Source organism: Elephas maximus, chromosome 4 (genome assembly GCF_024166365.1).
Source record: "Elephas maximus indicus isolate mEleMax1 chromosome 4, mEleMax1 primary haplotype, whole genome shotgun sequence".
NCBI classification, from domain to species: domain Eukaryota; kingdom Metazoa; phylum Chordata; class Mammalia; order Proboscidea; family Elephantidae; genus Elephas; species Elephas maximus.
In genome coordinates this window covers 62,982,178-63,053,935 of record NC_064822.1, presented here as the reverse complement: position 1 = coordinate 63,053,935, position 71,758 = coordinate 62,982,178, and the positions used below count along the sequence as shown (strand labels likewise).

The following is a 71,758-nucleotide window of genomic DNA, read 5'->3' as shown; positions in this document are numbered from 1 at the left end:
GTTAGCACTCAGGTACTAACCAAAAAGTTGGCGGTTGGAATCCACCTAGGAGCACCTCGGAGGAAAAGTCTGGTGATCAACTTCTGAGTGGTCACAGCCACTGAAAACTGTCCAGAGCACAGTTCTACTCTGAAACACATGGGGATGCCATGAGTTGAAATTGATTCCATGGCAACTGTTTTTTTTTTTTTTTTTTAATCAGTTGTGGAATCTAAACCAGATAAGGTAACATCACAAGGGGGTAAGGCAGTGAGAAGATGGTAAGGTCCATGGATTAGAGATTCCAGGTAGGGTGAAAAGTACTCGGATTTGGAGTACTGGAAGGAGCGAGTTTGAATGACAGGAAGTGGTAATAGAGTGTCATACCTGGATCGAGCTAATGAAGGGTCCATTTGTTCTCCTACTTCTTTGGCTACTCTGTCTCAGTCTTCTTTGTTGGTTCCACCTCAACTTTTCTTTTTTTTATTGTACTTTAGATGAAGTTTTACAGAATAAACTAGTTTGTCATTAAACAGTTAGTACACATATTGTTTTATGGCATTGGTTAACCACCCTACAACATACCAACACTCTCCCTTTGCAAACTTAGGTTTCTTATTACCAGCTTTCCTGTCCCCTCATGCCTTCTAGTCCTTGTCCCAGGGCTGAAGTGCCCCTTTAGTCTCATTTTGTTCCATGGGCCTGTCCAATCTTTGGCTGAAGGGTGAACCTCGGGAGTGACTTCATTACTGAGCTGATAAGGTGTCCAGAGGCCATACTCTCAGGGTTTCTCCAATATCTGTCAGGTCAGCAAGCCTGGTCTTCCTTTTTGAGTTAGAATTTTGTTCTACATTTTTCTCCAGCTCTGTCTGGGACCCTCTATTGTGATCCCTGTCAGAGCAGTCAGTGGTGGTAGCCGGGCACCATCTAGTTGTGCTGGACTCAGTCTGGTGGAGTCCTTTGGACTAATCTTTCCTTTGTGTCTTTAGTTTTCTTCATTCTTCCTTGCTCCCAGAGAGGAGAGACCAGTGGAGTATCCTAGATGGCTATTCACAGTCTTTTAAGAGCCCACACGCTATTCACCACAGTAAAATGTAGAATATTTTCTTTATAAACTATGTTATGCCAGTTGAGCTAGATGTTCCCTGAGACCACGGTCCCCACAGTCCTTAGCCCAGCAATTTGATTCCTCAGGTTCCACCTCAACTTTTTGATTTCTAAAACTGGAGTGAAGTGATGACAAAGTGTAGGGCAGTGTTTTTCAAATTGAGAGACATAGGCCATTAGTGGAGGGTAAAATTAAATTCCTGGGTTGTAACCAGCATTTATAAAAATGAAATAGACTACAATAGGAAATAGTACAGCCTGTTGAATGTAGGAAGGGTAAGTATTGTATTACAAAAATTTATTTCACTTATGTATCTGTAAAAATGTGTTTATTTATATGTGGTGCTTATGTCTGCTGAGTTACACGTATACCCGGGTGATGAACAAGCAAGTTTGAAGCCACTGGCCGTGAGAGTGGGTGAGGAGGTCAAAGAACTGAGTGACAAGGTCACTGGAAGTGTTTTACTGGGAATCCTGAAATCACCAACATTTTATAGGGGTGGTGTTGAAGAGAAAGATATCTTACCAGGTACAAAAATCTCCAGGCAATAGAGTTTGTAGGTGATTTCAACAAGACGATCCTTATTTCTTGTTCCCAGACTTCTAAATCTAACCCCTTCCCGCCTTTCCCCAGACCTGAGCCTGTTGCTGCTGGATCTTTCGTCACCAGCAAGCATATTCCAATCTGCCTTAGCAGCCCTGGCAACCTGGCTTCAACCTGCTGGATCACAGCCCAGGCCTGCATGTCCTCATTTATGCCTCTCCCACTCAATCGGTGTGGGAAAAAACAAACAAAAAACCCAGATGTCATTGAGTCCATTCCGCCTCATGTATGTCAAAGTAGAACTGTGCTCCATAGGGCTTCCAATGGCTGATTTTTCAGAAGATATCTCCAGGCCTTTCTTCCGAGGCACCTCTGGGAGGATTCAAACTGCCAACCTTTCACTTAGTAGCCAAGTGATTAACTGTCTGGCCACTCAGGGACCTTACCAGTGATACTAGCAACATCATAACAAGGCCAATAACTAGCCCCTCTCTGTGCTCTATTGCACACTACTGTAAGGTAGAAATTACTGCTCATTTTATAAAGGAGATCCAGGAGTTCAGGGGTTAAGGGACTTGTCCAAGGTAAGTGGTGGAACCAGGGCTTGAACTCAGTTCTGTCTCCCTCTCAGTGAGGCCCTTGCAATTCACTCCACAGCCTCCCCCGTCAGCTAATTGATTCACTCTTGCAGGCCATTCTCACAGCATGAGATTTAGATTTCATGCTTAACTACCAATCCAAATCACTACATTTCACGGATGTCAGGTTCGTTCCCAAAGTGTCAGAGTTAAAATTCTTGTGTGACTGCTGTCCCCACTGAATGCCAACTGTGCCATGCCTTGGGGATGTAGAGAAAAAACGAAGACTTAACTCGACCTCAGGAGTTTACAATCAGAAGACTTGGGGCCTTAGAGATTATCCATGTTTAACAAATGACAAGACTGAGGCCTCTGTCACAGTGCAGGAAAGAAGTAGCAGTCTTGGAGCAAACAGTAAGGATTATCTCGTAATCATTTATAGACTCCTGGGTCATTCACTGTCATTTCTTGAAGATTGTAGACCAGTTGCCATTCTGTTGATTCCAATTCATGGTGACCTGTGTGTGTCTATGTGCTCCATAGGATTTTCAATGGCTGATTTTTCAGAAGTAGATTGCCAGGACTTCCTTCCAAATTACCCCTGGGTGGACTTGAACCTCCAACCTTTTGCTACCAGCCTACTTCATTAACCGTTTCCACCGCCCAGGGACTCCTTGACGATTGCAGTACCCTATAAAGTATCTCTCCCAACACTGCGTCTATAAAATCTTGGTGATTTCACAATGCAAGTCTCCTGTCCGGCAGTTTATGCCCTTGGAAGGGTTGAGAAGATAAGAAGTCAATATGTGAATCTGGTTTACGTATTAGGACCTACCCAGCAGCCATGCCCCACCTCACCCCAGGTGTCTGGAGGCTGGGACCCTGTGCACCTGGGCCTGCAGCCACGAGTGTTGCTTATGAGTCAGAAGGGACTGGATGGCAACCGGTTTGGCTTGGGGTTTTTTTGCCTTGTTTTATAGGTCTCTGGGTGGAGCAGATGGTTTATGCTTGACTACTAACCTAAAGGTTGGTGGTTCAAACCCACCCTTCAGCTCCGTGGAAGAAAGGCCTAACAGTCTGCTTCCATTAAGATTGCTGTTGTTGGGTATTGTTGTCAATTTCCACTCATAGAGACCCCATGTGAAAAGTAGAACGGCCCCATAGGGTTTTCTAGGCTGTAATCTTTATGGAAGGAGGCCACCAGGCCTTCTTCCTGCCGAGCCACTGGATATGTTCGAAGCACCAATCTTTTGGTAACAGCTGAGCACTTAACTGTTAAGCCACCAGGGCTTCTTCCGTAAAGATTACAGGCAAGGAAACCTTATGGCGCAGTTCTACTCTGTAACATATGGGGTCATCATGAGTCGGAACTGACCTGATGGCAACGGGTTTTTCTTTTTTGTCATGGTTTAAGGATGGGCAATTCCCATCTGAGGGAATTCTGGGATTGACTTTCATATTCTTAAAACAGGAACATTTTCTCTCCCAGCCTATTTAGACAAAGACGTTGTAAGAGGAGATGAAACCTAGAGTTGTTGCAGCCAGTTCGTGACCACGAAGGGACAAACACAAGGGCAAAAACCAGCCTGCTGCGGGTGGTTGTACTGGTTTCCTGTGGCCGTTGCAAGAAATTGCCACAAACTGGGTGGCTTAAAACAACAGAAGTTTACGCTCTCATTATGGAGGCTAGAAGTTCGAAATCAAGGTGTCAGCAGGGCCATGCTCCCTCTGAAGGCTCTAAGAGAGGATCCGTCCTTGCCTCTGGTGATTGCTGGCAAGCCTTGGCTTGTAGCTGCATTCCTCCCATCTCTGCATCTGCCTTCACATAGCCGTCTTCTCTGTGTGTGTCTGTTTCTGTGTGTCTCCAAATCTCCTTCTCCTTATAAGGACACCAGTCATTGAATTTAGGGCCCACCGTAGTCCAATATAACCTTATCTTAACTTGATTGCACCTGCAAAAGCCCTATTTCCACATAAGGTCACAGTCTTAGGTACTGAGGATTAACCCCTTGCCGTCCAGTGGATTCTGAGGGCTAAGATTTCAATGTATCTTTCTAGGGGATACAATTTAATTCACAACAATGGTCAACCAAGGAACTGCCCTGCCTCTGAGCTTCCTGTATGTGAGATAAGTTCCTTGAGTTGGGGCTTCTAATACTTGTAGCCCAAGGCATTCAAATAAGATAAAAATGCAGCATCAAATGGCATTGACTTTAAGGACTGTAGAGGGTCAAGCGAAGAGTAGTCATGGCAGCCAGCACTGTAATGCTAATTGCTGCCAACAGAGAACCCAGAAATCTCAGTGTTTAATACAAACTATTTCTCGCTCGCGTCACAGTGCAGTCAGTCCTGGCGAGGTGGCCTTTTGTGTGGAAGTTATACGTGAACCCCATTGCGCCTGAGTAGTATGATTAAGGATGTTGCTGATGTAACTTGTATGAACTCCCTACCTGGTAAACCCCTTAAAAGTAATTTGTCTCCTCACCCTTGGGGAGCAGTCTTGGCGGCAGCAGCGCCAACCTACTTCTTTTCCTTGTGCAACGAAATAAATGTGCCTTTCCTTTTCTCCCACCTCAGTCTCTCATTTATTGGCCAATAAGAGTCATGCTGAGCAAGAGCCTGGGGTTTCCACCTGGTAACAAGGCCAGTGGCTCAGAGGGACAGAATCTGGTACTTTCAGCATCATCAGCCTTACCTGTCAGAGGTCTCTGCAGCAGCTGGCACATGTCCTCTCCTCAGAGGTCTGAGTCCCAGCTCTGCAAGGCCCGCCCTCAGAGCTTCTGTTGCTGTTTGTAGCTGCCTTCTAGTGGGCCCCAAAGGCTACCCCATGCGCAATGCAGTGAAACATTGCCCAGTCCTCACCATCGCCATGATGGGACTGTTGTGACCCATAAAGTTTTCATTGGCTGATTTTCAGAAGTAGATCACCAGCCTTTCTTCCTAGTCTGTCTTAGCCTGGAAACTCTGCTGAAACCTGTTCAGCATCATAGCAGCGAAAACCTCCACTGGCAGGTGGTGGGGGAGCAGGTGACTGTGCATGAGGGGCATTGGCTGGGAATTAAACCTGGGTCTCCTGCATAGAAGGTGAGAATTCAACCACTGAACCACAATCTAATGAGTTTCTTAGGATCGTGTAATCCCATCTGTTCCCTTCGTTCCCCAGCCCTAGGGGATTTAGCTCTTTCCTGTGGCTATTGTTTCTTTGTCTTTGTTCTGTTCTGGATTTTTCAGTCCTCTAACACTTGTTTAATCAATTCCCTATATTACAGTATTACGCTCTGTCTCCCTCATGAATTACCTACTTTGAATTCCGTTTTCCTGACTAGAACCTGATATACATTGATTACTTAACAATTTGTAACCTACCACAACTGAAAGGAGATGCAATAAATTATGCTATCCAGCCAACTGTTTATGGAGGAAATCATGTCAGTCAGGGATTAATAAAATACCCCTCTTCCTGGGAGAGAGAGACTTGTACTTAAATTAAGTGCTATTACCTTCCTTTTCTTTGCCTTTGTTTTCAACGTGAAGGGTGGTCAATATGTCATTCAAGGACCAAACTATTAATGTATTTTCTGTTAAAATAAAAACCATTATTAAGCCAATAATATAAATTGATTTATATAAGTTTATTTAATATACAATTTGCAAATTGGGCAACACTTCTGATTACAGAGTCGGTGTTCCAAAGAGAAAAGAACTTCCAAAGATTCTCATACCCAATGTTAGTGATATTGCCATGGAAAAGGGCCAGCGAACAGTGTTTATATAATAAATAGAGTTGGACCCTGGAGTTTCCATTTCCTGAAACTGACTACACACAGATAACTCTTCAAAAAAGCACAAGGCCCAAGGCAAATGGTCTTGACTAATTCGCAAGACTGTTGTTTGACTTAAAGGTGACTTTTAGGAGACTGGTTTGCTCAAGGCTCAAGGTTCAAAAGATTTCAGGATAATGGCCAGCGTGGGTCATTTCCACTTCATGGACCCCAGAAACCTGGATTCTAGGAGAATTAAAAACGGTTTCTCACTTTCAAGTGTCAGCATCTTCAGGAGGACCTGGTGGTGTGGGAGATGATGGGGGGATCCCATGCTGGTCCAAGGAAATGAGGGGTCAGCTTGATAGGAAAGGAAGTGGCTGCTGAATTCCAGTCTAGGTTTTCCTAGGTCTGGGTCACAGAGGAAGAGGCAGAAAAGGCTTCCTGTGTCTCTTTTGACATCATGGGATTGTGTTTATTTCTGAGCAATTCAGGGGATTCTTAACTTTACTTTGCTGAATACCTTCTCCTGATCATTTTCTTCATCATTGGTGAGTCCTTCAAAGATTAAGGAAAGTGGATCTGATAAATTTTGCTTCTCTGCTCCTCTCTATTTACAAATTAAAGCAATGGTAGCTAGGTAAATGCTGCTGCCTTCTGTCCAGAGGAGAGAACAATTCTCAGTTGTTGCCACCTGTTTCAGTGGAACTCTATGGTTCTTCTTTTTTTCTCTAATACTTCTTAACAGATGTTATTTTTAAGTGTTCCACATTTTTGGTCAGAAGCTTCAGAAATGTCACCATCAGTGCGTTCTTCATCTTTTTTTTTTAGTGCTTGAATTAATTAATTTTGTTATTGTTGAGAATATATATAGCAAAACATACACCAATTCAACCATTTCTACATGTATTATTCAGTGACATTAACTACATTCTTTGAGTTGTGCAACCATTCTCATCCTCCTTTTCTGAGTTGTTCCTTCCCATTAACATAAACTCACTGTCCCCTAAGGTTCCTATCTAATCTTTTGAGTTGCTGTTGTAATTTTGATCCCATATAGATAGTTCTTAAAAGGGCAGAACGCTCAAGGCTAAATTAGTTAAGCTAAATTATTGTTTGGTTTTAAGATGACTTTGGGGGATACTTTTGGTTTAAGGTTTAAAGATTATCTCAGGGCAAGAGTTTCAGAGTTCATCCAGCCTCCATGGCTCCAGGAAGTCTGGAGTCCATGAGAATTTGAATTTGTTCTTGGTGCTTTATGTGTATAAACTCACTCAAACCTGTCAGCACCTTTGTCAATTATGTACTGTTAGTGACCACATTTAAGAGGTTAGAAAACAGAGACTATGGTTACAAAGCTAGTAATTGGTAGAGTCATGATTTGAGCCCAGGTACTAAGCCCCACTACACACTTTTATTTTTTGTGATGGATAATGTGATCTTTAAATATTTTGATAGTACAATCTGTAGCTATAATGTTTATGGAATATTTTTCTGTCATGTTAGCTTAAACTTTAGTTTTTTATTAATTAGAAACTTATTCTACTCAAGCTAGTCATTCCAAATAAAAATTACACAAGATCATGGAACAATTGTGAAAAGTTGTACAAGAGTCAGTTTTCAGAATAACAGCTGCTTATAATTTGACTCCCCGTTGCCATTGAGTTGATTCTGACTCACAGAGACCCTATGGGACAGAGTAGAACTGCCCCATAGGGTTTCCAAGGAGTGGGTGGTGGATTGGAACTGCTGACCTTTTGGTTAGCAGCCGTAGCTCTTAACCACTGTGCCACCAGAGTTTCATGATTTGAATAGATTGGTCAGTATTCTCCTGGTGGTAAAGAACACGTAACTACTACTCCTGTAATGAGTGATGGAGTGGGGCAGAAGGAATGGCAAGTTGAAGCAAAGGAATCTTGAGGCTGTTTGCCTGGAACATTGTTTCATCTACAAGAAGAGAAGATAAATTTTAATCACATTTGTAAATGCCGGGCACCCACATTATAATAATGATTGGAAACTTGCCATCTAAATTTTAGATGTTGGTAAGTACACTCAAAATTGTCTGCCCATCCTATTAACAGGTAAACCAAGGAGGGGCAGCCTGCCCTTGGGAGGAACACTTAGTATGTTTTAGAGAATTTAACTGGAGACATCCAACAGAAGAAGTCCATCCTGTATTACCTTGCTAATCATGTTTTCTTTAATGGAAACTTGTTTGTCAGATATAAATTTTTCTATACCTTCTGTTTTCTCTAGACAAACTTTGTGTGCTCTATGGGTATGTTTTTGTGTGGTAGATCCAACTATACTAGTTTAAATGATCGCTTTCCAACTCATTGTGTACTTACGTGGGCAATCGCTTGTTTAGAGTCTTGATGAATGCATGGGCAGTGCACTTTGAGAACCTTAGGATCACCTTTAGATATTTGTAGTTACGATGCTAGTAAATATTGGAAAGGTAATGTTAAATTGTTACCCACTGTAAAACAAGAGTCAGAAGAAAGCCCATTGGTCCAACACTCAGGGTGTGGTTGGTAGTTTTAATTCCTACTTATGGTATAGCTGAATTGGAGAAATCTTTAAAAAATTTATCAATCGCTATAGGACAAATAGCAGATGAAGTTGTTAGTGGAATGGTAACACAACAGTGATCTCTGACCTCATTAACCAAGCTGACATGAGGTAACAGAATAGCCTTAGATTTGTATTATCCCAAGAAAGTGTAATCTGTGCTGTAGCAAATACCTCTTGTTGCATTTGGATAAGTAACACAGGAGAAGTAGAACAGGATCTACATAGAATTGGACAACAAGCTTCTTTGTTACACACTGTAACACTCTTACAAACACCAGATTTACTTGGTTGGTTACCATCAGGAATAAGTACATGGGTTAGATCATTATTGCAAGGAATAGTAATATTCTTAGCCTGCATCCTGATAGTATTGCCCATTGCCGTTGAGTTGATTCCGTCTCATGCGACACTACAGGACAGAGTAGAACTGCCCCATAGGGTTTCTGGTGAACACCTGGTGGATTTGAACTGCTGATCTTTTGGTTAGCAGCCGTAGCTCTTAATCATTATGCCACCAGGGTTTCCCCTGATAGTATTACCTATAATACAATTTATCTTCTATTGTCTTACACTTAAAAGGCGAAAGGCCTTGGGCAAAAATGTTGGTGTATATTGAGTCTGCTCACTTTGGCAATGAGATTGATGAGAGCCTTGCTCTTATTTAAGGTCCTGGTGAAGAACCAGATGGTATCCAGTGGAAAACCAGCACTGTGAGTTTAAAGAGCCTGCAATGGCTGCCGTCTAGGAGCTTGACTAAATCCAGGTATTGATCATTGATGTGCTATATCCAATCTCCGATCAAAAGGAGGGAATGATTTAGGAAATAATATTGGAGTCATTATTCCCTGTCCTTGCACATAGAGAATGTGACCCAGCTGGCGCTGGGCTCTCAAGGGCTCACAAGGACTCACAAGGACACGTCAACTGAGCCCTGAGGTATAAAGGCAATAGCTAAGATGATCTTGGGAAATATCCTTTTAGGGTACTTTCACATATAACAGAACACAAAAGACTTTCCACTCTTACCTTTTTCTATTAACATTTAGTGAATAGAAATTTGCTGGACCAGTGAAGGCCCCCCTGACTGTCATTACTGAAACCTACACCAATGATTGTTAAGAAAGGCAATTCGGAGTGTAGGATCATAGTTTCCAGCCAATCCGTGAAAAGATGAAGCTTTCAATGGTTTTGCCTACTTTGTAATGTTAATATATACTGATGACTCTGTAATATTCTTCGGACTTGGGCAGATATGGCTGTAGCAGCATGCTCGGTCATTTTCCCATTCTTGCCTATTCTTTAATACTCCTTGGCCTTGGACAGACATGTCTCTAGCAGCATGCATGTCTGTTTTCCCCCTTTTGTCTGTTGTGTAACATTTCCTTGGACTAGGGAAGGCATGGCTCTAGCAACATTCTTGTCCACTTTCCACTTTTGTCTTTTTGGACATACGCCGAATAAAACTTTTTCTTGCTTTACCAAAAAAAAAAAAAAAAAGTTCTGCCAGTTATCTCTAGATCCAGAGATACATTAAAAAAAAACTAAACAAAACTCATTACCCTTGAGTTGATTCCGACTCATAGCAACCCTTTAGGACAGAATAGAACTGCCCTGTAGAGTTTCCAAGGAGTGGCTAGTGGATTCGAACTGCCGACATTTTCGTTAGTAGCCAGTTGAGCTCTTTTTTTAAAATTGTATTTTAGAGCAACAAGTGTATCATTAAACAATTAATACACATACTGTTTTGTGACATTGGTTGCCAACCCCATATCAACATTCTCCCCTTCTAGACCTTTGTTTCCCCATTACCAGCTTTCCTGTCTCTCCCTGCCTTCTCGTCCTTGCCCCTGGGCTAGTGTACCCATTTAGTCTTGTTTTGTTTTATGGGCCTGTCTAATCTTTGGCTGAAGGATGAACCTCAGGAGTGCCTGCATCACTGAGCTTTAAGGATACCCGGGGGCCATACTCTCAGGGCTTCTCCAGTCCTTCAGACCAGTAAGTCTGGACTTTTTTTTTTTTTGGCGAGTTAGAATTTTGTTCTATATTTTTCTCCAGCTCTGTCTGGGACCCTCTATTGTGATCCCTGTTAGAGCAGTTGTTGGTGGTAGCTGTGCACCATCTAGTTGTGCTGGACTCAGTCTGGTGGAGGCTGTGGTAGTTGTGGTCCATTAGTCCCTTGGACTAATCTTTCCCTTGTGTCTTTGGTTTTCTTCTTTCTCTCTTGCTCCAGATGGTGTGAGACCAGTGGAGTATCTTAGATGGATGCTCACAAACTTTTAAGACTCTGTATGCTACTCACCAAAGTAGAATGTAGAACGTTTTCTTTATAAACTATGTTATGCCGATTGAGCTAGATGTTCCCCAAGACCATGGTCCCCAGAGCCTTCAGCCCAGTAATTTGGTCCCTCAGGGAGTTTGGATGTGTCTCGGGAGCTTGCCTTGGACAAATTGTGCTGGCTTGCCCAGTACTGTGTACTGTTTTACCCTTCACCAAAGTTACTACTTGACTTGTTGCTCATTTACTGTTTTTCCATTCCTACCCCTTTCTACCTCGTAACCATCAAAGATTGTTTCTTTTTGTGTGTAAACCTTTTCATGGGTTTTTATATTAGTGGTCTCATACAATATTTGTCCTTTGGTGATTGACTTATTTCACTCAGCATAATGACCTCCAGATTCATCCATATTTTGAGATGCTTCGAAGAGTCATCATTGTTCTTTACCATTGCATAGTATTCCATTGTGAGTATGTACCATAGTTTGTTTATCCGTCCATCTGTTGATGGGCATCTGGGTTGTTTCCATCTTTTTGCTATTGTGAACAATGCTGCAGTGAACATGGGTATGCATATGTCTATTGCGTGATAGCTCTTATTTCTCTAGCATATATTCCTAGGAGTGGGGATTATGTGGTTTTCTATTTCTAGCTTTTTAAGGAAGCGCCGTATCATTTTCCAAAATCATCATACCATTTTGCATTCCTACTAGCAATGCATAAGAGTTCCAGCCTCTCCAACATTTGTTATCTTCTGTTTTTTTTTTTTTTTTTTTTGATTCGTGCCAGTAGTGCCAGAGTGAAATGGTATCTCATTGTGGTTTTGATTTGCATTTCTTTAATGGCTAGTCATCTGGAACATTTCCTCATGTATCTGTTAGCTGCTTGAATGTCTTGTTTGGTGAAGTGTCTGTTCATATCTTTTGCCCATTTTTAAATTGGATTATTTGCCTTTTTGTTGTAGAGGTGTTGGATTTTCCTGTAGCTTTTAGGGATAAACCTTTGTCTGATTTGTCATGGCCAAAATTTTTATCCCAGTCTGTAGGGTCTCTTTCTATTTAGTGCATTCTTACCATGAACCTTAATCAAAGTTGATCATCCCACATGTTACTTGGCTTGCACACTATTGAGCAAGCCCAACTCCTCATGGAAGTTCATGGAAGCTGCTGCCGCCCAGCATCTCCATGGCTAGAAGTTCCAAGAGTTGTGTCCTGGTTTTCAGATAAATCTGTAGAGAATTTGTACCTGGCACTCCAAGTTGCAATATAGCTGTTGTACTTTGATGTCTAGGTTAAAACTTCCATGTTACCATCCTGTTCCATACATATTAATACTTTCAATTTTCAAAAGTACCCTGCAAGGTATGTTTTATTAGCTCCAACATGAAGAAACTGAGGTCCGAGATCATGCTGGCTGAATGACAGAGACCTAATTTGAATGTAGGTCTACTCCAATGTTTGTGTTCTTTCCTTCATAGTGATGCTGCTTCTCTAGACTTGCTTGAGCTTCATGGTAGCACCAAGTCACTGCCTCTGTTCTTTGACCCTTAGTTTCCCTTCTGATAAGAATAGACAATAATCCAATGTGTCTCCCCAACTCCCAGCATAATACTGAGGGTCATTGGGTAGCCCAAACTATGCTATGAGGTCTATGGTTACTGGTGACTGTCTTTGCAGGGTGTGTTATAATGGCCCAGATAGTCAGCTCTGGTTCCTTGGAGGCCAACAAAGGGGCACTGTACCTTGTGAACAGTGGAGATTGTACACTTGGATAAGATCTGATCCTGCCTGCATTTCCCCAGGGGAAGCAGATGGTTTGAGGAAATCCAATTTAAAATGAAAGAAAGAAATGGAATTAGTTCTCAGGGGTCTGCTGGCCAAGGCTTTGAGTGGAAACAATTACATTAGATGCTCAGACCTCAGCAAGCCAGCAAGAAGGGTGAGTGTGGGTGTGTGGAAGCTGCTTCAGAGTCACTTTTTCCTGGGTGAGTTTAAATCTCTGGCTGAGGGGAGAGGAGAGAATTTAGCTTGGTGGAATAAAGTTCTTAGACTCTGATGAGCCCCGGGTTGAGACCCATGAACCTGCAGCTAACTCTGCTGTTTGACTTTGTGTGGTTCATAGACCCTCTCCTTAACTGCTCTTTCTCAAAGACCCACAAGTATAAGCCGAAAATTGCTCTTGAAGTATGGTCACACTTAATTTAAGGAGAACGCTCTTCAACAGGTGCTGTGCGTGTTTTTTTAAAAAATATATTTTATTGTGCTTTAAGTGAAAGTTTACAAATCAAGTCAGTCTCTCATACAAAAACTTATGTATACCTTGCTATGTACTCCTAGTTTCTCTCCCCCTAATGAGACAGCACACTCCTTCTCTCCACCCTGTATTCCCCATGTCCATTCAGCCAGCTTCTGTCCCCCTCTGCCTTCTCGTCTCACCTCCAGATAGAATCTGCCCACATAGTCTCATATGTCTACTTGAGCCAAGAAACTCACTCCTCGCCAGTATCATTTTCTGTCTTATAGTCCAGTCCAATCCCTGTCTGAAGAGCTGGCTTTGGGAATGGTTTCAGTCTTGGATTAACAGAAGGTCCAGGGTCCATGACCTCCAGGCTCCCTCCAGTCTCAGTCAGACCGTTAAGTCTGGTCTTTTTATGAGAATTTGAGGTCTGCATCCCACTGCTCTCCTGCTCCCTCAGGGGTTCTCAGTTGTGTTCCCTATCAGGGCAGCCATTGGTTGTAGCCAGGCACCATGTAGTTATTCTGGTCTCAGGCTGATGTAGTATCTGGTTTGTGTGTCCCTTTCTGACTCTTGAGCTCATAATTACCTTGTGTCTTTGGTGTTCTTTATTCTCCTTTGCTCCAGGTAGGTTGAGACTAACTGATGCATCTTAGATGGCCTCTTGCTAGTGTTTAAGACCCCAGATGCCACTCACCAAAGTGGGGTGCAGAACATTTTCTTAATACATTTTGTTATGCCGATTGGCCTAGATGTCCCCTGAAAGCATGGTTACCAGACCCTACCCCTGCTACTCTGGCCTTCGGAGTGTTCAGCTGTATTCAGGAAACTTCTTTGTTTTTGGTTTAGTCCAGTTGTGCTGACCTCTCCTGTATTGTGTGTTGTCCTTCCTTTCACCTAAAAATAGTTCTTGTCTACTATCTAATTAGTGAAAACCCCTCTCTCTCCCTCCCTACCCTGTAACCATCAAGGAATATTTTCTTCTGTATTTAAACTATTTCTTGAGTTCTTGTAATAGTAGTGTCATACAATATTTGTCCTTTTTTCAACTGACTAATTTCACTCAGCATAATGTCTTCCAGATTCCTCCATGTTATGAAATGTTCCACGGATTCATCATTGTTCTTTATCATTGCATAATATTCCATTGTGTGAATATACCATAATTTATTTATCCATTCATCTGTTGATGGGCACCTTGGTTGCTTCCATGGTTTTGCTATTGTAAACAGTGCTGCAATGAAAAGAACATGCACGTATCTGTTTGTGTGAAGGCTCTTATTTCTCTAGGATATATTCCGAGAAGTGGGATTTCTGGATCATACGGTAGTTCTATTACTAGCTTTTTAAGGAAGTGCCAAATTGATTTCCAAAGTAGTTGTACCATTTTACATTCCCACCAGCAGTGTATAAGTATTCCAGTCCCTCCACAACCTCTCCAACATTTATTATTTTGTGTTTTTTGGATTAATGCCAGCCTTGTTGGAGTGAGATGGAATCTCATTGTAGCTTTGATTTGCATTTCTCTAATGGCTAATGATCGTGAGCATTTCCTCAAGTATACATTAGCTACCTGAATGTCTTCTTTGGTGAAGTGCCTGTTCATATCCTTTACCCATTTTTTTAATTGGGTAATTTGTCTTTTTGTTGTTGAGTTTTTGCAGTACCATGAAGATTTTAGAGATCAGACGCTGATCTCATAGCTAAAAGCTTCTTCCCAGTCTGTAGGTAATCTTTTTACTCTTTTGGTGAAGTCTTTGAATGTGCATAGGTGTTTGATTTTTAGGAGCTCCCAGTTATCTAGTTTCTCTTCTGGTATTTATGCATTGTTAGTAATGTTTTGTATACTGTTTATGTCATGTATGAGGGCTCCTAGCGTTGTCCTCACTTTTTCTTCCACGATCTTTATCGTTTTAAACGTTATATTTAGGTCTTTGATCCATTTTGAGTTCGTTTTTGTGCATAGTGTGAGGTATGGGTTTTCATTTTTTTCAGACGAATATCCAATTATGCCAGCACCATTTGTTAAAGAGACTGTCTTTTCCCCATTCAACTGACTTTGGGCCATTGTCAAATATCAGTTGCTCATAGGTGGATGGATTTATGTCTGGATCCTTAATTCAGTTCCATTGGTCTATGTATCTGTTGTTGTACCAGTACCAGGGTGTTTTGACTACTGTGGCGGTATACTAGGTTCTAAAATCAGGTAGTGTGAGGCCTCCCACTTTGTTCTTCTTTTTCTGTAATGCTTTACTTATCCGGGGCCTTTTCCTCTTCCATATGAAATTGGCGATTTGTTTCTCCATCTCATTAAAAATGTCATTGGAATTTGGATTGAAATTGCATTGTATCTATAGCTGAATTTTGGTAGAACAGCCATTTTTACAATGTTGAGTCTTCCTATCCATGAACAAGGTATGTTTTTCCACTTATGTAGGTCTTTTTTGGTTTCTTGCAGTAGTGTCTTATAGTTTCCTTTGTATAGGTCTTTTATGTCTCTGGTTAGATTTATTCCTAAGTATTTTATCTTCTTGGGGGCTATTGTAAATGGTATTGATTGGATGATTTCCTCTTCGATGTTCTTTTGGTTGTTGTAGAGGAATCCAACTGATTTTTGTATATTTATCTTGTATCCTAATACTCTGCTGAACTCTTCTTTAGTTTCAGTAGTTTTCCTGAGGATTCTTTAGGGTTTTCTGTGTATAAGATCATGTCATCTGCAAGTAGAGATACTTTTACTTCTTCCTTACCAATCTGGATGCCCTTTATTTCTTTATCTAGCCTCATTGCTCTGGCTTGGACCTCCAGCACAATGTTGAATAAGAGTGGTGATAAAGGGGTTCTTGTCTGGTTCCCATTCTCAAGGGGAATGCTTTCAGACTCTTTCCATTTAGGATGATGTTGTCTGTTGGCTTTGTTATGTTAAGGAATTTTCTTTCTATTTCTATTTTGCTGAGAGTTTTTTATCATGAATGAGTGTTGAACTTTAGCAAATGCCTTTTCTGCATCAATTGATAAAATCATGTGATTCTGGTCTTTTGTTTATGTGATAAAAAAAGAAAGATTTTCTTTCTTTTTTTATCACATAAACAAAGACAAGAATCACATGATTGTGATAGATTACATTAATTGTTTTTCTAACGTTGAACCATCCCTGCATACCTGGTATGAATCCCACTTGCTCATGGTGAATTATTTTTTTGATATGTTGTTGAATTCTATTGGCTAGAATTTTGTTTATTGGCTAGAATTCTTGCATCTAAGTTCATAAGGGATATAGGTCTGTAATTTTCTTTTTTTGTGGTGTCTTTACCTGGTTTTGGTATCAGGGATATGCTGGCTTCATAGAATGAGTTTGGGAGTATTCTGTCCTTTTCTATGCTCTGAAATAGCTTTAGTAGCAGCGGTGTTAACTCATTTCTGAAAGTTTTGTAGAATTCTCCAGTGAAGTCGTCTGGGCCAGGGTTTTTATTTGTTGGGAGTTTTTAAATTACCTTTTTCAATATCTTTTTTTTTTTTGTTATGGGTTTATTTAGTTGTTCTACCTCTCTTTGTGTTAATTTAGTTAGGTAATGTGTTCCTAGGAATTCATCTACTTCTTCTAGGTTTTCAAATTTGTTGGAGTACAATTTTTTGTAGTAATCTGATGTGATTTTTTGAATTTCAGCTGGATCTGTTTTGATGTCACCTATCTCATTTCTTATTCAGGTTATTTGCTTCCTCTCCTGTTTTTCTTTTGTCAGTTTGGCCAATGGTTTATCTATTTTGTTAATTTTTTCAAAGAACCAGCTTTTGGTCTTGTTAACTCTTTCAATTATTTTTCTGTTCTCTATTTCATTTAATTCTGCTTTAATTTTTATTATTTTTTTTCTTTTGGTGGCTTTTTCTTTTTTTGCTCTCCATTTGTTCAAGGTGTAGGGATAATTCTTTGATTTTGGCCCTTTCTTCTTTTTGGATGTGTGCATTTATTGGTATAAATCAACCTCTGAGCACTGCTTTAGCTGTGTCCCAAAGGTTGTGATAGGAAGTGTTTTCATTCTCATTGGATTCTATGAATTTTTTTATTCCATCCTTAATTTCTTCTATAGCCCAGTCATTTTTTGATGAGGTACTGTTCAGTTTCCAAGTGTTTGATTTTTTTTCTGTTATTGATTTCTACTTTTATGACTTTATGGTCAGAGAAGATGCTTGGTAATATTTCAGTGTTTTGGGTTCTGTTAAGGCATGCTTTGTGACCTAATATGTGGTCTGTTCTAGAGAATGTTCCATGTGCATTGGAAACCAGAGTATACTTGGCTGCTGTTGGGTGGAGTATTCTGTATATGTCTATGAGGTGGAGTTGGTTGATTGTGGCATTTAGATCTCCTGTGTCTTTATTGGGCTTCTTTCTGGATGTTCTGTCCTTCACCGAAAGTGGTGTGTTGAAGTCTCATACTATTATTATGGAGCTATGTATCTCACCTTTCAATACTGTTAGAGTTTGTTTTATGTATCTTGGAGCCCTGTCATTGGGAGTGCATAAATATTTAATATGGCTATATCCTCCTGGTGTATTGCCCCTTTAATCATTATATAGTGCCCTTCCTTATCCTTTACGGTGGATTTTGCTTTAAAGTCCATTTTGTCAGAAATTAATGTTGCCACTCCTGCTCTCTTTTGATTGTTGTTTGCTTGAGATATTTTTTCCATCCTTTGAGTTTTAGTTTGTTTGTGTCTAAGTCTAAGGTGTGTCTTTTGTAGGCAGAATATAGACGGATTTTTTTTTTAATCCATTCTGTCACTCTCTCTTTATTGGTGCACTTAGTCCATTTACATTCAGTGTAATTATGAACAGGTATGAGTTTAGTGCTGTCATTTTCATGTCTTTTTTTGTGTGGTGGTGTTGACAGTTTCGTTTTTCCACTTAATTGTTTGTGCTGAGTAGTTCTTCTTTATATATTTTCTTTTCCTCTTTTTCATTGTTGTTGATTTTGTTTTAGCTGAGTCTTTATGTTTTTCTTGTATTTTATTTTGATGTGTAGGCTTGTTAGTCTCCTGTGTGGTTACCTTAATATTTACTCCCGTTTTTCTAAGTTTAAACCAAACCTTTATTTCTTTGTGTCACCTAGACTTCCTCTCCATATGAAAGATCTATGACTATATTCTTAGTCCCTCTTTACTGTTTTAATGTTGTCATCTTTTACATTATGATTGGTGTTTCCCTGTTTTGAGTGTTTTTTTTTTTTTACCTTGATTTATTTTTATGATTTCCCTCTGTGGGTTAACACCTGGTTGCTCTGTCCTGTATTTCTAGTCTTGGGTTGATATCTGATGTTATTGATTTTCTAACCAGAGAACTCTCTTTAGTATTTATTGTAGTTTTGGTTTGGTTTTTGCAAAGTCCCTTAACTTCTGTTTATCTGGAAATGTCCTAATTTCGCCTTCATATTTGAGAGACAGTTTTGCTGGATATAGGACTCTTGGATGGCAATTTTTTTCCTTCAGTGCTTTGTATATGTCATCCCATTGCCTTCTTGCCTGCATGGTTTCTGCTGAGTAGTCTGAGCTTATTCTTATTGCCTGTTCTTTGTAGGTGACTTTTCGTTTATCCCTAGCTGCTCTTAAAATTCTCTCTTTATCTTTGGTTTTGGCAAGTTTGATTATAATATGCCTTTGTGACTTTCTTTTGGGATCTGCCTTATGTGGAGTTTGAGGAGCATCTTGGATAGATATCTTCTCATCTTTCATGATATCAGGGAAGTTTTCTGCCAGCAAACCTTCAACAATTCCCTCAGTATTTTCTGTTATCCCTCCCTGTTTGATACTCCAATCATTTGTAGTTTATTTCTCTTGATAGAGTCCCACATGATTCTTTGGGTTTCTTCATTTTTTAAAATTCTTTCATCTGATTTTTCTTTGAATATATTGTTGTTAAGTGTTTTATCTTCAGTCTCACTAATTCTGACTTCCATTTCTTCAATTCTGCTCCTCTGACTTTCTATTGAGTTGTCTAATTCTGTAATTTTATTATCTCCTGAATTTCTGATTGCTGTCTCTCTATGGATTCTTGTAGCCTATTAAATTTTTCATTATGCTCTTGAATAACCTTCTTAATTTCCTCCACTGTTTTATCTGTGTGTTCCTTCACTTGTTCTGTGTTTTGCCTGATCTCTTGAAGAATTCTGTAAATTAACCTTTTGTATTCTGCCTATGGTAGTTCCAGGAAGACCTCTTTGTCTGGAAGATCCCTTGATACTTTGTTTTGAGAGCTTGTTGAAGTGATTATGGCCTGCTTCTGTATGTCATTTGATATTGACTGCTGTCTCTGAGCCATCTATAAGTTATTGTATTAATTTATTTTATGTTTGTTTACTGTATCCTAGCTTCTTGATTTGTTTTGTCTTGATATGCCCAATTAGGCTGCTTGAGAGAGCTAGCTTGATTATTTGTGCCTTGAAGCTCTAACATCCTGTCACCAGATGACTAGCGCTGTTACCAGGTATATGAACCTAGGAGCCCATTCACTTTTCTTGTATGGATTCATCTTAGGTGTGTAGGTAGTTGGTCACCAAGTGTGTGTTGCAGGCTCTGTCCCACAGTCTTAGAGGGGCTGGGGTGATTGTTGTAGGCACAGGTATCTGGTTGCAGCAGGGGGTCTCACTCTGAACAAGGCAGGGGACTGAAAACCATCCCCTGAGTGTCTGTGAGGAAAGCATGTTCCCGTTCCCTAGAGCACACAGGTGGGTGGATTCTGCAGCCAGACTGTGGGCACCCAATGCTTTTGGTTGTAAGGACTGGGAGGGACCACTTATCCTTGGACCCCTGTCGTGGGTAGCTAGGTGGCATGGGTGGGTGGTAAGGACGCTGTGTAATAGGCAGAGCAGTGTCAAACTTCAAAAACCTGCCTCTTCACCTCACAGCTGAAACATTTAAAGTCAGATCTCAGTCACATACACCACTGCAGTCTGCTAACAAGGGCCTAATTTCCCGAAATAGGCCCACACAGGTCCATGCAGTGGTGAAAGGCATTTGTACCTGGACAGGAGTCACTTCTGCCCTGAGTTCCTAGCTTAGGGGAGTTGGCAGGTTATCTTTTCCCCCAATTGTTAATTTGTTCCTTCCCCAAGGCCAGAAAATGGCCTTGTCGAAGGTGTTCCTCTTTTCCACTGACCCTTCCCTCTGCCAAGCATGATGTCCTTCTCCAGGGACTGATCCCTCCTGACAACATATCCAAAGTATGTAAGACGCATTCTTACCATCCTTGCCTCTAAGGAGCATTCTGGCTGCACTTCTTCCAAGGCAGATTTGTTCGTCCTTTTGGCAGTCCATGGTATATTCAACATTCTTCGCCAACACCACAATTCAAAGGCATCAACTCTTCTTCGGTCTTCCTTGTTCATTGCCCAGCTTTCACATGCATATAATGCAATTGAAACTATCATGGCTTGGGTCAGGAGCGCCTTAGTCTTCAGGGTGACATCTTTGCTCTTCAACACATTGAAGAGGTCCTTTGCAGCAGATTTATGCAATGCAATGCAACTTTTGGTTTCTCGACTGCTGCTTCCATGACTGTTGATTGTGGATCCAAGTAAAATGAAATCATTGACAACTTCAACCTTTTCTCCGTTTATCATGTTGTTGCTCATTGGGCTGGGGGCACGGTAAATTAGACACAAGTACTTAGCTTTTGCCGAGAGCACTGTTCTCTGATTCCAGAGGCATGATCAGACTGTGCTCCTTGTTTTCTCTCCCTGAGGAAACAGTGTCCTGGACACTAATGCCAGCCCTGCTGCGGCTGCTCCAGGGGATGGTCCCAGAGGGGCTCCGGGTTCCGCCAATTCAGGTCCGGGAACTCCTCGCCACTTCTAAGCCATCTCCCCCTCCCCCTGCTGCTCGGTCTGATAACCTAACTTTGCCTTTGATGTTCAGAGCTCCTAGCTTGTCATATGTACAATCGATTCACTTGTTTTTTCAGGTTTTTGTTGTAAGAGGGGTGACTGGAAGTGTCTGACTACTCCGCCATCTTGGCCCCATCTCCTGCTGTAAGTGTTTGATAAAAGTGTCCTAGAATACCATTGTAAGCCCCCTGGAGTGTAAAAATTATGGTGTGGGGCTCATCTAGGGTGGCAGACCCAGACAGGCCTTGAGCCAGGCACTCTACCCAGGGAAGGTGTCCTAGGAAGTTCTTTCTAATTGTCCATGCTTAGAACACCATGGAGCATCCTGAAAGCTAACAGTGCTCCGTTGGCCACAGTGATTGGACCGGGGATTGGTGTCCTGCCAAGAGATGCCAATACGGCTTCTTCTTATTGGGTGGTACTAAACATTCTGTTTACTTCCTTTCTGCTAGGGGAGCTTGAATGTGAGCTGCACAGAGAGAAGCAGAGACACTGGGGGGAGGTGCTGTGTGCACAGCTGGGATGAGACATGGTCTGGGTTTCTGCTAAGCCTGTTGCACAACCCAGGCTAGAAAGTGCAGAAACTCAGAAGTCAAGGTGTGGCTGCTGAAGTGCTAAATATTCTTAAAAGAAATGCCATTATTTAAGGGTTTGTGTGCTGTCTTCCTACCATCTTGAAGAGCCTAATGATAGTGTGGAGTGAGAAAAGAGCAAAAATTTCAGAGATATAACATTATTTTGAAGAAGTTTTGGCTTTCCCATAAAAATATTCACTATTCCTATTACTTTAACCTTTACCACCAGTTTTCCTCCCCCTTACCTGCCTCCTGTACCCCCCTCCACCCTGGGTCACTGTGAGTCAGAATCAACTTGACAGCCATGGGTTTTGGCCTCCCATAATGAATACAGACAGGGACAGAGCTGATTTCTTGGGTATTTGCTTAGAGACCTACATTTTATAAGATCTTAGGGTTGGAAGGGATGTAGGGATTCCTCAAGTCCCCAAGAGGGCAAGGATCGGCACTACGTCATCTCCAGCCTCTCCTGCAACCTCCTTCATATCCTGGGGTCCACTATTTCTGGGGAGCCCCTGGATGGCACAAACAGTTAAGTGCTCGGTTTTGAGCTGAAAGATTGGTGGTTGGAACTCACTCAGAGGCCTTGGAAGACAGGCCCAGTGATCTGCTTCTGAAAGGTTATAGCCTTGAAAACCCTGTAGAGCACAGGTCTACTGTGCACACATGGTGTCTCCACGAGTTCCAATTGACTTGATGGCAACTAACAACAACTCTTGGGAGCCTCACTTCTGTTGGACGGCCCTGGTTTTAAGATGTTTTCCTTGTATTTAGGCAAAATCTGTTCTCTGTAAGTTTCATTCATAGGTTCTTTTTCTGGCCTCTGGGACAGCGTATACCCCTGGTCCACCCACCGTACAGTTCCTTGGATATTTGAAAACGGAGATTTTGATTTCTCCCTTCAGGGTTAGAATTCTGTTCCTTCACTCTCCTCAAGGATGACATGGTTTTTAGGCCTCTCCCTGGTAAGGTTTGCCCCTCTGCTCTCTTCAGTTTGTCCCATTCCTTCTTGAGGGGTGGTCCCAGAACAGAGCACCACGCTCACCTGGGGTCTGACCACCACAGCTGTGGTTATATTGTCTACATCTGGACACCCACCACTCTTTTAAGGTTGTGGTAAGCTAAATTTCCAGGTCCTCTTTTTCAAATAAGATAGTTTCTCCAGCCTGTGTTTATGTAATGGGTTCTTTCAATCAAAAGCTGTTCTAGTATGTTCCTGTTAAATTTCTTCCTAGGTTAATCCTGGAAGGCAGCACTGTGTGAAACATACAATAAGGTTTTAGAGAAAGGCAGACCTGGATTCAGATCTGTGTCCATCATATTAGCTGTGTGATCTTGGGGCAAATATTTAACTTCTCTGAACCTCGACTTCTCTAACTGTAGAACGAAATAAAACACTCGTAACCCACTTGTCTTTTTCCTATCTTCACTACAGATTGAAAAAACTAAATTCTCAAGTTCTCAGTCTCCCTTAAAGCTTAAGTGACCATGTGTCAGCTTCGCCTGGTCAATGATGCATAAATGAAGTGTGCTGGAGATTTCTGGAGAAGCTTCTTCATTTAGATGAAAGGGGTAGTTGTGGCTAGCACTTGCCCTTCTCCCCTGTCTCATGCTGTGAATGCAGATGAAATGGCTGGAGCTGCAGCATCTATCTAGTGATCACGGTGGACAAGCCAAGAGTACTACAGAGATATCATCCTTGACAGTGCAGAGCTGCTGAATCAACACCTGTGGCAGCATCCAGACATTATTATTGTTGTTGTTGGGTGACGTTGAGTTAATTTTTGACTCATATTGACCCTATGTGACGGATAGTAGTGACCCATAGGGTTTTCTAGCTTGTAATTTTTACAGGAAGGAGCTCTGGTGGTGCAATGGTTAAAGCACTTGGCTGCTAACCAAAAGGTCGGTGGTTCGAACCACCAACTGCTCCATGGGAGAAAGATGCGGCAGTCTGCTTCCGTAAAGATTTACAGCCTTGAAAACCCTATGGGGCACTTCTACTCTGTCCTATAGTGTTGCTGTGAGTTGAAATGGACTAGACGGCAATGGATTTCGTTTTTGGTTTTGGAATCTTTATGAGAACAGATAGCCAAGTATTTCTCCTTTGAAGCTGCTGGGAGAGTTCAAACAGCCAACCTTTCAATTAACAGCTGAGTACTTTATCTGTTACACCACCAGGGCTCCTTATTATTACATGAGGGGAAATGCCCTATTGTTTAACCAGCCAAATATATGCTTAACTGATTCAACTGACTTGAAGTGTTGTGGTAAGGATCAGGGACTGTGCTAAATGTATATGGATTGGCTGGTTTAGTTACTTATTATTCATTCCTGTTACAATACATCCTTTGGTTATCACAGCTCATTACTCCAGTCCCTGAGATTTCTTTGAATTATAATCTCTGACTCAAATTACTGGACGTTCTTTAGAGCTCTGTGAAACCTGTAATATTTAATAATATTCCTCATTATTTAAAACATTGGTGGACATGGCAAAGTAGGGCCCCATAGCCCACCAATAGAGACCTTTCTGTTAGTGTGGGGATGTTCACCCAGCTATGGATATACCTGGTTGAGCTGTAATTCCACCCATACATCTCTATCTTGTGCCCAAGAAGCTCATGAGATGTCCCACCCTTTCAGTGAAATAAAAATTTACTGTACCCTGATTAAAAAAACAGAAAACAACAAATGTTGACGAGGATGTGGGGAGAGTGGGACTCTTATTCATTGCTGGTGGGACTGTAAAATGGTACAACCACTACGGAAAACGGTTTGGTGCTTCCTCAAAAAACTAGAACTAGAGCTACCTTAGAACCCAGCAACCCCACTCCTAGGAATATACCCCAGAGAACTAAAACAACTGACAAGACCAGATTTATGCACTTAGTGGTTAAGAGCAGCAGCTGCTAACCAAAAGGATGGCAGTTCAAATCCACCAGGCACTCCTTGGAAACCCTATGGGGCAGTTCTACTCTGTCCAACAGGGTCGCTATGATTCAGAATGGACTTGATGGCAGTGGGTTTTTTTTTTGGTTTTTCATATGTTCATTGCAGCTTTATTCATAATAGCAAAACAATGGAAACAGTTGAAGTGTCCATCAACAGATGAATGGATATGCAAATTGTGGTACATACGCACAATGGAATACTGCACAAACATAAAGAACAATGATGAGTCCTCTAATCATATTATAATATGTATAGACCTGGAAGGCATACTGCTAAGCGAAATAAATGAAGCATACAAGGAAAAATATTGTATGATCCCTCTTTTATAAGACAAGAACAGAGAAATATAGAGAGACCAATATTCATTGGTGGTTACCAGGGAGGAGAAAGGGGGAGGGGTAATTACACTTTAGAACTTAGAGACTTGTTGCTTTTGGTGATGGGAAATGTGGCTCCCACTGTGGAAGTAGTGAGCACAGCACAACCATAATAAAGACAAGCGTTTGAGCACAAATAGGAGGGTATAGACACAATTAAAGAGGATGCTGACAGAGTGTGATAAATTTAACTAGTGTCAATGAAAAATTTATTTGGAAATTTGTAAAAAAAAATTCACTGGGGGATATACAATTTTGCAACAACGGTAATAACAACTGAAAATATGTGTTTGGTTACATAGATACATAATAAGTATGCATAAATATGTACAGGAAGGCATATATGAATAACTGTAGGTATATGTATATATTTGTTTATGTGTGCTGCATATATTTTCAAGTATAAAACAAAGCACATGGGGGTACAGTTATGAATACTTCCTAGACAAACCAAACACCTTAAAGGATTGGTCTACTGGATTTGAGGGCTTAGAACTATAGTCTCATGGGGCAACTCAGTCAATGGGCATAATATAGTCCATGAAGACAATGTTCTATATCCTAGTTTGGTGAGTAGAGTCTGGGATCTTAAAAGCTTTCAAGCGGCCATCTAAGATACAACTATTGGTCTCTATTCATCCGGAGCTAGAGAAAGATGGAAAACAAAGACTCAAAGAAGAAACCAGTCTGCAGAACCAATAGTCTACCCAAACAATGACATCACCTACCTTGAGACTAGAAGAACTAGATGGTGCCTGGCTACCACCACTGACTGTTCTGACCAGGGCACAATAGATGGTCTTGAATAGAATGGGAGAAAAATGTTGAACAAAACTCAAATTCCTGAAAAAAGGTGTCATTGATTGAATTATGTCCTCCCCCAAAATATGTGTATTAACTTGCTTAGGCCATGATTCCCAGTGCTCTTTGGTTGTCCTCTCTTTTGTGATTGTAATTTTATGTTGAGAGGATTAGGGTGGGATTGTAACACCACCCTTACTCAGATCCAAAGTAAAGGGAATTTCCCTGGGGTGTGGCCTGCAGCAACATTTATCTCTCAAGAGATAAAGGAAAGAGAAGCCAGCAGAGAGTTGGGGACCTCATACAATCAAGAAAGCACCATCAGGTGCAGAGTGCATCCTTTGGACCTGGAGTTCCTGCGCCTGAGAAGCTCCTCGACCATGGGAAGATTGAAGACAAGGACCTTCTAGAGCCGACAGAGAGAGAAAGCCTTCCCCTGCAGCTGACACCTTAAATTTGGACTTTTAGCCTACTTTAACATGAGGAAATAAATTTCTCTTTGTTAAAGCCATCCACTTGTGGTATTTCTGTTATGGCAGCACTAGATGACTAACACAAAAGGCTAGACTTAGTGGACCGGTAGAGACTAGATGAACCCCCGAGACTATCACCCTGAGATACTCTTTAAACTTGGAATTCAAATCACTCCCAGAGGTTACCTTTCAGCCAAATGACAGATTGGTCCATAAAATAAATGTCACCCGTGAGTACCATGCTCCTCAAAATAATTTTCTAGATGAAACCAAATGGTTAACATTTACCCTAGACCACAGATGAGAGGGTTAGGGGGTACAGGGAAGCTAGATTAATAGAAACAACACAACCAAAATGAAAGTAATGAGAATACTGATATATTATGAAGAATGTAACCAATGCCACCGAACAACATGTAGAAATTGTTAAATGAGAACCTAATTTCCTGTGTAAACATTCACCAAAAACACAATAAAATATTTTTAAAAAATGTAAAAAAAAAAAGAAAATTCACTGTACCCATGGAGTGTCTTTATGCACTAGTGTAACCCTCTCCCTGCCCCAGCCCAACCACCAAAGTAAATGCCAGCATCATGGAGTAAGCACTGGGGTAGATGTGGAATCTTGGCTCAACCCTTGTGTCACGCACTCTGTTCTAGAGGACAAGGGATATGATGAGATAGGTGCTTGTGAGGAGGGTCTGGGCAGTTGATGGATTTTAAAGAGCACTTGCAGTCCTTGAAGGGTGCTGGGTGAAGTAATAACCTTTTACTGCACATCTAACCCGCTTACATACAAACGGAAGAAATGATGAAGTAAATGAGCTGAGCAGAAGATTCCAAAGGGCACGTCGAGAAGACAAAGTACAGTATTATAATGAACTGTGCAAAGGCCTGGACTTAGAAAACCAAAAGGGAAGAGCACGCTCGGCATTTCTCAAACTGAAAAAATTCAAGTTGCAATATTGAAGGATTTTTTGGGGAAAATATTAAATGATGCAGGAAGCATCAAAAGAAGATGGAAGGAATACACAGAGTCACTATACCAAAAAGAATTGGCCGACGTGTAACCATTTCACAGGTAGCATATGATCAGGAACCGATAGTACCAAAGGAAGAAGTCTAAGCTGCACCGAAGGCACTGGCGAAAAACAAGCCTCCAGAAACTGACAGAACACCAGTTGAGATGTTTCAACAAACTGATGCAACCCTGGAAGTGCTCACTCATCTACGCCAAGAAATTTGGAAGACAGCTATGTGGCTAATTGAGTGGAAGAGATCCATATTTATGCCTATTCAAAAAAAGCTGATCCAACTGAATACGGAAATTATCGAACAATGTCATTAATAGCAAGCACAAGTAAAGTTTTGCTGATAATCATTCAAAAGTGGCTGCAGCAGTACATCAATACGGAACTGCCAGAAATTCAAGTCAGGTTCAGAAGAGGACGGGGAACGAGGGATATCTTTATGCTGATGTCAGGTGGATCCTGGCTGAAAGCAGAGAATACCAGAAAGATGTTTACCTGTGTTTTACTGACTATGCAAAGGCATTCGATTGTGTGGATCATAAGAAATTATGGATAACATTGCAAAGAGTGGGAATTCTAGGACACTTAATTGTGCTCATGAGGAAACTGTACGTAGATCAAGAGGCAGTCAGTTGTTTGAACAGAACAAGGGGATTCTGTGTGGTTTCAAGTCAGGAAATGTGTGTGTCAGGGTTGTATACTCTCACTATACTTATTCTATATGTATGCTGAGCAAATAATCCAAGAAGCCGGACTATGTGAACAACAACATGGTATCCAGATTGGAGGAAGACTCGTTAACAACCTGCATTATGCAGATGACACAACCTTGCTTGCTGAAAGTGAAGAGGACTTGAAGTACTTACTGATGAAGATCAAAGATCACAGCCTTCAGTATGGATTATACCTCAACATAAAGAAAACAAAAATCCTCACAACTGAACCAATAAGCAACATCATGATAAATGGAGAAAAGATTGAAGGTGTTAAGGATTTCATTTTACTTGGATCCACAATCAACACCCATGGAAGCGGCAGTCAAGAAACAAAACTATGCATTGCATTGGGCAAATCTGCTGCAAAAGAACTCTTTAAAGTGTTAAAAAACAAAGGTATCACCTTGAAGACTAAGGTGGGCCTGACCCGAACCATGGTGTTTTCAATTTGCCTCATATGCATTTGAAAGCTGGACGATGAATAAGGAAGACCAAGAACTAACACCTTGAAATTACGATGTTGGTGAAGAATATTGAATATGCCTTGGACTGCCAAAAGAATGAACAAATCTGCCTTGGAAGAAGTACAACCGGAATGATCATTAGAAGCAAGGATGGCGAGACTACGCCTCACGTACTTTGGACATGCTATCCGGAGGGATTAGTGCCTGGAGAAGGACATCATGCTTGGTAAAGTAGAGGGTGAGTGAAAAAGAGGAAGACCCTCCACGAGACGGATTGACACAGTGGCTGCAACACTGTGTTCAAACATAGCAACGATTGTGAGCATGGCACGGGACCAAGCAATGTTTTGTTCTGTTGTACACAGGGTTGCTATGAGTGGGAACCGAGTTGACGGTGCTTAAAAACAACACAGCTAACCTGTTGCCGTCGAGCTGATTCTGACTCCTAGTGACCCTATAGGACAGAGAACTGCCCCATAGGGTTTCCAAGGACTGGCTAGTGGATTTGAACTACTGACCTTTTGGTCAGCATTCTAGCTCTTAACCACTATGCCACCACACAGCTATTCCTATTCAGATTGGATGCCTGGAGCTGCTTTTCACAGTTGAGCTAAGAGGCCAACATGCCTAGATGCTTGTTCTTTTCATGCTCAAGGAGACTTTTCCTGGACCCACAGCTATTATTGCTATTGGCAGAGTCTGTTGCTTTTCTGTGACCCAAAATTTTCTAAAGGTCTTGGTTCCGAAAGACCTTCAGGTCCTGCGAACTGCAGGCTGTATAGGTGTCCCCTTCGCTGCAGAGCTACCCTGAGACCTACCCTCCACATTAGGGAAGCTGGTTCAGCCTGGCTGAGGGCAGTGTGGATGAGCTGGCTCCTTTTGGAGAGTCTGCTAGCTCTCAATGATCTTTTCTGGTATGGGGCCCAATGCACAGGCCACAGAGGGTGGCTGAGTCCTTATTACATGTGCCTCCCCCTCCCCCTTACCTGCCAGCTGATTGGACAGGGGTAGATATTTGACTGAAACTGGGTCAGATTATTTCTCCTAAAACTTCTAAAAGGGCCAACAGAGGTTTTCTCTCTGAGAATTTAGGAGTTAAGGGGCAACCCTTTTCCCACCCTGTATGCAGACTGAGCAGCAGAGAAAATTGGCCTCTTTGGAAAGCAAAATACAGCATGTAGGAGTAAAGAGTTTCAGGGTTTCTAATCTATGGTTGCAGAAGCTTCCTAAGGCTCTGCTGTGTTTCTGCTCTTGGGTTTCACAAGATACTGTGATGGTTGTGTGTCAACTTGACTGGGCCACGATTCTCAGTGGTTTGGCAATTATGATGTAGTTTTGCAGCTATGTCATGACGTAATTGCCTCCATAATAACATCTGATACAATGTAATCACCTCTATGAAGAGATCTGCTATGAGAAGCCAATCAGTTGGAAGGGAGTTTCCTTGCAGGTGTGGTCTGCATCCAATATATATGGACTTTCTAGTTTTTTTTTAGTAAAGCTCACTGGCTTTTGCTCCCTCTGGATCCTCATCTGATCTGACCTCTGGTTCTTGGGGTTTGAGCTAGCAGCTTACCTGCCAGCCCTGGGATTTGTCAGCCTTCACAGCCTGTGAACCAGAGGCCTGCTGTCTGACCTGCTGATCTTGGGTTCCCCAGTCCCTACAGGAATGTTTGAGTCAGAAGCCTCAATCCTGACCCACAGATTTAGGACTTTCCATCCTCTACAACCCCATGAGCCATTTCCTTGATATAAATCTGTCTCACTCTATACGCATGCTTCACTGGATTTGCTTCTCTAGAGAACCCAGCCTAAGACATATACCACCTGTGTTCTTAATAGATTCCTCACTTTTGTAGCCTAAGTTGGTCTGTTATTTACGACAAACAGGAAGACAGGGTATAATGATGAGGTGTTGGTGGACTCTGAAGTAGTGGCTATCTGCTTCTTATGCAACTAACTCCACCCACTCTTTGGCAAAGAAGCAGAGTGGAAAGAGCGTACATGGGCTGGCTTTTCCCACAGGTAGCTGCACTCACAAACAGGGTGGGCATTAGAAGTCACCAGGAATTGTGTCTTAGCTAAGACAGTCCATCCACTCTTAGCCTTCATTTTATAATGAATGGTTGACCTGTTATTTCCACAACTGGAAAAGCAGTTTGTCCTCAAATGTTCAAATTAAAAAAGGAACTTGGGGCCACAGAGTAGCCATGAGACTCAAGGGTGCTAACCTACCCTGCCTGATTTTTTAATGTATTGGCATTCAGGGCCATTTTGATTTTTTTTCTTTTTTGATGTTATGCAAGAACCCAAATTGAATCAAGAGGTGGAAAATGAAAATAGGTTTCTTACGGCACTATGCTTCTCCTCACAGTGTTTACCTCAGGTCATAACTGCCTGCTTCACTCTCTGAATGGCCCACTAGATTACAGACGTTGGAAGCAGGAACTTGTCTCCCACACTGTGGTGACTTTGGAACCTATCTACTTGATTCAGCTGAACTGTACTTCCCAGAATTCTCTTCTCTGTGTTTTCCAGTTAGGGGTGAGCACAAGAAGATTCTTGTGGGAAGCCTGGAGGGTAAAAACGAAGCCACATTTTGTAGCTCACACAAATTGTCCCTAATCTACCTCAGCTTCTCCATCTTAGCTATGTGTGTTTAGCTCCATTATGAAGGCCCCAGCCTCTGCATGACCCACACACCAAGGTCAAAAGTAACAAGAACAGACATGGGCTTGTCTATCCTCACTGGCCCCAGCTTGTTCTTGCTTCCCCCAGCTTTATATTCATCTTTCCTTCCTGACTGCCTGCCCTGTGGGCTTCAAGCCCCAGCATCAGGCACAAAGATGATAGTCCTATAAACCTATAAAGACTGCTTTTTATAAGGTGCCAATGATTTTTAAGGTCAAATCCCTTTAGATATATCTGTCTCTCAGTAGTTCTGCTTCTCTGACTAAACCCTGACGGATACATATTTATTCATTCAACCAACAAATATTAATTGAGCACCTACTATGTACCAGGCAGTAGGTTCTAAGTACTGGGGATATCAAACAACTCGCTGTCGTCAAGTTGATTCTGACTCAGCAACTCTATAGGACCGAGTAGAACTGCCCCGTAGGGTTTCCAAGGAGTGGCTGGTGGATTCAAACTACTGATCTTTTGTTTTGCTGCTGAGATCTTAATCACTGTACCACCAGGGCTCTGCTGGGATTATAGCAGTGAGTAAAACAAAATCCTGCCCTCAAGGAACTCCGCTATACTGTTGTATCCCCAAGAAACAACTCATTGCTGAATGAAAGAGTCCAGAGACTGGGCTCCAGTTTTGTCTCTTCATTAACAAAGTGTGTCCTTGAATCAAAATCCCTGAATCTCTCCATGTCTCAATTTCATTAGTAAATTAGGGAGACCAGCCTCCTAAACTCTCTCGCATATAAAGGAAGTGTTAGAGCAAATAGCAATTGAAAGACAGCTGAAAACTAAATAGCTCTAAACAAAAATAGAGTATCATTCCTTGAGATGACCCTGACTCCTCCATTCTCTCACGTCAGCTTCCTGAGAGCAAACAGTGGAAGGAAAGTTAATATGGAATTACACATTCTGTACGGGTCATCCACATGTGTGTAAAAAGATTTAAGTCAGCAAGAAAAGCGGAAGGTTTTCCTTTTACTATGTAAGACCAAGGTCATTTCAAAAAATAAACAACAGTCTAGGATATTGTCGTAATCTTTTATTATGTATCAAATTGTCTTCAACATAAGTTACAACCTGATCAAACAAGATAGACATTTTTATCTATTTAATGCCAAAAAAATTCTCTTTATGTACAATATCTTTTGTCTAGAGTCTAGCATATATAGTACCTTTCATTGCAGGATTTCTGCTTAACATAACAAGCAAAAACAGACAGTAAAAAAACAAAACAAAAACAAATTGAAGCAAATCAAATCCCCAAATTCCTCAACTACAAATGCCAATATCAAATAAAGCATTACAAAGACAAACATGGAATAACTTTTTGTTTAGAAATGCGGAATGAATACTAAAGTTAGTGGCAAAAGATAAGCCTGCGCGGGCAAATGTTCCTGCTCAGGGGTAAGGGCGACCCTAGACCATGTCGCGGCTCCTGCGGATGGCACAGCACAGGATCATGCTGAAGATCATGCCGAAAATCTGCAAGACAGAAGGGACGTGGCAGACAGGGTGGCTTTGTTTGTCTGAAGGAAGGCGAGGGGGACGGGAAGCCCACGTCACTGAGCCCAAGACAAAAGACCACAAGGAGAATGGTGTCCACGAGGCGAAACAACATAGAGACTACTAAAGCAGGAGAGATGCAGGCTAGATAATGGGAAGGACTGCTGGACTTGGGGGATTCTGAGTCAGCAGTCAGTTGCTCTTGGAAGCTGCATAAACACTGTCCCTGGAGAACTTTCAGGGTAAGACAAATAAGCCCAGAGCTAAATTTAATGCTCTAATTTCAGATACACCAATAGTCTATACTTCTGCCTCTTTTTTGGGGGGGGGGGGGGCGGGGGAGGTGTTTTACATTCTACTTTAACAGGCATTGTTATGTCTTTTACTGAAAGTTGCTTCAAGCTATTTCTTGGATGTAGATATGGGAGTATAAATAACCAATAAAAAAAGGAGGCATTTCTTTCTTTTGAGGCAGTCTCACTAGGGACAGAGGAGAACTGGTGAAGATTCTAGGGTTTTTGGTGAGCCTGGCTGCCCCACCTGAGGGCTGTGTTCCCTATGGGTTTCTCATCACTCCATCATGGGGGGTTAAGGGGTGACACTGGGGAAACTGACTGGCCCTGGTTGGTTCCCAGAAGCTGATTAGCAAGACAGTGGGTTATTTAAAGCTTTCTGTCTACTCTTCTTTCTGACTGGCCTTTCAGACTATAGGGGGAGAAGAAACAATGCCAAGTCGTGAAGCTTCTAGTCAACTGTTTTCTTGGAGAAAAGTAAAGCAGATGTAGGATGATAACATGTTCTGAAGATTTCCCCAGACTAGCTAACAGGTCTGGGCGATCTACCTCCTTGCTACTCAAAGTGTGGTCCATGGACCAGCATCTCTGGCATCACTTTACCTTAATGGATTCTGGAGACACACTGGAGTTCAAATCCCGGACTCCTCACTAATATGCTGAGAGACTTTGATCAACTTACTAACCCTCCCTGTCTCTCAGTTCCTGGTTTGTACAATGCAAACACTAATCGTACCTACATTGTAGGGACTGCAAGGATTCAGTTACTTGATGGGCATACTGCACTTACAACAGTCCCAGGCACAGAGCACGTGCTTAGTAAATGGTCACCACCAAGAGCACCATTCCCTCCTTGAAGGCTCCCTGCACTCACCATCACCACAGCGATCCCGATGCCCACCGCGCCAATGATGTGGAACTTGTTGGTGAAGACCTCCTGGATGGCATCGGGGCAGGACTAGGGAGGCAAAGCAAGAGTTGGTCACACACCATCCCAGCTCCAAGTGCACTCTCCCTCCCACAGTACCCTCTTCACACAGGGAGCACTGGTGGTCCCAGGGAATGGGTGGGGACAGGAGGCAGGGAGAAGACATGTCCTGGCTGCTGGATGGAAAGGGAAACCAAGAGAGATATGAGAGGTGGGTCCCTAAAACTTGAGCAAGAAACCAGGGAAGGAAGAGGGTTAAGCCTCTGCTTTAGGGTTTATTTCTGATCTGGTCGTAGGGTCACTTATTTCAGAGCCTGGACTTAGATCTAGCTATATAATCATGAGCCATTTACAAAGACAAAGCAGTGTTAGGCCATCGCAGGAGCCAGGTCTCAGGAACAAAACTGTCCTCAACAGCTTGAGGGTTGGGGGACAAGAAGGTGGGGTAGCAGTAGGAAATCCTAGGTGTCAAAGCCCACTTGGAGCTAGAACGCTTTGCTCTTTCCCTGGTCTGGCCTTTGTTTTGCTGCCCGGGTTAGGGGAGAAATGAGATGGCTGCCCTGGGGGTCACAGGAGGAAGAGGTCTCTATGAAGTACCTGGACACCTCTTCTCCTAGAAGGAGATGGCTGATTTCCACCCTCATAGGATTTGCCCAGAGCAACTGGGCAGGAGTCTTATTCTTAAGTTTACCTGTATTGTGATGGTTGCGATTAGCTCCTTTTTGGGGCAAATGTCTACAATAAATTGTTCCGCACCGCCGTACAAACCACAGCAGTTCAACTGCAGAAAGAGAGGCAGGGATAAGGATGAGAAGAACAAATAAAAAGATGATTAAGAAATGGTCTGGCACAGCAGGTACCCTGTGTGCAGGTGTGTTCTGAAGAAAGGTCAGAAGAATGGTTGGAATCTTTGCAGACAAGACGACATACCGCATAGTGGATGGCTTTCAGCGTCTCCCGCTGGGGCTCTTCCTTTGCTTTCAGCTTTTCGTAGGTGTCCTTGTAAAATTTCTGGACTTCCTTAATCACCTACAATGAACCAGAGACAGCTTTTTCATATACTTCTTAATGAACAGATGCCATCTGCTCCATCTTGTTCATTCTCTTCAAGTGCTATCAACAATGTCTGGGCTCAGAGAAGATTTCAGTCACTGAGAAGACTGAAGCCACTAGTTCTTCCTCAGTGCCTCTGTGGCACCTCCCATCTCCTCTCACACCCTCCAGGAACTTGCTTCAGCAGGTTTCCTTTTTCTCTTGTACCTTTGGTTGGTCCCTCCAGTTCCACTTGGTTCCTTCCCTTCTACCTTCTACCTAACAACAAGATTGAATCTCTTCAATCTAAAGAAATTGCTCCTGACCTGGCTATTTCCTTAGCCTTCCTTTTTTTTTTTTTTTAATAATATTTATTGTGTTTCCGGTGAAAGTTTACACAGCAAATTAGGTTCCCATGTAACAATTTCTACAGAAATTATTCAGCGACATTGGTCACAATGTGTTAACATTCTCATTAATTCCCTTTTGGATGTTTCGCTTCCAGTAATCTGGTTTCCCTGTCCTATTACCCCTTCATCTTTGCTTTAGAATAACTGTTGACCATTTGGTCTCATACAGATAAATTTTTAAAGGTGCACTGTACTCACTGGTAGTATTCTTTATTTTATGAGCCAATCTGTTATTTAGCTAGAAGGTGACCTCAGGGAGTAGTTTTGGTTCAGGGTTTATGGAGTATCTCATGGCAATATTCTTGGGGACTCCTCTAGTCTCTACCAGTCCAATAAGTCTGGACTTTTAAAGAATGAATTCCATTCCACATTTTTCTCCATTCTATCAGGATCCATCTCTTGTGGCCCTGATCAGAACAGTTGTTAGTGGTAGCCGGGTGCAATCTAGTTCTCCTGGTTTCAAGGTTGATGAGGCTGTGGTTTGTGTAGACTGTTAGTCCTGTAGACTAGTTTCTTCACTGAGTCTTTCATTTCCTTCTCTCTCTTTTGCTCTGAGAAGCTGTGTGATGTTTGGCAAATTACAAAACCTTTCTGGAGATCAGTTTCTGCATATATAGGTAGAGGGTATAACAATCTCTACCTCATCAATTATTGTGAGGATTAAATTAGATACTGCATGGTAAGTCTTTAGCATCTTACTCTACGCTTACTACAGAGTAAATTTGGAATAAAAGTGAACTATTAACTGCAATTATTACCCTCTTATACTTAGGTGCATTCCAGTTGAATGCACACCTGTTCCCATGACCTCCACATCCTATTAACTGACCAACATCCAGCAACTTTCATTTAGCATCTTTTGTAATTATCCCCTCCTGTTTCCATGGTAGCTGCAGCTTTTTTTTTTTTCCTAAATTTTATTTATTTTGTTGTTGTCGTTGAGAATATACACAGTTCAACAGTTTCTACACGTACAATTCAGTGACATTGATTACATTCTTCAAGTTGTACGACCATTCTCACCCTCCTTTTCTGAGTTGAGTTGTTCCTCCCTCAGTAACATAAACTCACTGCTCCCTAAAGTTTCTATCTAATCTTTTGAGTTCCTGTTGTCAGTTTGATCCCATATAGATAGTTCTTAAAAGAGCATAATGATCAAGGCAGACATTTTTACAAGTTAAGCTAAACCATTGCTCGGTTTTAAGATGACTTCAGGGGATATTTTTGGTTTAAGGTTTAAAGGTTATCTAAGGACAAGAGTTTTAGGGGTTCATCCACCCTCCATGGCTCCAGAAAGTCTAGAGCCCATGAGATAGCTGCAGCTTTTACTGCTTAGATTATTAAATCTTTTTTTTTTTTCTTTTAAAACAGGGTTCCCGCATCCAGCATCTTTCCTCCTTTCTTTCCCTTCCTGCTAAACACTGTAAAATGGCCCTTTCTAAAACAATGCTCTCACGGCTCACCTTGCCTCGAATCTCCTCAGCGGCTCCCCATGGGAGCCCAAACTCAGCTGTACTCAGATCCTTCCTTTGTCTTGAAGTTCCACCTCCTACCAGCTCTCCTCCTAAAATCCTATCTCTTATTCAACCTTTAGACCAACGCCCACTTCTCCATGAAGCCAGAAGAGATCTTCCTGTCCAGGCCTTTTCAAATTCCATGGTACTTTTGGATACAAATCACTTGTATGACACTTTTTAGATGCATGTCTTTCTACCACACTAGAAGAATGCACGTGCACACACACGCGCGCGCACACAAACACAGGCCCAACAAATATTTCCTGAACATCTACTATGTGCCAGGCACCATTCAGGGGACTAGATATGCAGTGGTTGGCATAATACCCACAGAGTGGTAATTGCTCACATTCCCTGCTCCCAGGAAGCTTGTGTTCCGATGGCACATGGGAATGTGGCAAACAAGAGGCATGTTCGAGGGTTGAAAGCTGACCAAAGTGACTAGCCTGACCACCCTTCCACCCTCATCATCCCCCCACACCAAATCATTGCAGACCCAAGAGACCTATGGGAAAAACCTACCTCATCTTTGTGGGAATATCCCCAGATGGCCGCAGCTATTTCAATGCCAAATATCACCAAAAGGAAGCAAAAGAACTAGAAGGCAAAGAGAAGATAAGAGTGAGGAAAAATCTCAGCCAAACAACTGGAAAGTCAGGATCCAGGATTTCAAAGGGGGCTGTTCAGCCAGATGGTATTTTGGAACAGGGAAGAATGGCAAATCTCTGGGGTACAAAGGAACAACCTAGAAGGGGCAAGGAAAGTTTACAGAACAGGAAGGGTTAAGCCAAGGCAAGGAAAGTGAAACTTATAAGAGGAAAGGGTACCCATTCAGGAGGAAAGAACTGGGTGCAGCCAACCCCCCAAACTGGTATTTATAAGGTGTTAGTTAAGAGTAATAAAATACCATTGTTCACTCACAAAAACCCTAAGGATTCGGGGGAAAGAAAGGAAGTGAACACACCCTGTGGAGTGTGGGGAAAAGTGGAACAAATTTTGAAATAAGAGAGAAGGCAAAGGTACCTGTGGATTCAGGGTAAAAAAGCATACGTGGTCCTCAAGAAAGGGAAAAACAAAGTCCTGGCATATAGTTGCCTAAGGGAAGCGATAAGAGAGGCTCCAGAAAGGCAGAGGAGTAATGCATTGCCACAGGGGAGGGGAACCAGGGTGGAGGACAAGATGGCTGCCTGGCTAAGGGACTGGGCAGAGCCTAGAGTGGAGAACACTGGGGATACTGAGGATAGCCCATGTCCTTTACATACCCTCTTCACTCTATCCTGTCCCCTTCCACTCTCTCCCATCTATTCTATGTATCTGGGCCCGCTGAGATTGCGTTGGGGGAGGTGGGAGTCAGAGTGGCTGTCCAGATATCAAAAGAGATACTCACCAATCCCAGCATGCACTGGGATTCTTGGATGGCTCCACAGCAGCCCAAGAAACCCACCAGCATCATGAGGGCCCCGGCTCCAATCAGAATATAAACTCCTGAGGGAGAGGGCAGAGGAAAAGGAAACACACATGGAGACATTAGTTTGGGGACCCAGACATTTCCTGCAATTGCTCTTTCCCTCTACGTGACTCTGTGCCTCCTCCCATTCTTGTTGCTGGGGTCTCAGGGAAGTGTCCTTCCTTAAAAAAATGGCCTCCTTCACCTCTGCTTTTAGTCCCCTTCCCACCAGTCTCTCCTTGGGGCCCCTGCCCCATCAAGCCTTTGCTCCTACCCCTCCCTCAGCTTTTCTGGAAGATCGCCATTACCACCCACTCTAGGACACAGAATATCCATGGAAACACCCAGATTCTATTCAGGACACAAACTGGTCCAGTCCAACAGCTGTTTCCAGCAAGATGAACCCAACTCATGCCAGTTACAATAGACCCTCCACACTTGGGCTCACTTCTTGGACTCTGCCAAGTTTTCCGCTGGCTTCTGCCTCACAGGAGAGGCTGCCAGGCAAGCTTTCCAGGAAGGGGCTGCACACTCAGACGTCAGGCTCTCGGGTGCGTGGGCTGGGTCTGCCTGGTTCCCAGAAGGGATGCCTCCCCACCCCACTACGTGCAGCAATGCCCAAGGGCACTAACTGCTATGTGATCTTAGGTAAGACGCCTTATTGGTAAAATTAAAGAGGTCGGTTGCTAGAAAATTTCGGAAGATGCCTTACAGCATACCAAGTAAATCTTACAGTTGCAGTTCAGCTCCTCTACCCTGGTGGCATAGTGTTTAAGTGCTACGGCTGCTAACCAAAGGGTTCGCAGTTCGAATTCACCAGGCACTCCTTGGAAACTCTACAGGGCAGTTCTACTCTTACCTATAGGGTTGCCATGAGTCGGAATCAACTCAATGGCAGTGGGTTCGGTTTTCTTCCTTTCTTTTTTTTTTTAGGTTAAGGGTGAAAAGGATCCTTCTTGCTAAAGGGAAGGTGAATGACACCATTACTAAGTCCTCAAACTTAATGACTGATTGGCGAGGAGGCAGTGAGAAGGGCAGTGACTTCCATACCCCTACCTTTGGCCCAACACCATGCAAGGACCTGGGACAGGGGACCATGGCCAGCAGCCCTGGTCCTGTTCATTCCACCGTCCCTCCAAGGGAAGCCCAGAGGGGCCCACCTTGAGGGACCAATCCTTTGCCCCCATATCCTCCTCCCCAGCAAGTTCTGTGGGAAAATTGGCAGAGAAGTCCCAGGGCCTCCCTGTCTTGTAGTATGTTTTATCCAGCTTTGGTAGAGGCAACTGTCATGTTGAGAACACCAGCTCTGAAGGTTTGAAGGCCAGCTCTGTGACTCTGGGCAACAGTTTTCTCTTTGCAAAATGGGGATGGTAATAATGCCTAACTCACTCGAGGGGCATTGTGAGGATTAAATGATATGATCCCCAAGTGCTAGCTATTGTTAATCTTGGCTAGTCCCTGGGTGGCACAAAGGCTAAATGCTCAACTACTAGCCGAAAGGTTTGAGGTTTGAGCCCACCCGGAGGTACCTCGGGAGACAGGCCTGGTGGTCTGCTTCCGAAAGGTCACAGCCTGAAAAACCCCATGGAGCACGGTTCTACTCTGCACACATGGAGTTGCCATAAGTCAGGATTCACTTGACAGCACCTAACAATAATTGTTAACCTTAGTAATACAAAGGAGAGGTGACAATTACTAACAGCCACAGGGATGAATGTTTATATACTGGCTGTTCCCTCCCTACTGTCCTCAAACCACAGAGGCTTCCCTGAAGTAGGGACTGAAAATCAGAGCGTCCGTGATGTTGCCCCACAATGCAAAACAGGATACTGCAATGAGAACCTCTGCAGTGACACAGTGACCTCACTGTCTCCCATCTGTACCCTCGGTGTGGGGCCATGGCTCTGCCAGCTATCAGCCACGCAATCTGCTCGTAGCTGAGGGTCCTGGGCGACACAGAGCAGAACGCACACAAGGGAGCATTTGTGCCTTGTCCCTCTTCCCCCACATCTGTTGTGATGTCAGGTCACGTGGGCTTCCTGGCAAACCCCTGTGTGGTATGTGAATATGGGCACTGTTCCCATGCACGCCTGGCCTAGACTAGGCAAGGTGACAAATACAGTCCAATCCCATCCCCCTTTGCAGTCACAGCCTGCGGGGCCAGGCTGGGCTTGGGAAGGCAGTGCAGCCCCTTGCACCGTGCGTGAGGAAGAAGGGGTGGCTGTCCTCACGTCTTGGCTCTAACATGGGGACACTAGTGAGTGGAGGCAGGCAAAGGGGCCCAGTCTACCCGCAACTCATCAGGGCAAGACAATGCAGGATGAGGCCACTCCTCTGAGCCCTGTAGCAGGGCTGAATACACAGGAAGCACTGGGAGATCAAAGGGATTTATAAGCACATGAAATACAGTTGAGTGGGAATTGAGCAGACGTGTTTTATCCAAACCCAGGTCCTGTTCATAAGTCTGGGTGGTCCTGGCAAAAGCCAGGGGAGCTGGGCCAGCAGCAATGGTGGGCTACTAAAGGAAAAGGCATTTTCCATGCAGAGAGAGAGAACATTCTCCTAATGGGTCTCTCAGCTAGTATTAAACACTTATTCTATGGCTCAGCAGAGTAAGATTTTAAGACAAAAGGTTTTGTTGCCTTTAACTATTGTGCAGACAGCTGCAGATCTGGAGGGCCCAGCGCCGCCCTCTCCGGCCGGTGCAAGACAAGCTCTCCCACAGCTGTTTATGGGGTTTTAGCAGCAGGCGTCCAGCTAAGGGTGGTTCACCTGAAAGCAGCCCCCCGGAAGTCATGGCGCTACTGCAGGGCTTGGGCTCTTTCTTAAAAGGGCTGTCCAGGGCCTCCTCTTGGAAAGGCCACTTGGGTTTTGCACCCCAACCTTGTTAGAAAGGCTGGTGGTGACAAATGATGAAGTGTTCCCTTTATAAACAAGTGAATGTTCACTTTCTGTCTGACTCATGGAAAAAGTTCTTCGTCATGGAGCCTTCTTGCGGATTACTGTATTAATTTGCTTAAGGGCTGTTTCTTCTGCTTTTTTCAGACTGACAATATAGGCCTGGTTAAAAACAACACAGACCGTGGTGTAGCAGTAGCATCTGCCAGGGTGTCCTTTACACAGACGTGGAATATTCGCCCTCACCTATCAAGCAGGGCTCTTGGTTCAGGGAGGGAGTAGATGCATTAGTCTCCTGTCACGCCCCCTCCTCGCCCCAGCTGCAAACAGCACCACCCGTTTACATGGAGGAAAACAAAACCTAGCAAAGCCCCTGGGCTCCACTTGCTCAGAACAATTTATAAAAACTCAGCCAGGGATTCCAAAGAGGCCTAACTCCGACTCCCAAGGGCTCTCCCTTGGTTCTTCTCCCTCCCATGGATGGCTGTTGTCATGAATAAGCACTGCAGTGGATCGTCATCTGCCAAGCAGGGTAATTCTCAGCCTCAGAGAGGTGTGGGTGTGGAAGCTATGCCAGTGTCAGGATGGGGAAAATGAGGCACAGAGCAACCAAACAAACTCGCCCAGCACCAGCGTGCTGAGGGCAAGTACTCTGTATTCTAGAAGTCACCTGGCACTTGTCATCGAAGGCAGATTGGTTGGAGCCTCCAGATGCCTTTGTTCAGTGGCCATGGTCTTCTGGAAGGACACCAAGGAGTTAAGAAGGGCTGTTGGCCAGGCACCAAGAAAATGCAGTTCGCCAACATGTTTGCAGCCTGGGATTAAGGATCCTGCTGACCGGCTGAATCTCCCAGGGCCTGAATCGGAGAGAAGGCCCATATAAGGCTGTCATCTGTTCTGGACTTACTATAAACTGTTCTAAACATTGGAAAAGTTTCTGTTTTCATTTGCTTCTCTGCCTGGTTATACAATCTTTCCCTACTTTGCAAGTTGTGGACCTGCTGGAGAAAAGATGCCACTGGATTTTTCAGGTTTTCAGCTGCATGGCCAGGCCAGCCTGGAGGATGCCTGCAGACAGTTAATGCCCAGTGCGAGGGCAGTAACCCCATGATGTGGGGACAGTGCTGAGGTGTAGCTGGTTCATCTGGTCTCACAGCCCCAGGGGGAAGGGGACACAGAGGGAAGCCTCCTTGGCCCTTTGGCCACAGGCTACAAGGATTCCATTTCCTGAAACACTGGGTGAGGCGCAGGGCCCAGTCAGAACCAAACAGCTGCTCAGCTTGCTGATGTTCTAGTGTCGCCCTCTGTTTGTGGGCTCCCAGCCTCAAGGGACCCTATTCCTCTGGCAGAGCTAAGGAAGCTGCAGCCACTAACCCCTATCTAGGGATTGCTGTGTCTCTTTGGGATTGTGCCTTCAAGTCATCCTCCTGGTCACTTTAGCCAGGAACACTGGCCATCGGGGAACCTGCAATGACCTGGGGGACCCGAATTCCATGAGGTTCCCAGAGGCAGGCCCGGGCTCCTCCACCTGTATGCTCACTTACTCTCCTACCCTCTGTGAGCCTTTCCCACCTGTCCCCTGCTTGCTAGGGCCTCCGGGGCTGGGGGCTTCTCTCTGAAGACTGGTTTGGGTGAAGTCACAATGCCAAGAGAGTCTCTACCCACCCCAGCAAACGGGGAACGATCAGCTCGGTCAGTGGAGATATTTTCTTTTCCTACATAGGGAGTCCCCCTACAACCTAGCACAGATAATCTGAGAAGAGACTCGCACAGGCCTGGGTTCAAATCCTAGCCCTGTCTCTTGATGGGCATAAGCTCAGGCAAGTTATTTAATTTCTTGAGCCTTAGTTTCTTTCCCTATGAGACGGGCATCATTCCACCCACCTTGCAGAATTGCAAGGTCTAAACTCTACAACAGTGTGCGTAACACGAGCTTGACACACCAAGAAGGGGTTCAAGAATGTCAGTTGTGTCTTCCTAATTCCATTTTTTACCAATAAGATCCTTACCTCCCACAGCTAAAAATACAAAGAAGTAGCCAAAGAGTCCTAGATAAACAAAAAATAAAAACCTGGCTGTTAGGAACCATCAGAGTGTGTCGAGCCACACACCCCGCAGTGAACAATGGCCCCACAGAGCACCCCCTCTGGTAAACATGCAGAGAGGCTTGTGGGGTGCTTGTTTAGAAACTCTCTGGAAATGCACTCCATTTGCTTCCATATTGCTGCAGGCAGGTTTGCTCTCTTCCCAGAGGAAGTTCACAGCTTCCTCGTGATGTGGAGCGTGACATACGGACATGGGTTGTTAAAGGTCTCCCCTCAGGACCCTGTGCCCCATACTTCTTATGCTAAACAGCTCTCCCTGCCCCCACTGCTCCAGCTCTACAGGGCGGCATTCCAACCCTGCCACAGACACACTCACACAGAAAAAGCTCTGTTGCTAAAACAAGTCAGAGCACTGTGGAAACCTGCTCCTGAAAAACAGCGCATGTAGTTTTTTTTTTTTTTTTAAAACACACATTGTGCTTTTCTTACTGACAATAGGGAGGTTTACCCTGAAAAAAGCCCAGCTAGCAACAACAACAACAAAAGCAATAAAATCAGGAAAATGAACCACAAGACTCATGTGCTATGCAACCAAATGGCCTGTTGTTAAAGAGTCCCCCAGCCACGTTCAAGCCTGGCCTTAGGAAGGCATGAGATGGAAGATGGCACGGTTGGCCAGCCTTGTCTTCCTGCGGGTATGGGAGATAACCCTTTTCAGACTGGTTTTTCTGTCTTTTGTAAAAATAACTTCTTTAGTGGGTGGGAAGGAAATGACCAAACTTACACTTTGAGGCTGATGACATGCCAGCGTTACCCTAAAAATAGGGGGCTTCTTTTGTTTCTCGCAAATGAAATGTTTCCTACCCCCAGACAAGGCAGAAGGTAAAGCCACGAATACTGTTAGTTTACTCGGAAACTGGGAAATTGCGTTTGACAGGCATCAGAACTCCGAGTCCTCTTAGGGAGGCTACGTATGTGGGTATGATGGAAAAAAGATGTCAAGGTACCTGTGTGTAGAAAGAAACCTGCTAAGTCTAAGCGAGTTCAGAGGATCCCCCCCCAAAGCAAACCAAACCCAAAAAAACCCACTGCCATTGAGTCAGTTCTGGCTCATAGCGACCCTACAGGACAGAGCAGAACTGCCCCATAGGGTTTCCAGGGTTGTAAATCTTTACAGAAGCAGACAGCTACATCTTTCTCCCAAGGAGCAGCTGGTGGATTTGAACCACCAACCTTCCAGTTAGCAGTCAAGTGCTTTAACTACTTTAACTACCAGGGCTCCAAAACCAAACCAAATGGTGTCAAGTTGGTTCCAACTCATGGTGACCCTATGTGCTGCAGAGAAGAACTATGCTCTATAGAGTTTTCATAGCTGTGACCTTTTGGAAGCAAATCGGTAGGTCTTTCTTCTGAGGTGCCTCTGAGTGGGCTCAAACCCCCAACTGTTTGGTTCGTAGCCAAGTGCTTAACCATTTGTACCACTCAGAGGATTCCAGGTATGTTTAAACCGTAAGCCTTTCCCCTAAAGCAAAAGCAAGCAGTATAGAAAACAAAACTAAATACCCACGGCACCACTAGGATAGAAAGGGCTGGGTCTCTTCAAGTCTCTCCCATGGATGTGATTGTATTTTCCAGGAGGTGGGTCTTACTCTGGTCTCAGAGTTCCTTTCTGAACAGTGGGGAGAATAGTGACCTACCTTCTTCCTTGACATGGTGGACCCTTAGGACAAAGTCTTTTGAATTAGGGAAATGACAAAGCCTTAGAAGACATGTAATGAGGAGACAGGATCAATGACAAGAACACAGGTTCTTAAACTCAATCAAGGGTGGCAGCAACTTGGGCAGAGCCAACCTCATGTCAGAGAATGGTCAACACGCCAGACTTAGCCAGCCTGAAAAGAAACCACATCACTCAAATGCAAATTTATGGGCATAACTACACAAAGGCATGGCTTGAAAGGCATGGGACTGGCCAACATGGCAAGAGCAACAGTCTTTCTCAAGCCCAAGTCCCTGCATCGACACTGAATCTCCACAGTTGCAGGAAGCACCAAGTCTTCCTCCCTCACCTGTGTAGAAGCTGGAATTATTACTTTCTTGCTCGAAGATGCTCTTGGTCTGAGAATCGAATCGGAGCCATAGTCCAATGGCAAGGACTGCGATCCCAGCAAGCTGCAAGACATATAGGACGTTGGCATTAATTCTGGCTGCCAGGGATAACAGACCCTGAGTGCTGAACGTCCAATTGACAAAAGAACCTGGGATCACCTTCGGTCTGAACCCGTTACCAACCACATGGTGGTAGAAGCAGCCAATGGGGGGAAAAAATCACTCCATATGCTGAAAAAATCATCAAGTTGAGAATAAACAATTACCTACCACCAGTAGAATGGATACTTTAGGGACAAGAAAATAGAATACGGCAATGCAAATGAACCAATGATAGCTACATGTATCTTGCAATGCTAAAAAGCAAGCTCCACCAGAACATATATGATATGATTCCATATAGTTAATATGATTACTATACCATTTAGGGATACACATATTTGTGTACCTTTATAGGTACATAAAACCACAAAAAAACAAAACAAAACAAAATCTGTTGTTGTCAAGGTGATTCTGACTCATAGGGACCCTATAGGACAGAATGGAACTGCCCCATAGGATTTCTATGGAGTGGCTGGTGGATTCGAACTGCCCACCTTTTGGTTAGCAGCCGTAGCTCTTAACCATGGGCAAAAGGGGCTCCTTTATAGGTACATAACCCCCCCCCAAAAACCAAAACCCACTGCTGTCAAGTCAATTCCGACTCATAGAGACCCTCTAGGACAGAGTAGAACTACCTCATAAGGTATCCAAGGAGCGCCTGGTAGATTCAAACTGCTGACCTTTTGGTTAGCAGCCCTAGCTCTTAACCACTACACCACCAGGGTTTTATAGGTACATAGAAATGATAAATGAAAAACAAGAAAATGATGATCATGTCACGTGAATGGTGACCTCTGAGGGAGGAGGGACTGATGACCAGGGATGACTATGGGGGTAGGGAAGGTTCTAGGTGCTGGCAGTATTCTAGGTTTGACTTGGGTAGCGGTTACAATGGATATTCACTTCCCAATTATTCTTTAAACTCTTCATGTTTTATACACTACTCTGCGTATAAAATCACACAGTAAAAAAAGAAACCCTCACACAAAGGACACATACATGTGCCGACGGAGGCAGCTGAGAGCTGAGATGTACTTCTCAAACCACGCTGATGGGTAGATGACGTATCAGAGCCTCCCCTGGCTTGCCTGCATTTGGCCCCTTCCCTCTTTACACAATGCGGCTTTACAAGCTGACCAACCCAACCCCTGGGAACATGCTTCCTCGTGAGTGATCCTTATAAACATCAGACAAGAAACCTCTAAAAGTAATCTTCTGATCTTAAAATTTCATGAACATTTCATTTCATAGGTGGGAAAGCTGAGATACTGAACCAAAATAGGCAGACTTTTCTCAATAAGTAGCAGACCCAAGGTGACGGAATCCTGGCCTGACCCTCTTGAACTGGATGCTTGGGAAGGACAGCCTCCAGCCAGGGCCCCACCCCACCTCCCCCACCCCGTCCCCAGAGCCAGCTGAGCTCCTTTGGTGCTCGTACCAGGGCTTGCCAGGGGAGTGAGTCACAGGCCTGCAGTGTAGTGGCTGGCTGGACTCGTGAGTGGGTGGGCTCCAGGCCAACGCCCAGGCCCCAGGTTTCTGAGGCCTACCCCCCTCAACAGAGGCGCCCTTATGCCAGAGACCAGTTCTTCGGGCAGCTTGGTTCTTTGCCCGAGGAGCTGGCGACAGCCTGTGGCTCTGGACAGGCCTCTCTTTCTTTCCTTCTTTTCTCCTCTCCTTTTCCCCATGACTTGGCAGTGGGTCTGGATGTTTTGGGTGGAGAGGGGAGCGGGGGACAATGGAAAGGGCAACCCGAGGCTTGCTGTGGAATCAAAACCTTGCTTATACACCCAGGTGGTCTATGCTGGTTGGGTTGTATCACATAGGCGTGTTTCCACAAGTAAGGAAGCAATGAGGGTCTGGAATTCCTGGCTTCGAGGCCTAGTGCTTCAGTTTTCTCAACTATAAAACAAGGGCAAGATTTGGCCCTTCCTTGTCTTTTGTTGGAAGCCCTGGTGGCATAGTGTTCGGCTGCCACTAGGGTTGTTTGGCTGCTAACCAAAAGGTCGGCAGTTCAAATGCACCAGGCGCTCCTTGGAAGCTCTACGGGGCAGTTCTATCCTGTCCTACAGGGTTGCTATGAGTCAGAATCGACTCGATGGCAATGGGTTTTTTGGTTTTGTCTTTTGTTGTTGTTATTGTTAATTGCCCTCGAGTTGGTCTTAACAGCAATTCCATGTACAACAGGACTGGACCATTGTGATCCATAGTGTTCTCCTTGGCTGACTTTTAGAAAGTAGATTGCCAGGCATTTCCTCCTAGTCTGTCTTAGCCTGGAAGCTAAGTTCAGGCACTGGCCTGGAATTGAACGTGGGTCTCTGACATGGAAGGTGAGAATTCTACCACTAAGTCACCACTGCCCCCTACTCCTTGCCTTTTAAGTATGGTTAAAGAATAAAAATGATTGTATTAGAAGACGTACTTCTGAAGACGGCTTTGTGAGAGTTTAACTTCATCAGCACTAAGGTCAACCAGTGTTCCGCTCCCACCCTCTGTGGGCAGCTTCCTACACCTTTCAGTCCTCATGTTAGGTGAGGTAACACCAAACATCAGTAAGACCCACACAATGTGAAGTGCCCCATGACTGGACAATCGAGAAACGATAAACTCATGGATGCCAGGAATGTGAAGGCATAGGAACGTGGGAGTTAATATGAACCTAAGAGCTTTGGGTTCAGGCACATGGGTCAGGTTTTCCTTCTCATTAATTAAAAGGCATGCAGGTAAGTGAGGGTCCCCTGGCCAATCCAAAAATAGTCTAGCAGCACCTCAGGGAGAAGAAGCATGAGTCCCTCCCACCCTGTGCCCGGCCAGGTTTGCTTGTTTCTTGTTCAGACTGTACGTTCCCCTGCTCTCCTACAGGGGATGGTGGGGCCCAGCTGGGGACATTGCAGGCTAGAAAACATGTGTGGCTTTGGCCCACATACACTGGGTACTGGACAAGCACTGGACTAAGTGGGTCCTGACTCCACTGGTGTGCAGGGCCTGGCCAGGCCTAGCTCACCTGGGGTCCTAGAGAATTAAAAGAAAAGAGGTGATACTTTCCCTCCCCTGCAACACACAAAGGCCCAATGAGAACCCTGGGATTTGGAAGACTGAGGCTACCTGGCCCCCTTTTGGACATGAATAGTTGACCTGAAAACTCTGTAGGATGGTGTTTCCAACACATGTGGAGGTAGACTAGTAGTTTTAAGTTTGGTTAGAAATTAGCTACAAATTTTCTCTTGGTCTGGTCCTCCTTCTTGCCAGTGTCTTGGTGATGCTGCTGTTGAAAAGCATGTATGGCCAGAGAGGCCAGCTTTCTTTCCTCTCTGTTCTAGGCTTGTGCTTAGAAAAGACTCATCCTTGAGTCATTTCATTTCTCATGTTGGGTAAAGTTACTCACAGACCCTTTACTCTGCCAGTGAAACTCCTAAACAAGCCACTATTAAAAGAATAAAAACAAACCCATCCATAATAACTATGCTACAATTAATGATGTAAAGCTTCCCTCTGTACAGAAACTTCTTCTGGGAAGGAACTGGGTTGCTCTGGAAATAATTCCATGCAAACGGTTAATGCACTCAGCTGCCAACCGAAAAATTGGAAGTTTATGTCCACCCAGAGGTACCTTGGAAGAAAGGTCTGGTGATAAAAAAAAAAAGTCTTCTTTAAAGGTAAGGTCCCATTCCATTTAAGAGAAAGGCTTACTTTTAAGGATCCTGAGCCAATCTGTAGAAGTCTATCTGGTCTACAAGCACGAGTGACAAGAAAGATATTGGGCTGGAAAACTGGAACTAGAAGGTGAAAGGAAGGACTTCAGGTCTTACTCCAGCCAAGGACACAGCAACATTCAGGAGCCTAGAGCCCCAAATCTAATGTCATGTTGCTTGGTCGCCAAAGCCAGAACATATTGCTAAAATGAGGCAGGAAAAGCAGGCAGCTCTGGAGAAACAAACAAAAACAAAACAAAAAAGCTGCAATAGATTTCAGTCTCTTATGCTCACAATTCACCATAAGAGAGGAGGAAGGTTCAAGAAACCCAAACGGAAGGAAGGTCCAGAGGCAGGATTGGGAGCATTTGGTTTGCAAAATCTCAGAGGAATGAATGAAACCCTGCTGCCTTTTCTGACTGCATTACAAAGTTAATTGGCCTGAGGGGATGCTAAGTAAGCCATTATTTGTCCCGTTTTTTTGTAACACTATTGGAGAAATTGCTTTAGATGGCTGGGTCTCAAAGGCTTGGGGTCATGCGGCCATGAAACCAGTGCCATCTAGTAATGGCTTTCATGGTCGTTCAGGCAGCACTATCTAAGGAGCTGTTGAGTACCTCCTGGGACAACTTCTTACTGTTTGGTGAGGCACGGAGGGACCCTCCCTCCAACACCTCCCCCCTTCTAATAACAGGTTACAGAAATGGGGAGGGACCAGCAGCAAGCAACAAAGAGAGCTTTAACCTTTAAAGAAGGGTGCCAAGTCAATTACAAAGGGACTTCATAAAATAAAATAGGGCTTTGGGAGGCTGTCTTAGTTATCTAGTGCTGCTATAACAGGAATGCCACAAGTGGATGGCTTTAACAAACAGAAAATTTTCTCTCACAGCCTAGGAGGCTATAAGTCTGAATTCAGGGTGCCAGCTCTAGGGGAAAGCTTTCTCTCTGTTGGTTCTGGGGGAAGGTCCTTGTCATCAATCTTCCCCTGGTCTAGGAGCTTCTCCATGCATTAGAACCCTGGGTCCAAAGGATGTGCTCTGCTCCCGGTGCTGCTTTCTTGGTGGCATGAGGTTCCCATGGTTCTCTGCTCACTTCTTTTATATCTCAAAAGAGATTGTCTTAAGACAAAACCTAATCTTGTAAATTGAATCCTGCACCATTAACATAACTGCCCCTAATCCCACCTCATTAACACCATAGAGATAGGATTTACAACACATAGGAAAATCACATCAGATGACAAAACAGTGGACAATCACACAATACTGGGAATCATGGCCTAGCCAAGTTGACAGACATTTTTGGGGGATACAATTCAATCTGTGACAGAGGCCAAGAAATTAACGGTTTGCTCCCAGGTTAATTAACTGACATGTGGCAATAACATTGGCTGCACAAGTGTTTCACAGCTGCCTCACTCTCTTCAAGATCGGATGGATGCAGTTGGGTGCTTAGATAATACCTTGCTCACCAACCCAAACCCAACCTGCTGCTGGAGAGTTGATTTCAATTCATGGTGACCCCACGTGTGCAGAGTAGACCTGCACTCCATAGAGTTTTCAAGGCTGTGACTTTTTGGAAGCAAATCATCAGGCCTTTCTTCCGAGGTGCCCCTGGTTGGGTTGGAACTGCCAAATCTTTTGGTTAGCAGTTGAGTGCTTAACTGTTTGTGCCACCCAGGGATTCAGCCTCGCTAAAGGAAGACAGCAACCTGCCCCAAATCACCAACCGTCCTGGTAGAAAGGCCAGAACCTCTAGTCCCAGCCTGAGGTCCTGCCACCAGTTGACCCGGTTCCTCTTTTGTTTCCAACTAATGTTAATTGGAAACATTCTGGCTTTGCTGGGAAATGGTTTCATCCACTTGATAGTACAGGAAGAAAAAGGATCTCCCTGCCCCCCTTCCATTTTGTTGGAAATTTCTCCACCTCTTCACTCATGTTCATTTTCTTCTTAGAAGATAGCCCATGAGAAAACCATCAGACAAACCAAATTGAGGACATTCTACTTCTCAAAACTGTCAAAGTCATGAAAAAAAAAAAAAAAAAAAGACAGATACTGTCACGGCCCAGAGGAGACTAAGAAGATATGACAACTAGCTGTCATGTGGTGTCCTGGGCAGGATCCTGGAACAGAAAGAGGATATTAGTGGAAAAACTGGCGAAATCCAAATAAAGCCTGGAATTTAGTTAACAGTGAGGCACCAGTGTGAGTTTCTTATTTGTGAAAAATGTAACATGACACGACGTTAACAACAGGGGAAACTGGGAGAGGGGTATATGGAAAGTATACTATCTCTGCAACTTTTCTGTAAATCTAAAACTATTCTAAAATAAAAACTGTATATATATAGGAAACCCTGGTGGTATAGTGGTTAAGAGCTATGGATGCTAACCAAAAGGTCGGCAGTTCGAATCTACCCTATAGGGTCGCTATGAGTCCAAATCAACTTGAGGGCAATGGGTTTGTTTTTATATATGCATATAAAAGGAAAAAGAAGACAGGGACTTCTCTTTCTTCCAAAGCTTCCTGTCTCCGTCAAGAACTTGCTCTATTAATTAAGCTCTTTCCTGGCTCTGCATCTGTCTCTGCCACCTTTTCACTTTTGCCAACAAACCTTGCTGGGCAGCTCTCCCTATCCTAAAAAACCGAACAAAACAAACATAGAAACAAAACCCTCTCTCTCTTCAACCTTTTGGTTGCTCTGCATTTTCCCTTGCTCCCGGAGTTTGTAGTTCACCACCTAAGTCCTCACTAACCAGGACTTCTCAACTCTCTCCGATTCAGGGCGGCAGCTCTTCTCTGAAAGGCGGCAGACAGCCTGGGTCACTGGACAAGCTCTATAGCTTTTTTTTTCAGTCCTCACATTCTTTGATCTCTCAGCAGCATTATACCATTGTACCCTGCCTCCCCTCGTCTGCTCCCCAAAGTGTCCCCAAAAAGCCATATACCTTCCTGCCTCTGCTCATGCCAAGTCTTTCCTGGAATGCCGCCCCCAACACCTAGACCTCTGCTTCCTTCCCAAGATTTTCCCAGTGTCCTCCCAAGGGAATGCAATCTCCCTTTCCCAGACTCCCAGACTCTTTGCTCTTCTCTCCAACATTCTCCCATTCTGCCCTTCCTCTGATCTGTGCACATAAACTCTTTGAGGTCAGGGCTATCTTTCAGTCATCTGTGTAACTCCCCTGCCCCATCCAGACTTTTAACAGTAACAGTCATCAGTAAATAATCCACTAAATGAATGAATCCTTCAATGGAAGAGAACTTCTGGAATCCACCCGAATTTCATCTCCCCCTGGACAAGACTCCTTTTCCACCCAGCTTTTCACCCAGGTCCCCCTACTAATACATCATACCCAGAGTCACAAAGTACAAGTATAATTACTTGCCCAGAGAAAATATGATAAGAACCATGAGGGCTGGTTAGGGAATATTTAGTGTATGCAAAAAATTCCCTTTCCGTATTTGATGAAAGTCACAATGAGATTTAGGGGCAAATCCACTTAGTCTTTTGGAAATGCAAGTTTATGAAAATCCTGAGCATTGTTCTCTTCATTCTTTAGTGGCAACTCTACCAGCACTTCCACCCCCCAAAAGTCCACCTAGACCCTCCACATTTTGATGAACACACAGGTAACCTAGTCCCTTGGGGCTGACACCAGAGGTTTAGGAGGCACAGAAACCCAGCACTGCCCCAAACTCAGACCCACATGGAACACGGTTTCCGGTTCTCCTTCTTTCTTACCACATTCTCCCACCACTGAAAGCTCAGTCTCGAAAGACACAAAAAGCTCAGGATTTCGGTTGAGTCACACCACAAACCTCACTACAGGGACAGGTCCAGAAATCTTACACTGAAATACACACCTACAGTGAAAAAAAAAAAAATATGTTTCCAATTCCAAAGGAAGATTAAAAAAAAGAAAAGAAAAGAAATTCAAAGTGTAATGGAGCTTGGGGCCTCTGGGTGCTTTCTGGCTCCTATGCCGAGTTTGCAAAACCAGTTTCAGCTAGAACATGAGAAGTATTTATGTACTGGTCGCCCTGTTGACAGAAACACTTGAAGAAGGTGTGTAGAAAGACGAGGCAGTGACAATACAGAAAAGAAAGGAGTAACAGGCTGAATAAAGGTTTCAGCGCGCGTGCGTGCGTGCATGTGTACGTGCTTGTGCGTTTGTGTGTGTGTGTTGTGTGTTCCGCTGCATCCCATCCCTCAGGTAGAAAGAACCACTTCTGCCTTTCGGACAAATCCCATTTCAAAGAAAACCCTTTCATGGCAAACACATTGGGTGGTCTTGTAATATGACCCGCCAGGCCACAAATGCTTTAAAAGGACAAAATACTTGTTAATCTGTCTGTTTTAGGTAGCCTAGCAAGGTAGAGAGCAGGTCATTCTCCACAGGTGGTTTCTCTTTGAGGCTGGCCTTAGACCTGAAGTAGTCACACCTGCCATTTTGGGACGTGGTGGGAAGTGGTAAGTGGGTAGAGCCGGGAAGAAGGGGGTGCTTTCTTTCTTACTTCCCATTATTCTTCTGGAAGGGAAAGGACTACCTGGTTACTCTGCTCAGCCCATGATCAGAAAGATGTGGCAAGCTTTTCAGGAGAGGGCAGGTGGCATCGGAGAAAGAATGTGAACCAGGAGTTGAAACCCTGGCTCTGTCTCTTGTCAATCGCATGGCCATACGGTCTGGGGCCTGATTCTACATGGGGTGAATGTTGGAATGCCTTCTACACATACCTGCCTCAGCTCCTTCCCTGGGGACTCAAGTGCTCTGGGGTGATTTTCTTGCATACCTCTCTTTGAAAATGACTGGTCTAGAATGGAGGGTGTGGACTCTGGGCTCTAATTTTGCAACTGCCACTTCTGAGCTGTGTGAGCACTTTATTTAGCTTCTCTAAACCTCAGAGTTCTCAAGTGTAAAAAAAAAAAGATACCTGCCCTGCCTTTGACCTAAGTTGAAGGTGAGGATTAGATGAAGTGATGCATGGAAAACACTTTGAAAACTGTGACGTGCTATGCTTAGGCCAGGTTCTTATTTATTTTTTTATTGTGCTTTAAGGGAAAGTTTACAATTCAAGTCAGTTTCTCATAAAAAAACTTATACAAACATTGTTATATGACCCTAGCTGTCCTCCCCTACAATGTAACAGTACATTCCTCCTCTCCACCGTATTTCCCAAGTCCATTCAACCAGTTCCTGTCCCCACCCCCACCCCCCCTTCTCATCTCGCCTCCAGACAGGAGCTGCCCACATAGTCTCATGTGTCTACTTGAGCTAAAAAGCTCACTCCTCACCAGTATCATTTTATGTCCTGTAGTCCGGTCTAATCTTTGTAGGGTTGGTTTTGAGAATGGTTTTAGTTTGGGCTAACAGAGAGTCCTGGGGCCATGACTTCTGGGGTCCCTCCAGTCTCGGTCAGACCATTAGGTCTCAGGCCAGATTCTTCTGGGAAAAAAAATGATAGTGGCAACGATAATAATGTACTCTGAGAAAGACACAAGACGACAGTTGGGTATTTACGGGCCCTCTGTGGATGTCCCTGTGTGCCCTCCTATGATCTGAGCAGGTCTTGCCTAGATGGAAGCAGGTAATTTCAGACGCTGGGGCTCTATTGTCTGTTTCCATGAGAGTGTGAGCATTGTGTGATGGAGGGAGATGGATAAACTTATCCTCCTCACACCCATAAACTGCCTCCCAGAGAGCTCCAGCAAGATCAGATGGGAACGGCAAAAGCAAAGTGGGGAAGTAAGGGTAAAGGAAGACTGTTCAGACTTTAGGCCTCTGTTCTTTCTTGGATCACAGACAGCTTCCATGGGTGAATTAGCTATGCTAGAAGGAGTTATTACAACAGCAGATAACAGAGGGAGGGATTTTCCTGGGTTGGGCTGTAAAGGAAACCTTGACCTCTTTACTTCCCTCCTTTAGTCAGATGTGTCACATCAGCCCTGGTTTTTTTTTTAAAGTACTGGACTAGGTGTGTAGTTGTTGTTAGTTACCAAGGACTCACTTCTGACTCATGGTGACCCTATGTGTGCAGAGGAGAACTGTGCTCCATAGGGTTTTCTTGGCTGCGACCTTTCAGAAGCAGATCACCTGGCTTGTCTTCCAAGGTGCCTCTTGGTGAGCTTGAACCACCAACCTTTAGGTGTGCCACTCAGGGACTCCTGAACTAGGTATAATAATAGTAATATGCCCATAGGTGTAGTTGAACTAGGTATAATAATAATACCTACTAATAATAGTTGACCCCAGTACCCAGGAGGTCAGTAACAGGCTGAATTTCCCCTACTAGCCTTTTCCAGGCCCCAAAGCATCGGTCATGCAAAAAGCCACAGAGATGGAGATAAGGGACATGTTATCAGGAGGGACTCGTCCCTGGAGAAGGACATCATGCTTGGTAAAGTAGAGGGTTAGCAAAAAAAGGGAAGACCCTCAACAAGATGGATTGACACAATGGCTGCGACAATGGGCTCAAACATGGCAACAATTGTGAGGATGGTGCAGGACTGGTTAGTGTTTCATTCTGTTGCACAGAGGGTTGCTGCGAGTTGGAACTGACTGGAAGGCATTTAACTACAACAACGTTCATGCAGGCTTCAACATTTAACAAGTCAGGCCACCCAGACCTGTGGGCTCTGGGCCTCACCCACCTCCATGGCAACCTCCGCTGCCAGTGAACTGCAAGTCAACGCTGGGCTGATTCACACTAGTCAGGAGGCTGGGCTAGACCCAACAGCAAGAACAAACAGGATCCCAGCCTCCACAGCCTCCTCTTCTAATCCTCTCCCCTGCATCCTCCTCCCCCAGGTCCAAATTAAGGCTGGAGCTCTTGTCTTTGGAGGTGCAAACCCATTTGGGCAGGACTAGAGGTCTTATGAGTCCCTCCCTTATTCAATCCCTCCACACAGTAAAACAACAATGACAAAACAACAATCTCCACTCTAATCAGCAGAAAAAATTGCCATGACTTGCTCTCATTAAGGATCACAAACAAGCTAGTAATTCATGGCAGAATTTAAAGATACCAACAAGAGCACAGCACTAACTTTATAGTTTCACTAGATAAGTTGGAAAACCCCAGAGGCCACAGCCCTAGAAATACAAGCAGATTATCCAATAGGCAAGGTAAGCATTGCTTACCAGATCATCTATACTGAAATTGTTCACCACAGATTAGTAAGTAAGCACAAGCCAGCCTGTGCTTACCGTGCTTACTGGGTCATCCACCCGTCAGGGATTGTAAATTTGAAAAGAGTTTTTGATTCTGTAGGAAGGTGCTGTGGGGTTGGGAGAGAGACAAATGCCAGCCATACTCAGAAGCAGAATGTTTGATGTGGTGAGAAAATGTGAAATTGTTCACTACAGATGACCTGGCCCTGCCTAGAGAACAAAAGGCACCCCTAGAAGGAGTATAACCATCTTGGGGACAGGTTGGGCAGACACAGCCCGGGGAGCCAGCTCTTCTCTGTGGATCCATTTTGCTCTTAGGGCTCAAATCTTCAGAAGTCTATATCCTCAAAGGTAACCTGGGGAACTTATCTCTAGGCCAGTGGTACTCAAAGAATTTGTTAGACATGCAAATTTGCAGACCTGATCCTGTTGTTCAGAATCAAGGCGATCCCACCCTAGATTTACCAAATTAGAAACTCGGGGGGCGGGGGGGTGGTGGCCGGCAATCAGGAGATTCTGGTGCCTGCTCAAGCTGGAGAACCACTGCTCTGGGCTTCGTTTAAAAACTAACCCGTTAGAAAAGACATGGAAAAGTTCTCTCTTGGGGTTCTGACCCCAGAAAATAGAGAACAGCTTTCTAAATGACAAAGCTGAAAAGCATGAAGACATGGATTAGAGGTGTGAGCTTTCTCTGAGCTCAAGTTTCTTGTCCATGCAAGGCCGAGCTCACAGCCTCTCAGAGAGCCTCACCCTGCCACCCTATACTAAGATCTATAGAAGATGGAGCCAAATGCCCTGACTGCCACTGTAAATGAAGCCATGGGGAGTGGGCCTGGGATGACTTTGGGCTGGCTGCCTGGTGACAGTTAAGGGTGAGGATACCAAGAGAGGTAAGCGGAAAGAAGCAGGAAGTAAGAAGAGATAACTCACTGGACCACTCTATATTGAACCTGCTGAGCCTGGAGAGTCATAGAAAAACATTCAAGTTGGAACCTGCATTTGACTCCCAAATGCACATTCATCACGCAGGCTTCAGCTCAGGTGACCCTTCCTCCCATGAGGAGCCACAATGACTCAGTGGGTATGCCTCACCCAGCCTCTGGAGCAGGGTCTGCTTGGTAAAAACTTCCCATCTGGTTTCTGCAGCCTGTCTTTCTCCCTAGGCCAGGCTGCTACTTATTATGTACAAGAGAGTGGTCTCTTCCCAAACGAATTCTTACTCTAGGAGAAAAAAAAACGTTTTTGTAAAGAATATATGCAGAGGTTGATGGTCAAGTTGCAGGCTATCTAGTGTTAGGGTTACCTTGACTTTTGGCAGGCTTTTCTGTTATTAGCAACTCCTCTAGAGAGTGGGGAAGGGAAAATAAAATAATAACAGCAACAACAGTATAATAATCACAGCAGCCATCATCTCCTGAGTACCCACTGGGGGTTAGACACTATAGGAAGTGCTTTACATACATCATCTCATTTAATCCTCTTGTCACCCTTATTTTTTTGATGAAACAGGCTTAGAGATGTTAAGCAACATACCCAAAAAGACACAGCTAGTAAGGGTCAGAGTTTAAACTGACTACTCAAAGGTCCTTTAAGACAACTCAAAGCTCCTCTCCCCAATGCACTGTGTTTGCTTACTGCCCGAGTGGTGAGTGGGAAGAACAGGGTCCTCCAAGAACTTCTCTTGGGGGGCAGGGGAGTGGTCTGGACATGGTGGATTTGGCAAAATGCCTTGACTTCAACCTTAACCTGCGTGAGGGCGCCTGACCATGTATCTCTTGGCTTTGTTCTCTCTTTCTCTCCTTCCTTCCTTCCCTTCTCTGTTGAGGCCAAGGGAGGGTAGACACTGCTGGGAGAGAACAGAGAAAGGTGGTGGTCTCTGCGACCCGATCCCAGGGGGATACACCCTTCAGGGCTATCTCTACCTTCCTCTCCTTTCCTCTCTGTGGTGTCCTGCTGGTAAGACAGATAGGGTTAACTGCTGGTGGAACAAAAAGAGGTGTTAAAAGGCTACCATCTAGAAGTTGGGAAAACAGAAATCACATCCTGTCAACATGACATAACATTGAAACAACCTGTGAATTACTATCTCCTTCTTAGTGTTTTCCTAGTCCCTTCCCCCTTTACAGGTTCTGCATGCGCAGAAAAACAAAGCATGACTGCTGTTTAACCTTCCTTAACCCCTCTGAAGATAGCGATGTAGTGTCAAAGATCTATGCACCTGCACTATATCCCATAATAAGTGATGCCAAGGGCTGCCAAGAGGACTTCATCTTGAATATCAGCGGGGTTCCATCTTGGATTCCAGATGCCCCAGCAACCTAATTTAGTATGCACCGCCATTCTGAGAAGTACTCAGCCCTTGAAAGAAACCTACTAAATATTCATTACTCTATTGTCCCCACCAAACCCATAAAAGCCCTAGCCTTGCCTCCACTTTAGGAGTCAGTTTTTTTTTTGGAGAGGCATTATTTGTCACAAGTAAGATAAACCTGTTAAAGCTGAATTCAAAATTGTCTCCTCTGTGTATTCTTACAAGAGAAAGACAAGGACCCATTGAGTCTAGAAGGCCTCTGTGCCCTCGGAGGTAACACCGGTATAGAAGAAATGGTGACTTGGGCTCTGCCCCTCTCTGGGACCTGGTCTTGGAGGTTCTAGTTGTCTAGAAAGTTCTAGGTAAGAGGAATCAATGCTCTTTTGGGAGGCATGGGGAGCAAATGGAAGGAGAGGTGCTGAGGCCACTGTTTTCGGTCTGGAGCAAAGTGGGTTTTCTTCTTTCCATTCCTTTTGGTAAATTAAACTCCAAGTTGGGCTCCACAGGTGAGCCCCTACCAACTGGGCATCCTTACAGGACCATTTCCAGCAAAGAACAAAACTGGCCCTCTCTCCACCAACCTTTCCCAAAGGGGGAATCTCTGAGAGGAGTGTTTTGTAGATCGATGGAAAGACAGGCCTCCCGATTCATGTTCTGGAAGGAATGAAACTAGAAGACGAGAGGTAAAATTTCAGCTTTGAGCAATCCCGTGTGATGTGGTTTCACAGACGGAAGCAGTAAGATATCAATGAATGTGAAAGTTGAGGGCAACCTCAACCCCTGAAAAAATTTATGAGTAGTAGTAATATGGAAACCTTGGTGGCATAGTGGTTAAGTGCTACTGCCATTAACCAAAAGGTTGGCAGTTCAAATCCACCAAGTGCTCCTTGGAAACTCCATGGAGCAGTTCTACTCTGTCCTATAAGGCCGCTATGAGTCTGAAATGACTCGACGGCAGTGTTTTTTTTTTTTTTTAAGTTGTAATAACTACAGCAATGGTGCAGCAGCTAACATCTGAGCTCCATGAGCCAGGCACTCTGATAACACTTTACTATCTCGTTATTCCTCATAACAACCCTAAGATGTTGTATGATTACCTTTATTATGCAGATGAGGAAAGTGAGGTTTAGGGAGAGTCACTCACGTGTTGCCTCTGCATAGGAAGCTGCATTTCTAACCAGCAATCCCCTCTGCCTCCAAGATTCTGATGCCAATGGTGGATCAGGGCCACATGGAGGGAAACCCGAGGCAGGCGCTTAATCCCTACAATTACTTTGTGTCACATATGAGCCCCTGCTACTATCCACTGCTCTCTTACAGCATCAGGGGAAGGCTTGGGCATGGATATTAAAATCAAGCAAGCAAACAAACAAACGAATCACAACCATCCATAAGAAGCCAGGTCCCTGGGGAAAAAACCTGAATGTTGCCAGTGGCCTTGGGCTGGGGGAGGAACCTTCTGCCTCTTGTGGGCATTTAGTGCCCTAAACACTGAGAAGATTATGGTACCCACCACCCAATCACTCATATAATTCAACATTAAAAAAAAAAAATTGTGAAATAAGTGTAAAGAAGTTTTAAAAAAGTGCTTATTTACCCATGATTACTTGGACTTAACTGTGTTGCTGGTGCCCTAAGTAGAGTATGACCTTGTAGCCTCCCTTTTTGGGGATTCCAGTAAACCTAGGAGCATCCAGGATGGAGGGATGAAGGTGGCCCAAGGCAGCTATAGTCTGGGGGTGCCATCATCTAGCTATGCTCTGCTTTTTTGGGCAATTGTGTTTCAGTGTTCGACCCTGGCTTCAGGCTGGTACGAAGTGTTACATTAACAGGAGATATTGCCTTGTAAGGGATAACAGTGTTGAATATTGCGAGGCCAGGGTTATAACGTAAGGCCCTGCAACCCCTCCTCATGGGGACAGCCTCCCTTGCTGCCTTCCTTAGGGAACTGGGTTTGACTCTAATGATGTTGTTGGGGCTGCCTTGCACTCTGTGAGATAGTAACTACCATCCCTGTTTAGAGGACAGCTTCAGAGAGGTAAAATAACTTGCCCACTCTCACACAGCAGGTATGGAGTGACAACGGATTCAAACCAAGGGCTATGGGCCCCTCCCAATCTGTCACATGCACAGCACATACCATGCAAGGCCCAACTACTCCCCTGCTCAGCTCACCCCTGGTGGAAGGGAGGTGCCTCTGTCCCCTCTCTGGGGTGTGGCATGGGATGAATGGCCCCGTAAGCTTTTTCTCAGCACTCTTCTATAGAAATTAGGTGGCTACCTGGTCTGAACAAGTTCAAGAGTTGAGAAATCCTTCCTTCCAAGGACAGAGTCAGCATGATTAAAAAACCAGAGCCCTTACTCTGTCTTAGAGAGGAGCAAAGGTTCAGCTAACATGGTGTGCTGGCTGATATAACCCGTTTGGGGCTGAAGGGGTAGGAGGCAGGCCCCCCCTCAACTCCATCCAAGGTAACCTCTTTCTAAACAAGAAATCTCATTTCAAGTTTCCACTGCCTGCTTGCCAGACATGTAGCACACACCGGCCAACCCATAAATCCCTTTTCTGCTGAAAGCAGGCATTCTGATCTTAACCAAAATCATCTGATGTGGGGGATTGTTTTGGAGATGTTTTGCTTTAAATTTCAAAACACCACACATTTGTTTTCCGTTGTGTATGTCTCACTAAGATGTCTGGCCATTGCTCTCTCTCTCCTTCTCTCAAACACACACACACTTCAGCAGTGTAGATCAGTTAGCTCTTGTTCCATCTGGGAAGCCAGTTACCACCCGCCTGCTTGCCCCGAGTGGTGGGAGATACCTTCTTTCACAGAGCTTTCAAACAATGCCATGTGGTGTGTGGACTGACCGTGTAAGCAAAAGGCAGCCTGGCACTGTTCAGCTGAATGGCCCTTCTCCCCATCATGGGACATTCAGAGCATCAAGCCAGCAAGGAGGGTAAGAGCCAAGATTCCCAACCTGCTGTGTCTAATCCATCATCTGCCTATTATTCCTCTGCTGTGATCCCCACCTTCATTTCCGGTCTCTTAAATTATTAGACAGCAAGCACTCAGAGAAGCCCCTGGGTGGTGAAAATGGTTAACATACTTGCTTGGCTGCTAAGTGAAAGGTTGGAAGTTCAAGTCCATCCGGAAGTGCCTGGGAAGAAAAATCTACTAGGTGCCTACTTCCGAAAATCGGCCATTGAAAACCCTATGGAGCACAGTTCTACTCTGACACACATGGAGTCGCCATGAGTTGGAGTTGGGTCAGTGGCAGTTGGTTTACTGGTTTAAGCACTGAGATATTTACTACCTGTCCCATACTCTGCTCTGAGCACTCGTCTGAATTATCTCATTTCATTTTCACAAATGACCTTCGAGGTAGGTAATATTATCTTGCCTTTTTTTAGACCAGAAAACTTGGGCAAGGAAGGAGATTATCCGAGATCACATAGCAAATTAAGTGCAGAGTTGGAACTTGAACCCAGAACCACCTGACTGCAAAGCCCAAATTCTCAACCATTCTGCTAAACTGTCTTTTTGATCTGTTTCTTGGATCCCAGAGCCAGAGATTTTCCCTCTTATCATTTCTGTCTTATAGCAGTGTTATTGTTAGTAGCTTTCAAGCGGATCTTAATCATGGCGACACCATGCACAACAGAGTGAAATGCCGCCCAGTCCTGTGCCATCTCCATAATTGGCTGTGGATCCATTGTTTGATTTTTGGAAGTAGATCACCAGGCCTTTCTTCCTAGTCCACCTTAGTCTAGAAGCTCTGCTGAAACCTGTTCAGCATCATAGCAACCCACAGGCCTCCACTGACAGGTGGCCACACACGAGGTGCACTGGCTGGAAATTGAACCTGGGTCTCTCACATAGAAGGAAAGGGTTCTACCACTGAACTGCCACTACCTGCACCTGCCTACCTCCCCCTGCAACAGCAATGCTTGATCCTATTTCAAAAGTGGCATCTTTTATCCCTTTAGGCCCCTAGAGAGCCCAAGTACAGGGGAAGAGGGCCCTATTTCTTCCCTGATAGGAAAAAAAAAAATTTTTTTTTTTTTTTAGGAAGGCACCTGCAATGACCACCTGGGCTGGAGGTGCCACCTGAACCTGGTCTCTCTCTGAGGGAGCTGCTGATACACAGGGTCTAGATGAACAGTCTTCGCTCCTCTTGCTGGCCACTGGCCTGAGAGCTTCATTCACGCCCTTGCTCTACTGGCCAGAAAGTCAGTGGACACAAGTGCTGTGCTGGGAAACAGATTCCCCAGAGTAACTTGCCATGTTTTCTTCCCATCCTAGCTTCACTATGGCTGCAAGTACGGCCAATGCAGACAGATGGGGCCATGGTCCATCAAGTGGCCCTTGTTCTTGCATCTCTTCAGCTATGGCCCCGAAGTGGGGGCCAGAGCCTCCTTCCTTTGCCCAAAGCACCATCCTGTCACCAAATGGCAAAGGTGATGATATCACAGGCTTCTGTGTGACAGTCGTGACAGCCCTGCGCAAGGCTCTCAAGAGCCACCATGGGGTTCTGGGACGTGAGAATGATGCCAGCTTCCCATTACAAAGAAAGACTAAATGTCCTTCCCCAGCACTGGAAGAGAATCCAATTTCTATTTGAAATGAATTTTCTGGGGTCATAAAGGGTTATTTGTTGTAGGCAATCAGGGCTATGATTTGAGTGGAGTGGGAGAAAGTTGAATACAGAAAGGTTTGCCAGGCTTGTGGACAGGAAGCTTTTAACCCACAGCCCCACATCACAAGAAAGGTGTTCACTGGGGGAGCAGGAAGGAGACATTTTAGTGGGATCTCTCCTCTCTGCAGAGCACGTTCCTCTAGAAGAACGGGGGTGGATGGAGGGATGTGGGTGGCTCCCTACTCCTAAGACACCCCTCAGAGGCAGGGCATCGATCTGAGGTGCACTGGAATTACTCACATAGAGGTTAAAGGTGATTTCCATTCAAACCTGTAAATAATTTTCTTTTAGAAACATGCAACTTCTATTGATTTGAATGAAAAGCAATGAGTTCACACATAGGTATGAAAAGTTTTGCTATCACTTCATTTAAAGTTTTAATAAATCAATTTTATCATTTATCATGCTATGTATCATTGACTCAAATCAATGTAGATTTAAAAATAAATTAAAACTAAAATGCTACAGAGCATCAGATGTTTTGAATTCAATGAAACTGTTCAATTTACTTTTAACCCAAGTCAAGGATTTTCTCCTAGGACCCATGCGTTGTGTTATTTCTGTAGTTGGGCATTAACACAGCTCAGATCGGGGGTGTAAGCAGGGCCTCCCTCCTCTTAGAAGCTGAGAACTTCAGTGTGGAGGTGGGGGCTTCAGAGAAGTTATGGGCCAGTGGCCTGCCTTGGTCTGAGAGCTGTTTCCTGGAACTCTGAATGTGCATTGGGTAAGCTTTGAAGGGCTACTTTCCAAATGGAGCCAGCGAGAGCTGTCATTTCAGCTCCCCTGCACAATGCTGGAGCCCTGGTGGCGCAGTGATTAAGAACTCGGCTGCTAACCAAAAGGTCAGCAGTTCTAATTTACCAGAAACTCCTTGGAAACCCTCTGGGGCAGTTCTACTCTGTTGTATACGGTTACTCTGAGTCAGAATTGACTTGACAGCAACAGGTTTGGTTTTTGCACAATACTTGGCAAGAGGATTCAACAAGAAGGCTCCTTAAACTCAGATTTCTGATTCTCCTTCAAATCAATAGTCCCCAAACCTCTCTATCAAGGGATCGTCTCTGGACTCAAATTAATCCGGGTCCCTCTCCAAGTCAGACTGCATCCTGCTACTTAACCAGGCTGCTTATCATCTCCTCAGGAGTCCAAAGGCCCAGGTGATCCCCCACGAGACATTTCTCCCACATCAGCATCCTCAGCCTTTTAGTCTCAATTTGGTGGGAAGGAGGAGGAGAGACAGAACTCTGCTGTTCCTGAACAAAGACAAATCACCCAAGCTATAAAAAATCTAACCCAAGAGGCACAACTTGGCTGGAAGCTCATAAAGTTAGATTCTTCATGTAGACTAGAAATACTGAACAACATTCATTAAATTAATTGAGAGTTCAAAGCCACTCTTTGGGGAATGATTAAGCTGAGCATCAGAGTGAGGCTAGGTGGGGAGGTGGTTGTCCAGTTTGGGCTGCCCTCAATCATCACAGAAATTTAGGGCTCTCTACCGTTTTTCTCAAAGTCTCCCTATGATTTCCCCAGGCAGTCCCTGGGGATCAGTGAGGCAGCCTGCTTCTCATGGCAGAAACATGGGATTTAGGACAGAGCAGTGGCTGCCTGGAATGTGATGGAGAAAAGCCATCACTGGGAGGGGGTTCATAACCTGAGGTCCATGGACCTCTGGAAAAAAGGCAAAAAAGTGGATGTAACATTCTTCTGGAGGTAGGTCCCACCGACTTTATGGGATTCCCTCAAAAGGTTACTATCCACTCATTTTGGATGATAGCATACAGTACTTAAAAACTACCCTCAACTAAGTTTTTTTTTTTGGAGGAGGGAGGAAACTATTGGATGGATGTAATTATTATAACATTATCTCATCTGGGGGCAGAATGCTGCTCTCCACAGCTGCATGCCATCACTTGATGGAAAATGAAAATGTCCCTGGACTAGTATTACTTTTTCCATGAATGAAAACAGGCAAGTGATCTGCAGTCAGACCTCAAAAACAAAAACAAAAATTGAAGAAAAAAAAATAAAGAGTAGTAGCTATTTGGTTTCCTGAATTCCTTCAGTCGTAAGAGGATTTCTCCTTGTAGTTGAGGGCAGGAATCCCTGGATGGCACAAACAGTTAAGAACTCGACTACTACCCAAAAGGTTGGTGGCTTGAACCCAACCAGAGACGCCTCGGAAGACAGGCTTGGCAATCTGCTTCTGAAGGGTCACAGCCTTGAAAACCCAACAGAGCAGTTCTACTCTGTACACATGGTGTTGCCATGAGTCAGAACTGACTTGACGGCAACTAACAATAACAACTGAGGGCACAGGTCTGGCAAACTGTTAGCCAGACTTTCAAACCTTGCAACTATGAAGTCATTGCTCTTCTGTATGTAAGTGGTAACTTATAACTGTTTCTACAAGTTTTGGTAGAAAAGATCTGTGGTAAGTACAAATAAAGCCTCATGGATTTCAACCTGGGAAGATGAAGGAACACCGAACATAAATACGCAGATCTCTCAAACTTTGTCTCCACCCTCTTTTCCCCAACTCGACACAGGTCCATCTAGATCAAACTGCCAACAAAGCAGCAGCCGGACCATGGAAGCCAAGGTAACCTGGTGACCTTTACCCTTAAAGCCAGATGCACACAGGGAAGAACTGTCAAGGCTGGTATTCTTTAGAAGAAAAGGTGCTTTTGTAAATCCAAGGTATTATTAAGTTCCAAAGCATGTGACCAATTCCAGAAGACACACCTCCTTATAAAACTGAACCAAACAGGAAAACAAACAGAGGAGGCAAACACAAGGTGTGAGGACATGCAGTGTGAGGGCTGAAGCCGCAGGAAGACTAATTTAGAAGAGAAAGTGCTCTGGTGAGGACGCCCCTCCATTAGGCTGCTTATCAAAGCAGTTCGAAATCTGGGCCTTAACCAGCAGCCTCTTCTTCTAGGCACAAAATAGCAGGGCCTAGAAGAGTGCTACTGGCCACGTGTGTGTGTGTGTACATACACACACAGACTCCTTTCCCCCAAAGATGATGAGTCAGATCTATGTTGTAGACAGCCATGGTGGAAAAAGTGGGGGAAAAAACCATTAAGATTCTGAGCAGGGGAGAAGTCCTACTTCCTTAGCAGATACAGATACCTGGCCTCGCCTCACCTTTCCCCAGGCCTGCCAGCTTCAATGCCTTCTCAGGCTGTCGGGATGCTGGAGATGGGAAGCCATTTTATGCAACAGCCCCACAACTCCTTGCTCAGCCCCAACATTGAAGTCAAAAAGCTTTTGGGTGAAGCAGCAAGTTGGCTGGCAGGGACTTTTGCCACTACCACCCTCCTGGCCCATTCTCTGCCCAGACCCAGAATCCTGATGTCTTAGGGTTCCTCTGCCATGTAGTTTTATTTTTAGAAGTGGGGCTGCCCCAAAGTCAAATGTGTAGTAACATATGAAATGGAATCAGTGTTCTGACGCAGGGCTTGCAGAGATGGGGGTGGCATGAATGAGGTTGGCATGGGTGCAGGAAAAGAAGGAAAAAAAGGAAGCAATGCGTGCAGATTCAAAGTATGCTCCTGGTAGTCTGTGGTTTAAACTTCCACACCTCTTAGGGAATAGCTCCCACCCTCCCTAACTGCCTCAATTTATTTTCTACTAGTGAAATAACAATAGCTACTGTCAGCTGGAAATCTACTAAGCATCTAGCACTATGCTATTCTGCTCAGTGCATTACTGTGTAGACATTTTTTCATTTAACCCTCTCAGCAACGCTGCTGGGTAGACACTAGCCCCCCATCTGGTGAGGGGGAAATCAATTCCAGAGCGAAGGCTTTAACCACTAGGCTGTACAGCCACAAACAGCGGAAGTTCATGGGCAATGAAAGTGTCTCTCAACAAAGAACCCCCAAGCAGAGAGACCACCCCTCCACAGGGTTAGAGGGAACTGTGAGGTAAGAGGGGCAAGAATTAGACTCCAGAGGGAAAGGCCAAAATGCTTATGAAATGAAGCCAAGTTCAGAGCACAGCCTTGGTGTCCACCGCACTCTTCTACCTCCTGACTCCCATTTTGGGTGGTGTGGGAAAGTCCTATTGCTGTAGGTGGCAGGGGTAGGGGGCCGGAGGGGTGATGGACGGCTTCATAGGCTAAGCTTGAAGGGACCTTTTAAGACCATTTGCTCCAACCCACTGTTTTATGGATGAGGAAACTGAGGTCTGGAGCACAAATATGACCTGCCCAAGGTTTGAAAGTGAGTTGGGGGCAGAGCTGGACCAACACCCAAGTCACTGAACTCCAAGTCCAGGGCTCTGTTCATGTTTCCAAGTAGCCTTTGTTAGGGCCAGGAGACACCATTTTTTGGGAAAGAGGTACCACCTGCTATTTTCATCAGTGAGGGAGGGTATGGGGTGAAAGTGAGCAAAGGGACAGAGGGAAGTGCGGTAGGGACTGGCTTTTTCAATACAGCCAACTCTCTCCCTCCTCTGCCCTGAGCTCATGTCACTGCCTGACCACATCCAGGAAGCCCTCTAGGTGCAGGCCTAGGATTTGAGCAGATGGGCAGGGGTAGATGGGAAAGACATATTCCTGGCTCCGCCTTAGCCCAGGTCTCCTTGAAATAGTTGTATTGTCTGTCACTCTGACATCAGAAGAAGTTTTCCCTCTCAGCTTTTTTAGGGTGGTGGGTGGGTAGGGAGGTCTGAAGGAAATGCAGAAACAACTGAAATGGAGCTGGGAGGTTTGGTTAGGGGGGCGGTGGAAGAACAGGCTGATTGCTAGTTTGGCTGTGGACATCAGAGGCCCTACTGGGCGAAGGCAGGTGGCCCAGGCTCGGCTGTCACCGAGTGTCCTGCTGGGATGAGTGCCAGGAAAGCGGTACCCACCTGACTATCCCACTGCCACCAAGGCTGGCTCCTACTCTGCCAGACCGGGGTCCCCTGCTCACGAGGCACTGCTGGCTCCTGGCTCCACAACAACTTTTCAAGGCCCATATTAGGTCCCAAATGCCAAATTTTTAAGCTCCTGGTCTCAAGACAGAAAGGGAAGTGATGACTTCATAATCATCCAAGTAGTTCCCTTAGATCATAGGAAAAAAAAAAAAAAAGATTCCCTTAAAATATATTTTTTAAACTTAAGGAACTCAAAATATATATATATATATATATATTGACAGCTTGTCCTCACCCTTCTACCACTTCCACCTAGCAGCCAAACCTGGCTGGGTCAGACAGCATGCTGCTGCGATAGAAAGCGTGTTGGACTTGGAACCAGCCTGACCTGCCTTCAAGTAGACTTCTGAATCCATCCTGCTTCTTGTGTGACCCTGGATAAGTCACTTAACCTCTCTGGGGACTAATTTCTCGAATCATCAGTAAAATGGGGATGATGTTTCCTGCTATGGCTGTATCATGGGTCACATGCAAGGTCTTGGAAAAGAAAGGACTTTGAAAACTGTAATACTCTGTACACAGTGGATCACAATACCCCTTTATCCCGTTATCTCCTGGGAGATGGGGCTTCACCTCTATAGACTGCAGTATGTGGCGGCGGAACAATAATTAACTCAGAAAATCATAGCAACTGCTCAGCTGCCTACCCCAGTCCATTACCAGATCCCTTGGTGATTTTGTGATGGAGACCAAGAGGACAGAACTGAAGTAAAGGACTGAGAAGTTGCAGTCTTAGCTTGGTCTCTGACTAGCTGTGTGATCCCGGGTAAACTGCCCCCCGCCCTGGTTCTCAGCGTTCTCCCTGTGAATAAGATGGGTGCAGTGGATGATCTCTAATGTCTTCCCCAACTCGAAACCCAAATGTTCCGAGACTGAATCATTGTTTCAGACTACATAGCTGACCAGCAGCACCTGGCCCAGGCAGGGCAGCTCTGAACACAAGTGGAGGGGCAAGCTGGGGATAGTACTGACAGACTGCAAGCCATTAGGCAAGAGACTAGGAGTCTCTGAGTGGTACAAATGGTTAACGTGCTTAGTTGCTAATTGAAAGGCTGGAGGTTCAAGTCCACCCCGAGTAGAAGAAAGGCCTGGGGATCTACTTCCAAAAAATAAGCCTTTCAAAACCCTACAGAGCACAGTTCTACTCTGACACACATAGGGTTGCCATGAGTCAGAGCTGACTTGACGGCAACTGGTTTTACGCAAGATACTGAGCAGATATAGGGGTGGCCCTGGAAGCCTTCCATCAGGCTCCTCCCTATGTCATGGGGCAGCTGGGGGTGTGTGTGGAGGCATACACAATGGTATCCCTCTACCCTCAAACCCTGATGCAATGCAGGCAGATAGCTGAGGACTGACTAACAGTTGTTAACAGACTAGCCTAGCCGGGGAGAGACTGTGCTAGCGAGGCGAGGAGAAAACTCCCCAAAGGACAAGGGTGGGGTGGGGTGCGGTGGGCCCAGCCAGCCTTCCAACATACTTTTCTGGTGCCAGGGTTTTGGTGAGAGAAGGCTGCCCAGCCTGGCAGCTGGCTGGGTCCTGGTGGGAACACCAGGAAGAGGGAGTGCCAACTGCAGTTAGGGTCTCCCTAAAGCAGATCAAGGGCTGGGTAGGGCCACACCTACATGCCATTCTCCCCAGGGTGTGTGTTGGGTGTGATGATTTGCAGGGGCAGGCCAGTTTCTGCAGGCTGGAAAATTGCTCTCCTACCACCTCTTCAGCTCTGGGGAGAGGATTAAATCTTAGATTCACCCCAAGGTTCCTGGGGACCCCTGTGACCAGCCCTAGGGGAACAAGCACACTTTTTGGGACAAGCCTGTGGTGGCAAGGTCTCCATTCATGTACCAGCTTTCTCTTCATGTACCCGTTTCCTCGGCCATCTCCCTTGAGTGTCACAAGGGCTCCCCTGCCAAAGCCCTTCCTGCTCTAGAGGGGCAAATGTTGTCCACCTGCATGCAGAGGAACTGGCCTCAGAACCAGGTCAGAAGGAGATCTATTCCTTGCTTCTGTCCTTGGGCAGTCCCTTAATCTTCTAAGGGAAGGTGTGGGGTGGACACTCTCCTTTTTTGTTGCCTTCCCATTTGCAGAAATGCTCTCTGTGGTTGGCTGTAGGTGTCTCTGGGACTTTCTGCCCAGGTGTGCTCCTCTCTGTGACCCTGCCTTGCTGCTTGGTGGGCTAAAGGGGAGGGGGAGAGGCCAGAGGGATTCCTGGGTGGGCAGCAGGAGGCCTGCACCTGAGCTCTCCCAGAAACGGAGAAACACAGGATTTAACCCGCTGGAGGTGAGGACAGGCATCAGGCATCGGGCATCGGGCCTCTCCTCTGCCCAACTCTCCCAGAGTTCTCTCCTGTTAAGATACTTATCGCCCTGGAGAAAAAACCAAGACAAACTAGTCTTTCAGGTAGCTTTGAGGGAGCTCGAGCTTTCTAACAGCGACTCAGAATCAAAGTTTGAGAGAACAGGCCTGCCAGGTTCCTCCTTGGGAGTGGAGGGGCTATAGGTCTCCACTTTGTTGCCCACCCAGGGGTAGTCGGAAAAAGACCTTATGCCCAACTCTCACTCCGAGAGTGAGCCTCGGAGGGCGGACCCCCCTGGCCGGCCGCCTTTCCCCTCCAGTGTAAACGTGTCAACAGCTCTTCGCTGAGCCTTCCCGGCGCCACCAAGTCCCTCAGAGCGCCCACATCGTCCCCTCCGGACGCCTATACCACTTGTGAAATCCCATCCCGGTCAAGAACTGCACCCCCGTCGTCCTTGGCCGGGGCCTTGAGCTGCCGGAAGAGGGGTGCTCTTTTTCTACCTGTCATCTTCTCTTCCTGCCTTCGGAGGGGCTTGGGTGGGAGCAAACAAACTCCAGTCCAAATCCCTCAGCAAAGGAGAGGGCCAGGACCGTATCCAGAGTCCCAGCCCACTGAGACCCCCACCTTCTCCCAGCCTGCTCGCTTCGGATGAGTCCCTCACCAAAGTGCCCGCCCCGCCCGTCTCCGCACCCGGACGAAAGCCAGCTGGCGGCCACAGAGCCATTTCTATTCCCCGTCGGTGTCTGCCCAGCGCGGGCAGTGCCAGCCGTCGGCGCCCCCAGCCGCCTGGCACCCCCGGACGCGGACAGTGTACCCGTGCGCGCGGCCTCCGGCCCGGGAACAGGTGGTCCCGGGGAGGAGCGCACGGCAGTCGCGCTCACTTACCCAGAAGATGAAGTTAAATCCGAAGAGCAGGTATTTGATGCACTTGGTGCCTCCTTTGACCGGCATGGTGCAAGCTAGACTGGACTGGGGCGGACGGATGCGGGACTAGACTGGACCGGGCCAGGCAGACCACGCGTCGGACAGAGATGCTGTCGGCTGCGAGTCCTTCTCCGGGCTGCACTTTTAAAAAGTGCCACTCCTTAAGGCGCGCGACTGGGTGCGGTGCGCATGTGCAATGGTCCTGCCCCCCCCCCCTCGCCGGGCCCACCTGCCCCGCCCACCCACCTGCCCCGCCCACGCTATGCGGCCCGCCCCACCCAGGTTCAAACAGACTCCGGCCCTGGCGGCAGCTCGGAATCCGCCTTGCACTCTTTCCCCTCCTCCCTCCAGCCTGTCCCTCTCCCCACGACTTGGCCGTGCCCTGCTGTCTTCTCTTTCCTCCCGACTACCCTTGGGTTTTTCCATACCGCCATTCCCAGCCACTTT

The 71,758-nt window shown here is 44.9% G+C and overlaps 1 protein-coding gene across 1 annotated transcript; it reads right to left on the bottom strand.

Moving 5' to 3' along the window:
- Positions 1-32,040: 32,040 nt before the first annotated feature.
- On the bottom strand, positions 32,041-71,472 carry CD9 (CD9 molecule). Its single transcript, XM_049882258.1, has 8 exons — positions 71,273-71,472; positions 45,159-45,261; positions 38,087-38,184; positions 37,222-37,296; positions 34,671-34,769; positions 34,432-34,521; positions 33,687-33,770; positions 32,041-32,498 (listed from the first exon to the last, which is right to left on the bottom strand). The coding sequence occupies exons 1-8, from the start codon at positions 71,336-71,338 to the stop codon at positions 32,433-32,435; spliced, it is 681 nt and encodes a 226-aa protein (XP_049738215.1). The 5' UTR covers positions 71,339-71,472; the 3' UTR covers positions 32,041-32,432.
- Between the last annotated feature and the right edge of the window lie 286 nt (positions 71,473-71,758).

Excerpts from the sequence above, each read along its gene's own strand:
- CD9 (XM_049882258.1), bottom strand. The coding sequence starts at position 71,338 with ATGCCGGTCAAAGGAGGCACCAAGTGCATCAAATACCTGCTCTTCGGA. Across the intron at positions 37,297-38,086 it reads CCCAGTGCATGCTGGGATTG|TTCTTTTGCTTCCTTTTGGT; the intron begins GTGAGTATCTCT and ends TTTGCCTTCTAG. Across the intron at positions 33,771-34,431 it reads TCGCAACCATCACAATACAG|TCCTGCCCCGATGCCATCCA; the intron begins GTAAACTTAAGA and ends TTGCCTCCCTAG.